Source organism: Phaseolus vulgaris, chromosome 2, assembly GCF_000499845.2.
Source record: "Phaseolus vulgaris cultivar G19833 chromosome 2, P. vulgaris v2.0, whole genome shotgun sequence".
NCBI classification, from domain to species: Eukaryota; Viridiplantae; Streptophyta; class Magnoliopsida; order Fabales; family Fabaceae; genus Phaseolus; species Phaseolus vulgaris.
Genome location: NC_023758.2, coordinates 7139217 through 7211305, shown reverse-complemented (window position 1 = coordinate 7211305; position 72089 = coordinate 7139217). Strand labels below are relative to the sequence as shown.

The 72089-nt window shown below is 33.3% G+C and overlaps 7 protein-coding genes across 11 annotated transcripts; 2 read left to right on the top strand and 5 right to left on the bottom strand.

Moving 5' to 3' along the window:
- Positions 1-1230: 1230 nt before the first annotated feature.
- Positions 1231-2364, bottom strand: LOC137808982 (uncharacterized). Its single transcript, XM_068610127.1, has one exon. The coding sequence runs from the start codon at positions 2362-2364 to the stop codon at positions 1231-1233; it is 1134 nt and encodes a 377-aa protein (XP_068466228.1).
- Positions 2365-8704: 6340 nt separating this feature from the next.
- LOC137808981 (uncharacterized) lies at positions 8705-9568 on the top strand. Its single transcript, XM_068610126.1, has one exon. It carries the CDS (start codon positions 8705-8707, stop codon positions 9566-9568), a length of 864 nt encoding a protein of 287 aa, XP_068466227.1.
- A 2155-nt stretch (positions 9569-11723) lies between these two features.
- LOC137810536 (adenine phosphoribosyltransferase 3-like) lies at positions 11724-18049 on the bottom strand. Of its 2 annotated transcripts, none has more exons than XM_068611870.1 (6): positions 17747-18049; positions 17425-17535; positions 13990-14082; positions 13164-13313; positions 12471-12529; positions 11724-11999 (listed from the first exon to the last, which is right to left on the bottom strand). In XM_068611870.1, exons 1-6 carry the CDS (start codon positions 17964-17966, stop codon positions 11940-11942), a joined length of 693 nt encoding a protein of 230 aa, XP_068467971.1. In that variant the 5' UTR covers positions 17967-18049; the 3' UTR covers positions 11724-11939. The 2 variants fall into 2 exon arrangements, with proteins under 2 accessions (XP_068467971.1, XP_068467972.1); XM_068611871.1 differs by having other exon boundaries at positions 17772-17984.
- A 27200-nt stretch (positions 18050-45249) lies between these two features.
- LOC137810529 (flavin-containing monooxygenase FMO GS-OX-like 4) lies at positions 45250-48941 on the top strand. Its single transcript, XM_068611863.1, has 7 exons — positions 45250-46134; positions 46334-46404; positions 47333-47485; positions 47583-47665; positions 47897-48032; positions 48120-48293; positions 48594-48941. Exons 1-7 carry the CDS (start codon positions 45573-45575, stop codon positions 48774-48776), a joined length of 1362 nt encoding a protein of 453 aa, XP_068467964.1. The 5' UTR covers positions 45250-45572; the 3' UTR covers positions 48777-48941.
- A 316-nt stretch (positions 48942-49257) lies between these two features.
- On the bottom strand, positions 49258-52097 carry LOC137810530 (pentatricopeptide repeat-containing protein At4g18975, chloroplastic). The gene is made up of 6 exons (XM_068611864.1): positions 51896-52097; positions 51719-51817; positions 51557-51649; positions 51293-51436; positions 50467-50679; positions 49258-49674 (listed from the first exon to the last, which is right to left on the bottom strand). Exons 1-6 carry the CDS (start codon positions 51929-51931, stop codon positions 49426-49428), a joined length of 834 nt encoding a protein of 277 aa, XP_068467965.1. The 5' UTR covers positions 51932-52097; the 3' UTR covers positions 49258-49425.
- A 2601-nt stretch (positions 52098-54698) lies between these two features.
- LOC137808980 (uncharacterized) lies at positions 54699-56646 on the bottom strand. The gene is made up of 6 exons (XM_068610125.1): positions 56275-56646; positions 56122-56185; positions 55960-56040; positions 55440-55675; positions 55008-55358; positions 54699-54923 (listed from the first exon to the last, which is right to left on the bottom strand). Exons 1-6 carry the CDS (start codon positions 56644-56646, stop codon positions 54699-54701), a joined length of 1329 nt encoding a protein of 442 aa, XP_068466226.1.
- An 8937-nt stretch (positions 56647-65583) lies between these two features.
- On the bottom strand, positions 65584-66986 carry LOC137810528 (protein RGF1 INDUCIBLE TRANSCRIPTION FACTOR 1-like). Of its 4 annotated transcripts, none has more exons than XM_068611861.1 (5): positions 66808-66986; positions 66540-66716; positions 66380-66454; positions 66162-66302; positions 65584-66060 (listed from the first exon to the last, which is right to left on the bottom strand). In XM_068611861.1, exons 1-5 carry the CDS (start codon positions 66808-66810, stop codon positions 65737-65739), a joined length of 720 nt encoding a protein of 239 aa, XP_068467962.1. In that variant the 5' UTR covers positions 66811-66986; the 3' UTR covers positions 65584-65736. The 4 variants fall into 4 exon arrangements, with proteins under 4 accessions (XP_068467962.1, XP_068467963.1, XP_068467960.1 ...); XM_068611862.1 differs by having other exon boundaries at positions 65584-66057; XM_068611859.1 differs by having other exon boundaries at positions 66540-66740; positions 66808-66926.
- Positions 66987-72089: the final 5103 nt, after the last annotated feature.

Here is a 72089-nt window from a genome sequence, read left to right as displayed (position 1 = left end):
GGAGTGTAGATATGAGTTAGGAGGTGCCAAACTAGGAAGGAAAGTCACACTTCCTTCATGCACTAGTTGGCGCCGAAATTACATGTCATTTAGGGGCACATTTGCATTTGATTAGTTTTGCATTTCAGCACCTTATAGGCTATAAATAAAGGTGCTTGGCTTGTACAAATCAGATTTGGAATTTGAAGTAAGAAAACTCTACTCAATTTGAGAGAGAAATTGGAAGAGCTTTGGTGCCTTCATCAAGTCTTATCTTGGGTGTCTATGGTGAACCTCAAGTGGCGGCAACACACTAATCTTGGAGTATCCACACTCTAAGTGGCGTGATCAATCACCTACTCTTCCATCTCCATAAGTTTTCTATTCTCAAGCTTTGTTTCTTCTTCATGTTCATGTTTTAGTTTACTTGTTCTTCAATTCCATTCGGTATTTTCAGCTGTATTTTCAATTCTGTGCGGCTGTTTCCTATAATTGGCTGTAATCAATTCTGTTTTCTTCCATTCTTGTTGTTTGATTCAATTTGGCAAAACATGGACTTCCATGTGAGCTTTGGTTCGGTGCAAAGTCTTGGTGAGTTCTTGAATTAGAACCTTGATCCAATTCTAATTAAAGTGCCAATTCATGACCAACTCAAGTTGTTCCTAAGAATGTCAAAGAATCATGTATTCTTGCTATTGCATTCACATCATCTATGTAACCCTTCGTTCCTACGCGTTCCCCAGAAAAACCGACCACGTGATCGTTGTAGGGCATCATTTCCTCCTCTGGGATTCTCATGGCTTTGAAGGTCTTCGAGTATAATATGTCGACCGAACTTCCTTGGTCCACAAGGGTTTTCTTGATTGTAAAGTTGTCGATATCGACTTATATCATCATTGGGTTGTCTTGTGTTGGGTCTATCCCCTTGAAATCTTCATCTGTGAACGTAATTGGTGGCATCCTCGGCCGGGCGGAGACGAGGTTTACCTGGTGGACGGCCCGCAGGTGCTTCTTGCGTGCGCTGTTGGAACTGCCTCCGCCAGCGAACCCTCCGGCTATGGTGTTGATTACCTCTCGGCCCCTACGAGTGTCTGCTTGTGGGGGGTCGTCTCTTCGTCCCTGTCGGTCTCCGCACCTATCACCTTCTCGTGGACCTGGGGGGGTTCGGTCTCTTCTCCTAGGCGTTTGCTCTTTGCATGGGGAGCGATGCGCTTCCCGGGTACCACGCACAAAGCGTCTGAGGTGCCCGACCTAAATGAGCTCTTCTATTTTGTCTTTCAGGGTTTGGCATTCCTCGGTGGAGTGGCTGGTATTCTTGTGGTACCGACACCTTTTGCTGCGATCGGCATTTTCTGGACTCAAGGCCCTTCGGGGTGGTGGTATCAACTCGGTCCTTAGGGCCTCTTGCAAAATTTTGCTCCTATCCGCGTTCAGAGGCGTGTAGCGGGAGAAGCGGGGTCCTCGGTTGTCCCTTTTGTGGTCTCGGCCAGTTCGTGACCTTCCTTGTCGTTCCCTGTCCTCCTTCTTTTCTCCACTTGCCTCGGCCCGGGCGTTGTTCTTGAATTCGCGAAGTTCCTCTAGCTGCATGAATTTCGCCGCTCGGCGTCTAAGGTCATCGAGGTTGGTTGTAGGCTGCATACACAGGCTATCGGCAAACAGACCGGGTCTAAGGGCGGTCAGCATGTGGTGCATTGCCACCTCGGGGCTGAGGTTGCGAATGCTCATAGCGGTCTTGCTGAACCGATCGATGAACGTTCTGAGGGACTCTCCCTTCTCTTGGCGAATGCCGACCAGCGTTATGGATGTTAGATGGTGGGGGCGGCTTGTTGCGAACTGGACATCGAATTTTGCTATCAGGGTCTCGAAACAATCTATCGAATTCGCAGGGAGTTTGGTGAACCAGCTCAGAGCGCCTCCCTTTAGGGAGGTGGGGAAGACTCGGCAAAAGACCGCGTCGTCCGTGGTGTACAGGCTCATGTGTGTTGTGTATGCGTCGACGTGCTCGTCGGGGTCGGTCGTCCCATCGTACTGATCCCTGTTGAAGCCTTTCCATTTGTCTGGCAGGGGGGTATCCATGACGCGGTCAGTAAAGGGATGACGCCGATCCGAGCCCGCCATGCCGATAGTGTTGGCTGTTTTGCTAGAATGGGACTCCCCATCCATCTCCAGAGTAAAGTCATTTTTCATCTCTTTCTCGGCCTGAAGGCCGGCACCGGTGGCATAGGACTTGCCGGCCTGGTTGGTCATGGCGAGGGACGGCACCCCTTCGACCAGCTTCTTCATTCGTTTATTTTCTTCTTGGAGGTTTTTGATTTCCTCCTCATTCTTCTTAGCGGCCTCCTCGTGCGCCTTCTTCATCTCTGCTAACTCCTTCTGAAGGGCCATCATCATTTTGGTCTGCCTCGGTCATGCTTGCCATGCTACGGGTTGATACCATCTACTACTGTGGTTTCTTCTGGCTCTCCTCGGCCCCACGATGGGCGCCAATTGTTCTCGAACTAGTTTGGGGACTGGGAGAACTATTGTCTTCAGATGTCACTCGGTCGGTCGTGTCTCACTTTCCTCCTTCTATCTTCCTCGCCGAACGGCTCCTCAGGCTGGTGGGGTACCTGCAGATGGCACTCCAACGCTCAAGTCAGTGGGGTATCGTATTCGGCTAGTTGGAATACTGTAGATAATGACGTACCTTCTTTCTTGGAATGCGTGATATTTATATTACCTTGATGGGCCCTTGCTGTTGGGCCGAATTAGGGGGTTGTTTAGCGATTAAGGTTGGATTAGGTCGTTTCCTAACCATGGGTTAGCCTTTGCTAATCGGGTCAACCTTTGACTTGAGCACCTTATATCGGTCGGCCACATATGTCACGTGGTCGACCTCGTACCTTAAAGTAGGGTCTTGACGAGTGGGTTGACCGGGTCCATAGACCAACGGTCATCCCAGTACAGCTTCCATTCAATATCAAATGTAAAGTTAGTATTGTTGTCCAATTAAATTTATATATTTACAATAGTTTCTATTAGTTCAGAGTTCTAATAATAGAATTTGATTTTTGTGAAGATTTTGTGTGATACATGTTAAGTTACCTTTCACCCTTTGTAGAATTGGAGTTTTCTATGAGCACACCTGTTCAAACTCAGATGAAGGATGTTAGTTTTATTTTCAACAAAATCCTAGGTTAGATGTAAGGATCGAGAAAAATAGTTTTAGAATAAAAGTGGTATAATTAAAATGATACTTAAATATCTTATTATTAAATTTAAAAGAGCATATAAATACAAATTCAGTTATTCAGGTTTCATTTTAAAAGAATCATCATCTCTTTAAAAACTCTATTTTCTTTCCATCGGCCTTCTCTATAAGATTTTGATCTCCTCGCTCATCAGTCTAACGATCGGAGTACGCCATTAGACTCCTGGCAGTGAAGACTACAAGATTGTCCGATTAAAATCTCTGATAGAGTAAGTTCATTTTTATTCGTTTTTCCTTTCCTCTCCCTTCTCTCTAATATTTTGATCTCCTCGCTTGTCAGTTCGACGATCGGAGTCTGCCATTAGACTCTTGGCAATAAACTCTACAAGATTGCCCGATCAAAATCTCAAATATAGTAAGTTCATTCTTTGCTCATTTTCCTTTAAGTTGGTTTTGATTTGGTTAGGCTTATCTTTGGTTTAAGCTTGCATGTGATGCTTTTATCTTCAGATAGAGTAAGTTCATTCTTTGCTCATTTTCCTTTAAGTTAGTTTTGATCTGATTAGGCTTGTCTTTGGTTTAAGCTTGCATGTGATGTTTTTATCTTCAGAAGTAGTCTCTGTTAGCTGAGGGTCGTAGTGGTATAGTTAGATTTTTTATCAGAACTCTGTGGTGCAGGTTAGGCTACCCTTGAGCTTTTGGTAATTTGGAGCTCTTAGGGATCATCTGCTCAAGTTCAAGTAAGGGAAGCTAGTTTTATTTTTAAAATAGAACATTAGGTTAGAAGATCTGAATGTGGGAGTGACATGGTCACCAATTCCAATTTTTGTTTGTAGGATTGTCTATTTTGAAGAGTAAAGTAATATATTGACTGAAATGGTTGATTTTGAATATTTTATATTGATTTTGAGGTGAATAAGTTGTTGAAAGAGTTTGTGATTAAAAATTTAAAAGTGTTTAATACAAATGAGTTTAACTGTTTTTAAATATTTTGTTGAATTACTTAAATAAGATGTCTGATGAGAAGTGGTTGTTTGATTTTAGATGATGATTGATTTAGAAAGCATATATTTGGAACTTAGTTAGGTGTTTAAGTGAATTTTGAGATATATTAGAATTGTTTAGAAAAGTTTAAAATATGATATGATTGAATGGTGCATTGATGTGTTACACGAGATATGGAATGATAAGAAAGTGTGATCAAGACATAATATTTTCAGGAAAGGAAATACCGTGTTGAGATTGATGTTAGGGTGTATTGATCTATCAGGCCCGTAATGAGATATCCTGACTCTACTGATATAATGGAATCACATAGATGAAGTTATTCAATTGGTGAGAGTCGATGGAGGTTCATATGACTTTTGTCTAGGTTTGAAATATAATATGGTCTTTCAAGTCATATGAATTTACCCTATCATATTAGATGACGAGATGATGAGATATTTAGATGTTTATGTGCATGGTTGTGTGGATTCACAACAAGTAGTATGACAAGTGCAGGTCTCATGATTTAATTTCAATACACGAGTCTTCCGGAAGTAGAGTCAAGTGTCTATGTATTGTGAGTCAATAGAAGTCTGACATGTGAAAGATGATTTATGAATCTTGACGGACACTTGATGATTTGTGAAATTGAATGAGAATTGATGGCTTTATGCTGATATTTCAAGTTATATTTATATTAGAAGTTTTAAAAATAACTAACTTGCCCTTTTCTTTGTTTTGTGATTGTTTTCTTTAATCTGTGATCATCGTGTAAATACACGAGAGCAGATTATATGGCAGGTAATAGAGCTCCTCAGTGAGCAGATGGAAGATGAGATGAATTTAATTTTAATGCTTTATTTTGTTTCTTTTAAAACTTTTGTATATATATTAAAATCCCTATGAAGAGGGGATATCTTTTTTTTAGATACAATTATGAGATAGTTGTAAGTTCATATGTTAATTAGATTTTTCTTACTTTCTATTTTATTAAATATGGGTAAAAATAGGGATGTTACATTTGAAAATCTTGATGTGGGTGATGTGGTCATTAGTCTCAAATTTTCTTGCAGGAAGCTTGTTTTTTTAATAAAGTAGTGTATTATTTGAGATTAAGTGTGAAATGGTTGATTGTATTAATTTTGTATAGTTGATGTATATTTTGATATGAAAGAATTATTGAATATGTTTTGTTTGAGATTGAAGGTGTTGAATGGTAGTATGATTTGATTTGAATTGCATTATGGTGATTCATTTGAAAGGTAAAATTTGTAAGTATTGGTTTATGTGAATCTGAAGGTTGAAATTGGTTTAGAAATTCTGAATAGTTAATGAGAGTTCCCGAATAACTTTGAGTAAAGTGGTATATTTTGATTTGTTATATTTTGTAAAAATACATATTTGATGTCGAAATTTTGAAGCAAAACTTGAAAGAGACCACTTTGAAGCCTTTTTGTACTGCATATCTCGCTTAGCGAGGGATTTTCGCTTAAGCGAAAGATTCTCACTAGAGCTATGTCAAGAGAGGGAAATTTCGGTTTGCTTCCAAACCTATTCTTGCTCAAACAAAAATAGGTTGCTCTAGGGTTCATTTTCACTCAAGCGAGAGAGGTTCTTGCTCAAGCAAAAATGGGGTAAATTTTGGGGTGCTCTTGAGTTGATTTTCACTCAAACAAGGGTCATTTTCACTCAACCGAGATTATTTTTGCTCAAGCTAAAAAAACTTAAATTTTAAGATTTACTCATTTGTTTCTATTTATTCTTTTAATTAATTTCTATGTGAATTTATTTATATACTTAAGTGAAAATCCTTTTGTAGCGTCATGGTTCAATGTTAAGAGATATGTAAGTTGATTGGAGATTGTTAGAGTAAACTTGGCTTTTAGCCTCATAGGCTTATGCCTAAGACTAGGGGGTTGTAGCGTCATGGTTCGAATCCGATATTGCGTATAAACAAGTCTTCTATTAATATTCATATTTAAGGACATTAATGTCGTATCAGCGCAAATCAAAGGATTCTGAATAATAAACCTTAAATAGGAGGCAACATTTATTATTGAATTAGGTCAATAACAAGGACACATACAGAGGAGATAGGGTGGAGATTTTAGTATATATAAGAGAATACACTAGAAAGAAAGACAGATTACACACTAGCTAAGAGTTCACATATTCTTGGCTATACTAAATGTTCTAGGTTTGAGATTGCTAATACTATTGTCTGGAACACCTTTAGTTTTTATGTGTTCATGTGGGGGGTTTTGCTTTCTAAGTTTTGATGTGATTAAATGGTGTGATTTTGGATAATGTGAAATATGAAATTGTAATTGAGACATAGTATTTTCTTTCCAGAAAATATTGTGTTGAGATTGTTAAAGAGTATATTGATCTATGATGTACTCTGCAAAGGGATGATCCTAACTCTATCGGTATCTTAGAATCATATACATGAAGAGTATCAAGTGGTGAGAGTTGAATGAGGTTCTTATGATTTTGTCTAAGATTCGAAATAGAAGATGGTATTTCAGGTCATATGAATTAACCCTCTCATATGATAATGAATTTCCTGAAGGGGAGACTATGTTGTAAAGAGAACATAGTAATATGACAGGTGCATGTTTCTGAGTTCTAATCTCGACACACCGTTCTTCCATAAGTAGAGTTGAGTGTATATGTGTTGTTGTCAATGGATCAAGGTTATCAAACTCGATAGTCTACATAGACTCGTGAGAGCTATGTAAACTCGACTCCTAAACACGTAAGAGTTTACTTCATATAAAAAAATATTCTAATAATAAAATTATTTAAAGTAATTAATTGGACAACACTAAATAACTACATTTACTAAATGCCACAAAATACCTCAAATATTGTTGCAGATATGCACTCCAACTAAAATAGAACTATAGCCCAACTAAAAAAGAGCCCATATGCACCCCCAACTCTAAAATAAAACTTGAAGATATACACTCCAATTAAAAAAAAACTGCAGTGTCTACCATAATTTTCTGCACTTAAAACAAAATGTCTTGTAGGAAACAAAACAGAGAGAGGTTATCTGTAACCCAATATTATATGACCACCGAAACATAGTCGAAACACAACATTGAGATGATGCAATCATCGGACGACACGAACGTGACCACCGTAGGTCTAAACTCCAACGATGCGACTACCGCACAAGACAAACGCGACCACGAAAAGTCAACCACAAACAAAAGATACGAGTTTCTTTGATTTTTGGTTTACAAACAACATCATTATGGGTTTAAAGAAAAAACTCTTTGAACTCGCCAATTCGGTGGCAAACTCGCGAGTTCGTCGAGTTTGTAGTGAGTCCACCGAGTTTGTTTAAAAAACGTGTTTGCTTCCGAGTTAACTCGCATAGGGTGAGTAGAAATGTAAACTCAGACAACTTAACGAGTCAATTCTCAAGTTTGATAACAGTGGATTTCTCTTATGCATATTATAAATTATGAAATGATTATAGAAATTTGTTTCTGTAGTATATTGATGATAGACGATTTAAAATAATTGAGATATTTGTGATTCAATTTTTAAATTTAAAGTTTCGGTGAAAGTTTTAAAATATACTAAATATAATAACTTACCATGTTATTTGTTTTGTGGTTGTTTTAAAGATTTGTGATGATAATGTGTTACACGCATGGTAGTCAAAATCGCGAGTTGCATCGTAGGATCGTACGATGTATACTCATGGTGCCGATCTACAATCACCAGCATAATACGATTTCTGCAGATCGCATGGGATCGGCGTTGTAAATCGCAACTCGCGTGGAATCATCGAGTTTCACGATACTGGAAATCGCCACAGGAAGCGCTTCTGACATCATCGTTGCGGCGACACAATAGCGTTTACAGTGTCGTGACGTGACAACATGCGACACGGTGGTTGTGGTGTGGCAGCAACAACAAATGGGGTAGTTAATATTAGGGTTTCTGTTTAAGAGGGAGGCAACTTCAGAATATGGGATAGTTTGAGATTAGGGTTTTTGTTTAAGATAGAGGCAACAACATATGGGCTCAATGAAATAAAAAAGGTCAAATAACTTAAAAGAATCCACTTACCGTGAAAGAAATCAGTTACTGCACAGTAAAATTTTAATTTTTATTAAAAAACGTTACAACTTCAACAAAATTAATTTTTAATTAATTATTTTTAAGTCATGCAAACAAACTCCCACTCTCCTCTCCCATTCCCTTTCAACTTCTCCATTGCAGTCCCACTCTTCTATGTTTTTTCTCTGCATAACTAATGCAGATTTTTTTCCTCTTTTTTTTTCTCACTCCTCTCTCCTTCCCTTTCAACTTCCAAACTGCAGTCCCGCTCTCCTCTGTTTTTTTTTCCTATATAACCAAGTGCAGATTTTTTTTCCTCTTTTTTTCTCACTGCAATCAAGTGCATTTTTTTCTCTATTTTTCTTACTGCAACCAAGTGCAGTTTTTTTTCTTCTATTTTTTTTTTCACTGCAACCCAAACTGCAGTCCCAAATTCCCATCATTACAATGACTTTTATACCCGTGACAATGACTCCCAAAAATGCTCCAGGAAATATGAGTGATGTTGCTTGGAAGCATTGTATCTCAGTTGCTGGGGATACTAGACAACTTCAATGCAAATATTGTCAAAAGGTATTAATCGGGAGAGTTTATCGATTGAAGCATCACCTGGCCAGTACTCAAAAGGATGTTGGAGCATGCAAGGATGCTCCTGATGAAGTTAAAAAGGAGACGTGGGAAATTGTTGTTGGTTTGGAACAAAAATTAAATAAGAAATCAAGTTTTACTTTGAATGATGAGGAAATGGCAAAAGCTGGTGAGAAAAGAAAAAACAGTGAGGAAGAGTTCACTCAGTCCAGCAACAGTCCCAGTGGCAGAAATATTTTTAAGAATAGGCAAATTACCATCAACAACATGTTTAAGAAAGGTCTTAGAGAGGAGGCATGTCAAGCAATTGTTAGGTTCTTTTATAATAATGTTATACATTTCAATGTGGCAAAAAGTGAAGAATTCACTGCTATGTTTGATTTGGTTTCAAGACATGGTCTTGGATTTAAACCTCCATCCTATCATGACATTAAAGTCAAATATTTGAAGGAGGAAGTTACAAATACATCACTTGCTCTACACTCACATAGGGATGAATGGAAGAAAATGGGATGTACGATTATGATTGATGGTTGGACTGATAAGAAAAGAAGGACAATAATAAACTTCTTGGTGAACAACCCAAAGGGAACTGTATTCCTAAAATCCATATATGCATATGCTATATCTAAAACAGCTGAGAAAGTTTTTGAGATGATGGACAACATTGTTGAAGAGGTGGGGGAAGACAATGTCATTCAAGTTGTCACTGATAATGCAGCAAACTACAAAGTTGTTGGTTAAATGTTGATGACAAAGAGAAAAAAGTTATTTTGGACACCTTGTGTTGCACATTGTGTGGATTTAATGTTGGAGGATTATGAAAAGAAAATTTCAATCCATGAGGAGACCATTCCAAAAAGGTAAAAAAATTACTACCTTTATTTATTCAAGATCTTCTCTAATATCTCTACTTCAACATTTCACAAAAGGAAGAGATTTGGTAAGACCGGGTATTACTCGGTTTGCTACATCTTTTTTGACATTAGGGTGCCTCCATGAGAATAAGGGAGCTTTAATCAGAATGTTTACTAGTGATGAATGGAAGTCTAACAAGTTTGCTAAAACAAATGATGGAAAAATAGTTGAATAGGTGGTTTTAGACCAAATTTTTTGGAAGAATATCATAATATGTTTGAAGGGAGCATTGCCTCTCATTGAAGTGCTTTGATTGGTTGATTCAGATCAAAAGCCAACCATGGGTTTCATTTATGAAGCAATGGACCAAGCTAAAGAGAAGATAAAAAAAGCTTTCAATGGTGTCAAAAAAAGGTATTTTATGTATTTGTTTGTTGAGATGGTGATTTTGAAATTCAAAACAAAAAACTAACTCAATGTAATATATTTTGGTTAGCTATTTGCCTTTGTGGAACATCATTGATGAAAGGTGAGACAAGCAACTCCATAGGCCTTTGCATGTTGCAAGCTATTTTTTTAACCCTCAAATGCATTATCGTCCTGGATTTAAAGCAGATTTGGAGGTGAAGCGTGGTCTAATGGAATGCATAACTAGGATGGTGGAGGATTAGGATGAACAAAATCTCATTGATGTTCAAATTGATGATTTCAAAAAACGAGCAAAAAATTTTGGTTGTCCCATGGCTACTAGGTCAATCAATTTAAAGACTCCCACAGATTGGTGGGAGTCTTATGATGATGAGTATCTAGAACTCCAAAAGTTTGTCATTCATGTATTGAGCTTGACATGTAGCTCTTCTGGATGTGAGCGTAACTAGAATTCCTTTGAGATGGTAAGTTAACTTAAAATATATCTCTAGAATATAATTAGTAGTCTACTACTAATCCACTGATTATTTATAATATAGGTTCACACAAGGAGAAGAAATAGGCTAAAGCAAAGCACAATGAATGATGTTGTTTTTGTTATGGCTAATTCAAAATTAGCTAAGAAGAAGCAAACAAGAAAACCAACTCAAATTAATATTGATGACTGACGAGTGGATTATGGAAGATGAGCATAACAAAACATTTGATTTGGATAAAAATTTGGTTCCTATTGAAGTAGAGGAGGATGAATCTTTACATAGTCATCACTTAGACATGACTGATTTGAATGATGAAGGAGATGGAAATCATGAAGCTGAATATGAATTTAACTTACAAGATTATTTGGTTTAGATAGATTATTATTTTCTCAATGTTTTGTAACTAGTAAATGGTTACTCTTATGATAGGATGTGTTATCTAGTAAACGATCTTACGTTTTACGATTCATGTTTATCTTTCCGATCCTAAGATCTCGATTTTGACTACTTGGTTACACGTGAAGAGATGATCTTTCAAGTAACATAATTCCATTATGAACAAATGGAGTGTTTTATTTTCTTTTGAGATTCTGTTTTATTGTATATATGTTTTAAATTTTTTATGAAGAGAGATATATTTTGAAATAAAAAATAATATATATATTTATGTATAGAGATTTTATGATGTAGTATTTAAATGTGACAAATAGGAATCACCCATGGGTTTTAAAGAAAAAGGTAGTATAGTCTGATATCCTTTTGTGAAACCGTGTGAAGTTCTTTGGTAAACTGCAGAACATCCATTGCCCTCTCATAGGACAAATAATCACCTTACAGTGACAAAGTTTTCCAACTAGTCTTGTTTGGTTTCTACTGATTTCATTTTATATATTATTTTCAGGATAATCAACACTCTTCATTAAATTATTACCTTCACAGGTCACTGTTGTAAAAATATTATTCTAGACTTATGTAGGTATTTAAGAGAAATATCAGGTATATTGTTTTAAACTGGTACTTTGGCAGAAACAAAATTTCCCAGAAACAAATTGTACCTGAAATAATGACAAGTTTAGTTCTAAAAATAAAAGCATGAAAATGTGTAGTGATGCAAAATATATAGAAGAAGGATCTTATAGGCAAAGATGTATAATTTTATTCGAAAAGGGTATGGGGGAAGCAGAGAGAAGAGGGTCACATAAATGCATTAATTTGATTTGATCGTTGCTACTCCAAGCTAGGATGGGAATCCAAATGGGAAAGCACCCACAGAGAGACACACATCTCTCAAATCTACATCTTAATATCTTCTTTTGCCCCCAACCAACCACACAAATCACATCACTACTTCATATCTCCATATATTCCACCAACACGTACAATGGCTTCCCGTTCAAACGCTCACGACCCTGTCACGTATTCCCAATAAATCATTAACAAACATCACTCCACACACAACAACTACTAATTCACAAAACCTCTTTTAAGCTGAACGAAAATTACAAAACACTTCTACAACAACGAAGACAAATCATAGTCCACAAGGGACCAGCTTTCAATTTAAAACATACATAAAGGTACCGAAAGAAAATAAAGTGCATCAGATATTTTCCTATTTTCCTAGGCAACCAAACAAAATTAAATGGAAATCAAACCTACCATGCCAAAGTAGGCTTGCAGCTAGCAAGCAGTAGTCTAAGAAATACAGAAACGTGACAAGGTCATATTCAAATGTTGAGTCATCTCTCTCCTATAAGTGAGTGAGTCCTATCTGATATTTATTAGGAGAGATAAGGATACAAGATTTGAACATGACCTGACATGTAGATGAGATGATCCATCCCCAAACAAGATATTTAGAAAATCCAAAATATACATACCTTCAATTCCGGTAATTCAATTACACATGCACACTCCACTACTTCTGCTCCCACACGTTCTAAATCACAGCAAACACATCAATGTAATCAAAATCCAAAAATGAAATTAACTTGGGGAAATAAAGATGTTTAAACTGAGGTGCTTGAGCTGAAGTGCAGCTAAAAGTGAATTCGTGATCCTAAGGAATTCAAATTCAATATATGATCAACACTGGTATCTACTTATCCGTTAAAGGATTTTGGTCAGTTAATAAAATGAATCTCTTTATACATGATTGGAAGTAAAAGCATGACTCGTAAACATACACACTATTATTCCTAATTTGCATACTTTAGAGCGTGTTTAATTTATTGGTAGCATGTGAGAGGAAGAGTTGAGCTGAATATCCGTTGGAAGATTTCTAATGGAAATTCAAACACAACTTTAATTTAATACCTTTAGGTTTTTCCTTTCTATGTCAAAATGATAAATAGGAGTCAGTCGCAGGGAAACAAATCCCTGCTGACAAAAGATAGCCAGAAACAAATGAACTACAGAAAAAGATATTGGGGCCTGAGCAACTTTCAATGTTGCAGTTGAACAAATTAATAGATCATCAACATGTAAAACAATGTCATGTTCTGATCAAATAAATGTCCATCAATGTTACAATAAATGTCCATTTATGACAAGATTTGCTCACAGGGACTCACCTAGCAAATCCATAGCTGCACAGAGTGTTCCTCCCGTTGCAATCAAATCATCAACCACTAAAGCACGCTCACCAGGTTCAACAGCTCCAACATGCATCTCAATACAGTCCCTTCCATATTCCAGAATATATTCTTGAGAAATAACTTTTCCTGGCATTGAGGTAAGTTTTTGTTAGAATAAAACTAGAACATAAACATTTCATAGTAACAATCTCAGCCAAACCTTGACAAAGCTGGAGTAACATTTCAAGAGCAATTTATTGAAGCACATATTCAAAATTTGTTCCAATTTAAATATAAGAGCCTGAAGGGTTATATAAAAAGAAAAAAAGATACAGAACGAAAAAGGGTAATTAAGAGGGTAAAAGGTCGAAAAGACCACAGATGGGCGAAATAATTGTTTTCGAAGACTGCACATTCATCATTAATCAATACTACACTTTTGTAGTGGGAAAATGGGAAAAAGATCACAAAGAAACTATGGACATTAATCAGGACGAGTTTCGCATATATAGATAACAGAAACTGCATAATTTTAGATTTACCATCTAGATTTGCAAGGTCCAAACACAACAAACAAATACTTTCTTAAATATACTAAGCATCAGTACATGCCAAGTAGGTTGGTGAAACCATGAATCGATGTTGAACCGATTGAGAAATGTTTAAAAAAATTTAAAATTAGGAAAGCAACAGATTAAGTACTGAACAAAATATAGAAACATAATTTCCTGGCGAGAACATTAATCATAACATTGTAATAGTGATACAATCAACACGGTAATGAAAGTAAGATATTTTTTTTAAAATAGGTTCTAAATCATACCAGGCAACTTCTTTGGTTTCCTCAATGGAACAAACTTGGCGCCTATAGCCAGTGCAATGGGAGGACCAAAAATAAAACCTCGAGCTTCAATTCCTACATAACATAATTATTGATCAGAACGCAATATAATGGACAATAATACATGCCCTATTGCAGATGACATGTAGTTCAACACCATCAAGGAACCGTGTATTAGTAACAGTGTGCTACATTACTTGCTAAACACGAAAAGATCAAATGATGTAAGAAAATTTGACCATTTATGATCCGAAATTTGCTTTGAAGTGTACAATTTTAAATGTTAGTATCATCATCTTCACAATTTGTCACTAAATAACATGAATTGGACAAACGATCTATAATGCATAGAGAATGTGAACATCAAGGATGTAAGAATTTGACTAAAAATATACAATCTAAACCCAAACAATGCAAGCAAGCTTATTCAAGCATGCTCACTTCAACACTCCCCCACCCACCACTCCAATTAAAAAAAAGAGAAAAGAAATAAAAATAAATAAATAACAGTGGAGGGAATCATCAAAATCACCCTATTCTCAAACAGAAGCAAACACCCAAAAGTCGAAAACAATAGCAACAGATTTAATATACAACGATGCCAGTTGCTAAAGGACCCATTAAACAGTTACCAATCCACAATAATGCGAATTGGTAAAATTCTACATCTCATACTGGACTCTATAATTGAAAAGAAGCTTCTGGAAATGTCTCCGATATATATATATATATAGACACAGACACGCTAAAAAAGCCAAATAAGCACACAAGGACAAATCCTAATGCACATGAAAAGAGACAAGTGACACCCAACCCGATTGCATTGTGTTTCATTTTCTAATCATACATAAAGAACTGAAACCGGTGCAAAGGACCTACCAGCAATTCAGATTTCAATTTACCCTTGAACTGTACAGAAAATCGGACAGTGATAAATGGGACCTCCAATCTAATATTTGTTCAAACACAAAAAAAACCGCATGCATTACAACAACATCCATCCAAGGCACCAAATTAGACAGAACAGAACCCAACACATGATAGCCCCAGTTTCATAGCTTCCATACCATGTTCTCCGCAACATATCACACTAAACCACCCTCCAGCATATCTGGTGATGTCGGGGGGAAAAGTTTAAAGCAGAAAAAAGCTGCAACAACGCAACACACAGAGGGTACAAAAGCGAGAAAACCAAGCACGACGCACAGTGGCATAGTACAGAACTAGTAGCAGTTCCTCACTTGCACCTTAACAGTGACACTGGTTTAGTGACGTAGAAAGGAACAGGAAAGTGACACGGGATAGAGCAAAAAAATTAAGTAAATACTAAACAAAAAATACGAGTGAATTGAGGAACCCACAAATAAAAGGAAACAGTAAAATGGAGGAAAAATGAAAGAGGGAGTTGAAACATGCGTCATGGGGGTCCACTTTGCACAAGTTGGAAGCCATCACCAATGGTTGTTGTGCTCCATGCAAATTGAATCCAGCCACATCTCCACGAACAACAGAATTTGAGATTTCAGAATGGTAATCAGTGCGTTGAATCGGAAGCATGGGTACACTTCCGTGATCCATTTCCCATTCTTTTATCTTCTTTTTCTAAATTAAGCTTCTATTTTATCTTTCATCATTATCTTCTAATGGATAATACACAACCACATTGTACACAAAAATTAGTTGGATATATTATGCAATTAAATCGACAATTATTTAAATGTTGTTTAACACACAGTTGGTTACATTATTAATAAAGAGAGGGAACAGTTAGAAAGTTGTGTGAAGGATTTGTGGACAAAGAAATGGTTATAATAAGATGAAAGGGTTCAGACTTCGGATTTGATATTTCTGACAGGTAGGGCTCATAAATATTTTACTCAGACTTAATGGCCTTTTTTTCTTCTATATAATAAACCCGTTGGGTAGGTATCCCTTGAAAATCTTGAGCACTAAAAAACGATAAATCTGGATCTGAGACTGGAGAAAGTGAAATTGAAAGACTGTTAATTTGTATATTCGTCTCTAAATTACATTATATTGCTGTGATTCTTCTCGTAATTCAAATTTGAGCAAGAGATGTCTAGATGAAATTCTTTATAAGAATTTATAAAATGAAAAATAATAATCAAAATAACTTTATTATTACACACTCTCATAATTTTTTTTAATTTCTGTATGAATTAATTTTAACTTGTGAAACAAAAACAATTTTATTTTATACACGTATGTTTTAATTTTTTTTTTTAAGAAAATCATTCAGACATTCTAAAACAGATAAAGAAAAACTGAAAGAGGTAACGAACAATTCTTAGAATGCAGAAGATAGCCACTGAAGGAATGTGCAATTTAGATGAAGTAAGGTATAACGAGATTGCTGTCAAAGCCAATCTTGTATCGGAACAAGTATTTTCTGTACCCAATAACAATACTTGTTTTAAAAATATAGGATAACAGCAACAAGATTGTTGAAAATTCCAAGAAGAATGAATGTGATCCTAAATTCTAAGAAGGAAAAAATATGTTACTCTTAGTAGAAATTCCATAGCAATGGAGAACCTCTAATACTTCTGGAATTATGTTTTCTCTAGTTTTTAAAAAAAAACACAACTTTTAGAAACCATCGCTCACATCTAACTTTAAAATAAAATAAATAGCACCTCTCTTGTATTTAAATGATAATTATTTTCTTATATATTTTTCTTTATAAAGTAACACTCTATCTCTTATATTTTTTTAAAATATAATATTTATTATAACTTAAATAAAATATATGAAAAATAAAAAGTAGTAGGTACTACCGATATTTTACATGTTTTTCTATGTTTCTCTTTAATTAAATATCTTTAACTAGTGTAATTTTTTACTGAACTTTTTTTCTTTGTTTGAAAAAAAAAACAAACAGAACCTAGTAAAATGAAAGATGTTCAAAAGAGAAAATGAGAATAAAAATAAGTAAAAATTAATACAGTAAGTAGTTTAAAATTACTTGTTTCTCTAAAGTGTCTCTTACCTTAATTTCAAGTTTACCCATTCTCTAAAACCAAAGAAAACCAACCTAAAGAAATCAGGCAATCATTTTCAGCCGTTGATCATGTTTTGATATCCATGTCAAAAGCAGCAGTTAGAGTGGAGATGTCCATTTCTTCCACTAGCCAACATAGTCAAACCAAAAAACCAACTCTCAGAACCCACAGTGACTTCCATTCCATGATGTCCCTTAAAACCAGTCAAAAGCACAACCACAAAACACACCATTACTGCATACTCTCCCCAAATTTCTCTTCACCATGGACACCACCACCCTCTTCAAGCTAACCCATACACCAAAAATCAAATCAACTCTTTCAATGTTGATCCATTTTTATTTTTTTCCTAAAAGTAAAAGAACAACAGCCTTTTTTTTTTCCTTTTGTTTACCTGCAACGACAGAAATGTTTTTGCCCTTGTATCGCTCAACGAACAAATCAATTGTGTCCTTAAATGCTTTGGGATCGAGCAGTAGAGTAGTAATGTCTTGGAACATAATACCTGTCATTGCAACCAAACAAACAATTAGAAGGGAAAATAAAAGTTAGAAAAGAAAAAAAAAACAGAAACCTCTCAAGCCTATCTAGCTTTTTAGAAACTGGAAAACGGAACTGAAACAAAACTTGAGCGAATCCAACGTTGTTTGGTTTCTTAGTCCAAAATAAAAACATAAAAAAAAAAAGAGAGAAGATTAAAAAGGGACAAAAGGAACCGGATTTGGGGAAATTTGGGACTACTCGAATCTTAGTTTTGATGCCATGAAGACGAGGATCCTGGTCTTTGTAAGCCGACATTGTACATATAAGTGGGGAAGTGAGTTTGAGTAGAGTACAGGGAAGAATGGGAAAGGAACACAAGAAAGAGAAGAACAAGACCAGGATATTTATAGAGAGAGAGAGAGAGAGAGAGTGCGTTGGCAAAGATACACACATCTACCAAGCAAATTGTGTGCAAGATGAGAATATTCAAAATATTTTGTAACACATTCGGATTCAAATTAAGTTACAAGAATTGTAAAATTTAATCAAAAAATTGCTTCGATATTAATTGACGTCGCTGTTTGTTCTACTGTGTGGCGAAACTCTCAAATAAGATTGCGATCTTTTAAAAAAATGCACACACTATTGTTAGGATTTATTCAGGGTACAAAAGGATTTTAAAATTCGATAGTCATTGTCCAGAGAGGAATGGTGTATATAAAAGCATATAATATATGCTGTGGGATTTTTCTATTTATCTTTCATCCTGTAAAGTATTGCCTATAATGAATGAATATCTACCATCTAAAAAAATATAACAAATAAGTCTCACGTTTATTCGATGAAATGAAAAACCTTAAAAGTGCTTTTTATTTTGTAGTCAACATAATACTAATTATTATTTTTTACTTAATCCAACCAATTACTTTGTCAGATGTATATCCATATTTATACAACAGCTGTTCGCCTAATTATTTTTCTGTTATATTCACTCCTTATCACTTAACTTCCCCTATTCCTTAATACTGTTAGTTTAATTTTTGTTGTATAGGTGAAATGTAGTTTTAATTTATAACTTTTGTGTCATTTTTGTAATATTTTTAGTTACATTAACTAAAAATTATATCATGCAAGTATTTATCTAATTAATATATATATATATACAACTAATTATATAGTTTCTTAAAATATATCTCTTTTTATATTATAATTTTATATTTACATATTTTAAAATAAAATATAAAAACAACATAAACACATTCCATCAATTCAGAGTAGAATTCTATCACCTACAAAATCATATGTTATTGTGTAATACACGATCATCACACAAATTAAAGAAACAAACACAACACAAACAATAAAGTTAGCAATTTTTAAAAACTTCAAATCACACACTTAAATTTCACCACTTTTCATACAATTTAATAAAGAAATCAAGTGTATATAAATAATTCATAATCCATATTATTCATGTCAGCAATTCATTGACAAACATACACAAACATTTGACTCTACTTTTGGAAGACTTGTACATTAACTTACACTCACAGATCTGCACTTGTCATACTATCTCATTGTAAAATCCACACAGATATGCACATATTAATCTCAATATCAAATACACCACATGAACAGGTTAAAACTTCAACTGACTTTCTACTCATATCATTTGCAACTACATTTACTTTCCATGGATGGTACATTAATTGGAATATCAAAATTCATCAAAATCCTATTCATCTTCTTTATTTCATGTTTCATTCTTTTATGACCAAATAAATATTCTAGACTTTCACGATCACTAAACACATGAAAGTGAGCTCCCTATCATTAATGTGTTCATATCTTCAAAGTAAACACCATAACTGCTAACTTTAATCATAAGTATAGTATAATTTCTCTCATAAATTTTGAGTTGCCTTGAAGCATAGGCCACTATTTTCTTCTCATACATCAAAACATAACTCAATCACTGGTGGAAGGCATCATAGTAAACCTCAAAAGATTTCTTTGTAATAAGAATTACAAACAGTAAAGCACTAGTTATTCTTTTATTCAATTCTATAAAACTCTACTTACACCTACCAGTCCAAGTAAAAGATTGATCATTGCAAGTTAATTGTGTTAAAGGTGTTACTACCCTAGAAAATTTTCAATGAACCTCTGATATTAGCCAATTAAACCCACAAAATTCTTTATCTCGGTAACTGTCTTAAGGCGTTCCATTCAAACATTATTTCCATCTTAGTTGGATCCCCTGATATTCCCTTAGCTGACATCATATGCCATAAGAAGTTCACTTCCTTCAACCAGAACTCCCACTTAGAGAACTTAACATACAATTGTTTTCTTCCTTAAAATCTCCAACATTGTCCTCAAATGTTTCTCTAACAACTTCCTAACTTGTTTCTTTGGTTCAATCAACTCAATTGGGGTCATTATGTAAGTTATCATCGTTAGGATAACGAGTTTTTATCAATATGCGAGGAATCGATATTTAGGAGACTATCTTAATAATTTTATATGTGAGAAATCGTTATGAATGAATTTTATATGACCATCAATATCAATTAAAAGATAGAATATTATTATACTTTTCAAAATACAAAAGAGTGAGAAGGATGAATCCCAATCCCAAATTTCTCAATTGAATCAAACAACTCTTTACTTTGCTTTATTTACATTATTGCAATCATATACAATAAACATCCTACAAACTTTTACTTAAGTGAATCTTATACCTAAGAATTCAACTGTTCCTTGTGGGTTCGAAATTCGTCTTTAGGGACAAATTATTACTTATAACACGATACATTTGCTGTAAAATAGTCATCAAGTTTTTTATATCGTTGTCGAGGAACACTTTTAATTTTGTTAGTACAAATCCCTAAATATTTTGAATATTTTAATTGTTTTTGTTTATTGTTTTTATTTTATTTTATTTTATTTTAATTGCATAGTCGTTTCATTTTAGTCTCAGATTTAGTTTGAATTTATTTTATTTGTTTTCATTTTTAATTTAAAAAAAAGTTTATTTTGTTTATTGCTAGTGTATCCTTGTGCTAATCCTTGAGTGAGTTGTCTTATATGATATTAAGAGGTGAAGTTCCCAAAGACCAATTATTATTTGAATTAGAGATTTAAAACGCAACTAGAAGAAACAAATAGACAAAGAGAAAAGGAAAGTAACGAGACACTATAGAAGAATCCTCAACCATGTCTTCATTTCCCATTAATATTTTTCAAAAAGAGAGTATCATGGATGAAGAGCAAGCACCACCTCATAGGGAACACTTGGAGATTATTGATAAGTGTTAGATTTTAGTAATATTTCATATTAAATTATGTAGAGGAAAATAATTTACAAAGATTTTTTTCCATTATCTCGCTACATCAAAGCAAAGTCTGATATTTTTATGCTCAGGCAAGGACCAGATGAAGCCTTTTGTGAGACATGGGAGAGATTTAAAATGATGATGAGAAAATGCCTAAATCAATGGGTTTGAAGACAATGATCAATTGAGAATCTTTCATAATGGTCTCAGATCTAATACCAAAATGCTTCTAGATGTTGCAGTTGTTGGCACAATGATGGTTGTTGATGTAGAACAGGCGACAAAGATTATTGATGCATTGATATCAACAGATTATCAAGCCCAACATGATAGACAAGGTATTCAGAAGAAAAGGGTTGTTAGAGTTGAGTACTTCAGATGCACTCCTGGCTTATAATAAAATTCTGACACAACAACTTGAAGCATTAATTGCACAAATGGTTAATTGCCACAACAATTACAAGATGTTCAATCTTCTCAGAGTCATAGTCAACCAATAAAGTGTGATTGTTGCGAAGGTGATCATCCCAATGGTCACTCTTCTTATCAAAATAATTCATCTGATGCAAAAGTAAATTATATGGGCAACTAAGGAAGGCAAAGTGGTCTCTCCAACAATAATAATTATTCTCAAGGTTGGATAAGTAATCAAAATCAAAAACTTTGGGTGGAAACAATATAGTGGTTCATTCAACAAGCAAGACCCTTTCCAACAACAACAACCCCTATGTCCTTCAGTTCCTGAAAGACAGAACAAATTTAAAGATACCTTGGAAAAATTCATGAAAGCTACTATGGTCAGCTAAGAGAATAATATGATGATAATAAGAAATTTTAGAAACGTAGCTGAGACATATTGCCAAACAATTAGCAGAAAGACAAAGTGGTCAGTTTTCAGCCAACAGAGACTAACCCAAAGGAATAGAGTAATATAATTACCACTAAAAGTGGTAAAATAGCAGAAGAAGGGGATGATGATAAATTAGTTGATGAAAAAGAAAGAAAAAATGAGACTAAGAGAGAGATGAGATGGAGAGGGAGAAGAATAGGATTGAGGAGGAAAAAAAGAAAAAAGACAGCAAAATAGTAAAAATAAGGAGAGAGATATACCTTTAAAAGATTTACCATATCCTCATGCTCCGCAAAAAAAGATAAAGAGAGACCATTTTTTTATAATTTGCATTCTAATATTTCTTTTGCAGAGGCTCTGATGCAAAGGCCAACTTGTGAAAAAAAACTATGAAGGAGTTGGCAACAAAAGAGAAGAGCTTCATTGATGAAAAAAATATAAAGTTAGAGGGCAGTGCTATCATTCAGAAAAATTTGCCACTAAAATCTAAAGATCTAAAAAGGTTAACTATCCTAGTAATCATAGGTGCTTTATATGTGGACAAGGTTTTATTGGATTTAGGGGCAAGTATAAATTTAATGTCTTTAGGTATGCTGAAGAAAATAGGTGATTTGGAGATTAAACCCATCAAAATGACATTATAGTTAGCTGGTAGAGTAACCAAGTATCCATATGGTGTGATTGAAGATGTTCTTGTTAAGGTGGATAAATTCATATTTCCTGTGGATTTTTTTATGATGGACATGGAAGAAGATAAGGAGGTTCCTTGATTTTTAGCAAATCTTTCATGAAAACTACCAAAATTATAATTGATGTTGATAAGGGAAAACTTAAAGTAAGAGCTCAAGATGATAAAGTAACTTTTAATTTTTTTATGGTTTAAAATTTTTTAATGCAAGACATGAATGCTTACAAAGAGATACAACAAAGGAACTCTTTCCTGACACTAAAGATAAATTGGACCTCTCAAATTTACATTCTTGCAATCATACACAACAAACATCCTACAAAATTTTATTTATTGTCTTCTACTTAATGAATCTTATACTTGAGAATTCAATTGTTCCTTGTGAGTTCGAAATACGTCCTTAGGACAAATTATTACTTCTGACACGGTACATTTGTTGTAAAATAGTCATCATCACTATACAAGATACATTGTATACTAAACCTTTGCTCCTATCCAAGCAATTACCTTGCTTGCTAATTCTCAATAACTTCTTTTATTCAAGAAATCACATCTAACACATAAATTAAAAGATTTTCAATTAAATATATAATTAAAATTTCACATAAAATTTAATAAAAAATAATAACAATAGTAAATCACTCTTTCAAAAGCAAAAATCAAAATTGAAGTTTTTTAGCTTGAGAGAAAATGGATCTCGTCTTAGCGAAGATCTTGTCGCTTGAGCAAAAATGAACCCAAAAGCATCCCAAAATTTCACCTCATCTTCACTTGAGCGAGAACCCTCTCGCTTGAACGAAAATCCCTTAATTGAGCGAAAGATGCATAACAAAAAGTAATCAAAACTGATTTCTTTAAGATTTCACCAAAAAGTAATCAAAACTGATTTCTTTAAGATTTCACCAAAAATTTATATTCAAACTTCAATTTTTAAAAACCTATCATACCAAAATAATATCACTTTGCTTGAAGTTGTACATGTACTCTTATTTAACTCCTATGTCAACTTATATATATAAGTATTTATGATTTCTAAACCAAATTCATTCAGATTCAACATCTAGATTCAAACAACCAATATTCATCAATCTTTACATTCAAATTATTCATAATACAATTCAAAAATATTTAATGGCTTGTTCATATCACAATTAACATATAATTGACCAAATTCACAAAATATATACTTTCAAATTCAATCTAAAACACATGATAATTTACTTGAAACAATCATGTAATAAAAATTGAAATTGGTCACATCTTATAATTTAAGATTCAATTAAAAATAAAACTAACTTCCCATAGGAGAATGTTGTAATATTCATTAAAAAAAAAAAAAAAACCTTCGTGACCTCTCCTGCTGTCTCTAATATTATCTTTAATTAAACATACGTTTTGTGTTTGAAAGAATGAAATAAAAGTTCATGATCATAACAGTAAAAAGGTTGTTTGTTTTCAATCTGGTTCCAACATCATTTTCTCTCTCTAAAAACAACAAATTTAGAAAGAAATAAAGTTTGCAAGGGAAAGTTCGACAATAGATAAAAAGGTGACTCTTCTAATTATACATAGTATAATATTAACTTATAAAATGTACATTTGTATATTTCAGTTTTTTTTCTTTTGTCTGAATATATTGAATTTACAGACATTTTTTTTTCTGTGTTCATATTTTTTTAATCTTATTTTAATTAATTAGAATTTAATTTTTCTATTAATTTTAATTTGTATATTACTTAAATAAATTATATGTATTATCTTTTATACTTGATGTATATAATTTATAGTTTGAAAAAATAATATAAATTAATGATTTACGTGAAAAAAAATTACTACAATATAAACTAGTAAAAAAAAATAGTAATAAGTGCAAATTTGTTTTTAAAAGAAGAGTGGTTTATGTGTACAATTTTGTTATTGTTACATACTTAATAAAAATAATTATAAATATAGAATGTTGTAATTTTAAAATATAATTAAAAATAAAATAAAACACATAAAATGGGCACATGGTAAATAAAAATGATGAAAACACAAAATAATGATACAGTTTCATAGTTATTGCGGGTAGTTACAATCATTGGTAAGCTGTGGTTCAATGATATTCCAAAATAATAATTTATTTATTTTTGTGTCATAAAGGGTACTTTCCATGTCAACAAAATGGGAATTGGTGTTTTTTTTTTACTATTTTGGAATCACTAATAATGATATTTAGCTATTAACAAATAGAAATATTTTACTGATTATGTAAAACTACCAAAAATTTGTGTAAACACGTGTAAGCAATCACTTCAACGAATTCTTGGAAGATCTCGAAATCATCCTCTATAGTAAGAGTTGAATCCCTGTTTATCTTTCTCAACTGTATACCACTAGTAAGTTGCACGGGATTATTTAAAAAAAATATAAATTACAATATTAAAAAAAAGAATTATATTCATTACGATTTAGAAAATATTATATTCGTTAAACTGGTGAAGCTCACTCACACATCAATGATTGCAAAAGATAATTTTTTTTTCGATTAATAAAAATTAGAAATAGATACAATTAGAAAAAAAAAGCTAATTTCAAAATGCGAATTATATAAATTATGCCGATGACATTAATATACAAATTATAGTAAAAATAAATAAACATTTAAAATTAAATTTTTTCTGCGTATTAAATAAATATCCTCCAAATATTATTATAAAAAAGTAATTTAAAAAACATTAAAATATTTATTGAAGTTCTAATGCAAATATAAATGTTGATCAAATATATAATATTGATTCATATAAATGTGGGTTTGAACCGAAACAACTATTTGGTGTTGAGCATATCAGATACTTTTGCAATAAATAATAAAATAATAAAAATATCATTCCTATTAAGGTGCTTAAAACGTAACGACAATTAAACAATATGAAAGTGCTAATAACTCATATAAATATGCACTAAAAAGGCATTTCGTATTTAGCATATAGAAAAAAAATGGCAATATCTTATTAATAAAGCAAGAAATGAATATAAACAAAAAGAAAAAAAAAAATCATGAATATGATGAGTACATTACGATATATTTAAAATTATCAACATACGAAGATGTGTACTTCTAAAATGCATCCCACAAAGTATGTGAAAAAACATGAACAATTTAAATGTTTGATAAGTAAGTTTTTTTTTTATGTAATTTTATGTACTGAAAGGTATACAGTATTGACCAAATAAAATTATGCCAGCACAATACCAAGAAGTAAGAAAATGAATGGAGAAAAGCATAACAAAAATATTATGCAGATAAAAAGCACACTATCAAAAAGATTTGGTTATGACTCTACAATCTAAAAAACATAAAAAGTAAATCAAAAATTTTAGTGACAATAAATAATTAGTTGCTATAGTGACTAAATTAGATACAATTTTATAGACTAAAAAATTTATGATTTTTAAATTAGTTTCTATTATTGTTAAATGGTTTTTAAATTGATATCTAATTAATAACTAAAGTTTTTGCTACCAAATTTAGGAACTAAATAATTGAAACCAATTTTTTTAATGTCTAAAATGGTCTCTAATTTAGTTATTATAACAACTAATCATTTTTTTTATCTAAAATTGGTTTCTATTTCATGTTTTTTATTAGAGTTAAGTGCTCCTTTTATATTACAAAATTACATTCAACGTTTCCGTGGTACTTACAAATCAAGTTATAATTCTTGGAAGTAATAAGAATAAGAATTAATAAAAAAAAAAAATTTGTAAATATCCATTATGGAAATTACTATGATCTGTTTCGATTCAACCTTATAAAGTTCCTCATTGCACATGTTTATGAGTATATATATATAGATAGAGAGAGAATTTTTATATGTTTATCGATCCCTCTTCAAATTAGAAATAAATATTTAGCATTCCAAACTTGGTACACATGAGCAAGAGGTTTAATGTAGATATCTTGAGCTTGAAAAACAAAAGCTATAAGAAGAAGCTTGATAAGATTTTCATTTATTTTCTCTTGAATGATGTCAGTTTATCTCAATATGTCTAGTTATTTTGCAAAAGACTTGGTTGACAGTGATTTAAATGACAAATCAATTATCACACTACAAAAGAGTTTGTTGAAAAAAATCGTAAAAAAAATAAGTGAACTATTGTATTTCACATGTATTATAACAAGAACTCATTCAACTTGGAATGTATTTTTTGAATATAATTTATTATTTTTTAGAGTTTTAATATATTATAGAATGAACATAGATAAGAAAACCAATAAGAGATGTTATGTTGCTCTGAGAGGAGGAGATGTATGGGATCTTGATTAATTTATCCATGGAGGTGAAAATGAAATATGTGTAGAGATGAGGAAAGAGGAAAATTGGAGGGAAGGGAAAAGGAAGGTTAATTTTAGAGTTTTGTTGATCTAGCATAATGAATGGATTTAAAAGTTAAGGTGAACCCAAGTGTAATTCCATGTTTGCCTGCATAAGTTTGGACGAACATACATAAATATAGAAAGAGTGTGAGAGGATAGTGGACCCAGCACGAAAGCAAAGCATTTGTGGTGGTTGAGAAAATATTAACATGGCGAATGATGATGCACGCCACAACTTTACTTTATATCTATCCATCTTATATGTCTTATACTACTTCTCATCTCCCACTCCTATCGTGGCTAACCATCACCCATCATTCCATTTCCATAACACTCCAACCTCACTACAAAAATAATACCATATTTCCAAAGGACGCTAATGATGCGACGCTGAATATAATCATAAGAAGATCTTCACAAAATATTCAATGCAAGATTTTAGTTCTAGATTCCTAAGCATTTTAAAGGAGCATCCAATGTTTATATATATCATGCAAACTTCACTCCATTCTGCACATTTTCTTTTTCCCAAAAGGTTACCTTAAGCCTACCTACCTACCTACACTTCCACTGCACCTGCTCCTTCTGTTCTCTCTGCTTGCTTGCGTGCGTCCCTGCACTGTGCTTATCACTACCACATTCTTATTTCATTTTATTTATCTAATCAAAACTCCAATCCATCGCTTTTTTTTTTCTTTTACCAAAATTATAAACTTTATACACGTTATTACAAGTCATTCGTTTAGGACATGTTATAATACATTAATAAATATAAATTTTATCTTAAAAACCTTACAGAATAATACTATTTTTTAATATTAAAAACCCATACAGATTAGATGAATAACGAGGGTAAATTTGAAAATAATACCTGCTGATGTAGTTTTTCCTTTACATGATAATATTTACTATTCACAGGTATATCCTCTCCTTCTTTTTTCTCCAAAATCCTGAATCTAAACCATTAATGTCCTCTCACTTTTTTTCATTCTAAACCATAAAAACAAACAGAGTTTATCTTAATAAACAATTATTAATTTTATCAACTCATTCATTATCCAACCATCCATAAATATAATTTCAAATACAACTTTAAAGATCCATATAATTAATAAAATATTGAAATATGTAGAAGATTCCAAAATTGTAAGCAATAGGAGAAATTATTTTACCAAAAGATTGAAATGGTGATAGGAAAAACTCTGGTATAAGCAATAAAACTCACACCGACAGAGAGTGGAAGGTGAGTTGGAGAATGGGTTGAATCGAAAGTAAAAAATACAAGTGAGAAAAGATATAGTAGTTGTTTATGAGAAAAGTACAAAAGATAGAAGGAGTGAAAGATCTTAAATTTTGCAGAAGGATACAAGATAAGAGAAAGCGCATGGAATAGAATATAAAATAAAATGGATTTGATTTATGCAAGTTGAAGAAGAAGATGTTGCAAATTGCAGTGGGGAGGCTTTAATAGTTGACTATGGTCGGCCATGTTACTGATTTTTGTTCTTAAAATAAGAGCCCTTCATATCAGAAACCAGGTATGTATGTGTGAACCCAATTCCCACTTCATCTTTTCATCAAAAAAAGCTTCTTCCTCTGTTCCTTCTATACTTTTCTGCACTATTTTATGAATATGACATCCAATTTTACTGCTACCAACGAAGAGCCTTTAAGAAATTCTTACTCAGGGACAATCAAAAAATATATTTAAATTAGTGATGGAAGATGTTTTAACTGTCTTTTTCTTTATTATATTATTTGACCTCACTTCCCGAGTAAAATTGTCGATCAAAAAATCTGATTGGAAAAAATATTTTACTGAAAATTATTATTTATGATTTTTTTTTATAGAAATGACAGAGCATATTAGTTTTATCCCTTGTTAGATTTCTAAAGATGCGTCTCGTCAAGCTGTATCGTCACTTCAAAAATAGATTTAATATCTCGGCTCCTTTTCTTAACTAGAGAGACAAAGTTCGTGGGTCACCGAACACCATGTTAAAACAAAAAAACAAATCTCATTTTTCTTTTATAAAATTAATTTAAATAGATAAATTTGTGTTATGTTAGAATCTAGAAAATAACTCTAGATTAAAAATGGTATAATTTAAATGTTACTTAAATATTTTATTGTTAAAATAAAAAAATTATAAATACAAAATTCAGTTATTCAGTTTTCATTTTTAAAAAATTAATATTTTTCTAAAAACTTCTATTTTCTTTTTCTTTTTCTTTTCTCTAAGATTCAAACCTCCTCTTTCGTCAGTTTGACGATCAAAGTTCATTATTAGATTCATGACAGTAAATACTACAATACTGTTCGATTAGAATATTTGATAAAGTAAGTTTATGTTTGATCTTCTTTTTGAGTCAAATTCTAAAATTGTTAGGTTTGTAGCTATCTAGACTTTGCATGCGAATCTTTTAGCTTCGTGGTTAATCTCTGGTATCTCAAGGTTCTAGTGATATAGTTATATTTTTTATCAGGACTCTATGGTGTATGCAAGCTATCCTTGAGCTTTTGGATAGATTGGGAGCTCTTAGTTTTAAATTTCAGGTAAGGGAATGTAGTTTTAAATTTCCAATAGAACCCTAGCTAGAAGATCTAGATGTGGGAGTAACATGGTCACCAATCTCAAAATTTCCTTGCAGGACTGCTTGTTTTTTAGTGTATTAGAATTTGATTGAGATTAGAATGTGAAATTGTAGATATGGTAGATGTTATAAAATTATAATGTTTTTTATTTGAATGGGTAAATAGATGTATTTAACTAAATTGATGAATCACTTAAAGGATAATGTTGTTCAATATGGTTGTTTTGATGTTGATTTAGAGTAATTATCCAACTCTACCAGAGAATTTGTTACTTTGGTTGAGTATATTTGATAAAATAACAATTTGAATAAAAATATGAGGTACTCTCGGGTCCATTTTCACTCAAACGAGATGGGATCTCGTTCAAGCAAAAATGGGATAATTTTTTAGAAACTTTCTTGTCCATTTTTGCTTAAAAGAGATGGGATTTCATTTAAGCGAAAATGGGAAAATTCTAGGTGCACGCTGGTTCATTTTCGCTCAAACAATTTTATTTTTTTTGCTCAAGCCATTTTTTTAAAAGCCTAGTTTATTATTGCTTATTGTTGTTAAGTGAATTTTGAGATATATTTGGATTGTTTAGAAATTTTAAAATATAATGTGATTGAATGGTGTATTGATGTGTTAAATGAAGTATGCATTGAGGTGAAACTGTGATCAAGACAATATTTTCAGAAAAGGAAATACCGCGTTGAGATTTTATTAGGGTGTATTGATTTATGAGTATCTTGTGAATGAGACGATCTGACTCTACTGATATAATTAAATCATATAAATGAAGTTAATCAGTTGGTGAAAATCAAAGGAGGTTCATTTGATTGAGTTTGAGGTTTAAAATAATTGATCAAAGCAGATCATGTGAATTTACCTTGTCATATGAGATGATGAGATAATGAGATATTGAGAGGATTATGCGCATGACTGTGTGGATTCGTAATGAGTAGTATGGCAGGTGCAAGTATCTAGATGCTAATTTCAATACACGAGTCTTCCGAAAGTAAAGTCAAGTGTTTGAGTATGTGAGTTAGTAGAAATTTGGCAAGAGTAATGTGGAAGATGAATGTGATAGACACTTGATGATTTTGTGCAAATTATGAGAATTTGGTGGATTATGCTTGTTATTGAAAGTCAAATTTATATTAGACTTCTTAAAAATAGCTAGCTTACCTTATGTTTTGTTTTTGTATTTGTTTTCTTTAATATGTGATGATCGCGTTAATTTACACGGGATCAGAGGACGAGGTTTCAAGTGATAGGGCTTCTCAGTGAGCAACCAGAGGAACAAATGTTTTTGTTTAAATGTTTTGTTTTTAATCCGTTGTGTATATATTAAAATCCCTATGAAGAGGGATATATTTTGAGATATAATATGAAATAATTGTATATGTTTATATGTTAATTGTATATTGCTTGCATATTATTTATTAAATATGGATAAAAATAGGAATGTTACATGTTCAAAATTAAAATATACTAATAATTATATATTTGCACTTATCGTACTGTCTCAGTGTGAAATCCATACAACTATTCACATAGTAATCTCAATATCATATAATAGGTCAAGTTAGTTATCTTTCAAGGAACTGACCCATTCATATGAATCTCTTTCAACTATCACCAATTGAACGTAACTTTATTTATATGATTCCATTATTTCATTGGAGTCACGATACCTCCTTCTAGACGAATCCCTAGTCAATGCACATCCTAAACAATCTTAACACGAAAGATTTTCTTTCCTGAAAATACTATGTCTTAGATTAAGATTCATATTCCTTATCTCACAATATCCAAAATCACACTATTAAACCATACCAGAGCTTAGAATTTCAAAACACACAAAAATTCATCCAAGAATCACATAGAAATCTAATTAAAATATTTTTCAATTAAATATACAAAATTACATAAGTTATAATTAAAAACTATAATACCAAAATACCTTTTAAAAAAAATAAAAATAGTTTCTAGTCCGAAAGCACCAAAAAATTCACCCCATTTTCGCTTGAGCGAGATTCCCTATCGCTTGAGCAAAAATGGGTATGAAACCCATTGTCTCAGGCTATCTTGAGCGAGAATATTTTGTCCTAACAAAAATACCTCTTTTGAGCGAGATATGGAGATTAAAACTGCATAAAACTCTTAATTGAAGTTTTTCAACAAATTCTTTTCATATTGAAACATATTAAACTAAAAACAATGACAATTCACTGCTCAAAGTTGGATAATAATTCTAATATCAAAGTCATTCAGACTCAAAGAACTAATACTTACAAATTCTTACATTTCAATTATATCATAATACAATTAAACTCATTTAAAAACTTCCAATTGCAATCAAAACACATTCAATAACTTATCCATATCAAATTCAATATATACTATACAAAATTATCAAAATCAACCATTTCACGTTTGATTTCACTGAATACACTACTTTACTCAAAAGCAAACAGTTCTACAAGGAGATTTTGAAACTAGTGACCACGTCACCCCCACATTCAGATCTTCTAACATAAGGTTCTAATGAAAATTAAAATTAGATTTCCTTACCTGAGTTTGAGCAGGTGCTCACTAAGAGTTCCAAACCTACCAAAAGCTCAAGGGTAACTTAACCTGCACCACATAGTCTTGATAAAAAAAATTCCAACTACATCATTAGAACCTTGAGCTAACAAGGAATAATCCTGAAGCTAAAAACCTCACATGTAACAATATCTACGAGACAGACTTAACATTTCAAAAACTGACTCAAAGGAAAAAGGAACAAAAATAAACTTTCTCTGTCTAAAACTCTAATCGGAAAATCTTGTAGTATTCGATGTCAGAAATCCAATGGCGGACTTCAATCATTATAATGACAGAGATGTTAAAAAAGTTAGAGAGAAGGCAAATGAAAATAAAAAGGTTTAGAAAGATGATAATTCTTTTAAAATGAAATTTGAATGACTTATTTTTCTATTTATATACTCATTTTACTTTAATAAATTTAAAATATATTACTTAAAATCTAAATTTATTTTTTTGGGTCTCACAATTGTAGCATCCCTAATTTTTTTCCCATATTGGTTAATATATTATGCATGCAATATCTAATTAACATGTAAACATATATTAGGTTATCATATTTGTATCTCAAAAAGATATCCCTCTTCATAAGGAGTTAATATATACATCAAAAGTAAAAAAAAAACAAAGCATTCAAAGGTAAATCTATCCAATACTCCAGTTGCTCACTGAGGAGCTCTATTACCTGCAATCTCATCTGCTCCCGTGTAAAACACGATCATCACAGATAAAGAAACAAACACAAACAAATAACAGGGTAAGCTAGCTATATAAAAATTTCTATATAATTTCATGTCAAATTAATCAACATAATTCATCAAGTCTCATACAATTTCTCAAATCATCAAGTGTCTATTAAATTTCATAATTCATCTTTTCACATGTCAGACTTCTACTGACTCATAACACATAGACACTTGACTCTACTTCCGGAAGACTCGTGCGTTGACTTAGACTCAGAGATCTGCACCTGTCATACTACATCACTGTGAAATCCACACAGCTATGCGCATAATTAATCTCAATATCATCTCTCTCCTAGTATGACAGGGTTAATTCATATAACAGGTCAAGTTAATTATCTTTCAAACAACTTACCCATTCATATGAACCTCCTTCGACTCTCACCACCTAAATAACTTCATCTATATGATTCCATTATCTCAGGAGAGTCAGGATATCTCCTTCTAGACGAATCACTAGTCAATGCACATCCTAAACAATCTTAACACGGTATTTTCTTTCCTGAAAATACTATGTCTCGATTAGAATTCATATTTTGAACCTCATAATATCCACCATCAAACAATCAAATCATGCCAATGTTTAGAATATCCAAAATACACAACAATTCATTGACTAATCATATAAATGTCTAATTAAAGAGATTTTCAATTAACTATACATGAATACATACTTTATAAGAAAAATTATATAGGAATAAATAAATCAATCTTTTAAAAGCAAATAAAAATTAGTTTAATATTTTTATTGATTATTTTATTTTTATTTTACTTTAGCTTGAGCTAGAATTCGCTAGCTTGAGCTAAAATCCACCAGAGAGCACCCAGAAGTTTAGCTTGAGCTAAAATCCTCCAGAGAGCACCCAAATTTTTTAGCTTGGGCTAAAATTCGCTAGCTTGGGCTAAAATCTTCCAGAGAGCACCCAAAATTTTTAGCTTGAGCTAGCACTTGCTATCTTGAGCGAAATATGCAGAAAATTCTGCATAACTTAATATACCTATTAGATTATAAATCAATATCTCATTCAATTCATAAATTATAAATCTACACATTACATTGACAGCTGTTCAACATGATACAATCACTCTCATTGAATCATTGAGTTATTATGTCCATTTATACATATATATGATTTCTAATTCCAAAACCATTTAAATCAAACAACCAATTCTTAATCACAACACTTTCAATTTCAATCAAACTACAATCTACTCATAACAAGAAATCTTGTAACAAAATCTGAAATTGGTGACCCCGTCACACTCACATTCAAATCTTCTAACCTAGGGTTCTATTGAAGATTTTAAACTAGCTTCCCTTACCTTTACTTGAGCATATGCTCACGAAGAGCTCCAAACCTACCAAAATCTTCAAAAGTAGCTTAACCTGCACCACAGAGTCCTGATAAAAAATCTGAACTATATCTCTAAGACTCTGATCTACTGAAGACTAATCCTAAAACTAAAAGAGACACATGCATACACTTAGATTGAGATAGACCTACAAGTTCAAAATTTGACTCAGAGAAGGGTAAAAATTGAACTTACTCTATCAGAGATTCTGATCGGGCAATCTTATGACAGACTCTGATCGCCAAACTGATAAGCAAGGAGATCAAAATCTTAGAGAGAAGGGAGAGAAAAAGAAAAAGAGGAACAAAATTGAACTTACCCTCTGATCGGGCAGTCTTGTAGTCTTCGCTGCTAGGAGTCCAATGGCAAACTCCGATCGCCAAACTGATAAGCGAGGAGATCATAATCTTAGAGAGAAGGGAGAGAAAGGACAAAGGGAAACTTTTAGAGAGATGATGGTTCTTTTAAAATGAAACCTGAATAACTGAATAACTGTCATTTTCATTTTAATAATAAAATATTCAGATGTCATTTAAAATATATCACTTCTACTCTAAGGTTATTTTCTAGACCTTTACAACAATTACTCTTATATTTTCATAAGATTATTAATCAATAATAATTTTATTAAATAGTACATCATGCTACCAAAAAAAGTATTTTGTATTTACTTAATTTGTAAAGAGGATAAAAATAGATAATTTATGGTTATACAAAAAAAATATTTATTTTTTTAAAAATTATATATTATTTAGAAATTAATATATTTTAAAAATTTAAGTTAACGTGGAATAATATAAATAGTAACAAAGTTAAACATTTTATAGTTTAAATGAATAAAAATAATTATTATTCCGGTGTTTTGATATCTTTAAATAGTTTAAGGTTAAAAATAATTTAAATACAATTTTTTTTCTCTAATATATCTTTTAAAAACAAAATGAATCCCACAAAGTGGAGAATACCTAAATCCTCAACGACTTATGATGAGAATAAGAATTACGTTAAGAGATACTTAAATTACTATAATCCAATTAAAAAAATTGAAAAAATGTTTTTTATGTCATCACTCGATCAATCCTCCCTTTTGAACAAACTTCAAGCTGTTAAGATTTTATACTCTTCTTTTTTAAAATATATTATATAAATACTATGCTTATATGAGTGTGTGTGTTTATTTATTGTTGATTTGAAGATGTGTGTGTTTATCACACTGTTCTCACTTCCACGAATTTAAATGTTTGAGCCACTCACTCCACTACTACTAGTTCAAACAAAGAAGTAGGTATCCCAATAGAAAGTGAAATTAAATATAATGTTAAGTGCTATTGAAATAAATAATTTTATATTTAAAGCTTAAATTGAAGTTAAATAATAAACTATTTTTATAAAAAAAATAGAACAAAATACTACCTTAATAATAATAAACAGGGTTACTTATAAATAGTACATTTAAAACAGATATCATGGAGTTTAAGACCAACTTATATTTACACTATATAGCACATGTTGATGAAAATGTTTTAATTTCTGAAAAAGGATATTAATAAAAGTTGTAATGTAAAAATTAGTTAGAATTATAAATGCTAAGTGTTATGTCAAGTTACTCACTAAATTGAGAATATATTTAAGAGTTTTCAAATAAATTGTTGGATGTTTTAGTCTTTCTCTTTTTACTGTTTTGTTTTCTTTATTTACAATTGATTTTATTTCTTGACATTTATTGTACTACTGGGTAGATAGTAAAGAAGATCGACATGATCAAATGGTGATTAAGGTCATAATTAACTATAATTAAGTCAGTTTAGTTGTAAATGGTGATTAAGGCACGATTGGGTCTTCCTTTAAACTCACAAGCAGACTCATGACAACTGGGGCTCATCCAAAAGGTAAAAATACCAGAAGAGACCAGCACTGAGGTAATTCTTTCTCTCTCAACTCACCTCACATTGTACTCAGACTAACTTGATCGTCAGAGTGCCTTTGTAGGTCCCCCCCCAACATCAACAAGACCTTGGGAATGGCCTCTCAGCGAAGTCCCTTCGTGGAATCTATCTTGGAGGTGCTCTTGTGATGGCATTTTCATGAAGGTCTTCTTGAATCATGTAAGAAAGTGGTGCGGAAGCTATGAAGGTGTGTGTGCAAGATCCTCCTAAGAGTGGTGTTGATCTTGAAGGTGCATGATAGGTATGATTATAGGGAGGTTCGGCCAGCCCAAGGAGATGTGAAGGAAGTGAAGTTTAGAGCCTAGAATTCTAGGATAAGCAAAGCTTGGCACAAAATGACAGCATAACTTTACTCACAATAAACTTGAAAATACAAGGTGTGGGCTCCTCCTTTTATAGGCTAAGGAGGACCATAATGCAACCCTAATGCTAGCCAAATGAAATGTAAATGTGAAGCACATGGGTGCACATGGCACATGGGTGCACAAATGAGCACATGGGGAGGGGTGTGTCTAGTTTTTATGCTCACCCCCTCCATGGGCTTTCTAGACCGGCCTTGGTAAATTTAGAGATTTTTTTAGAAACTCTAAGTTTACCTAGGTTGGTGTTTTAGGTGCCAAAATTAATTCTAAGAAAATTACAAATAAAGTTCCTATGCTAATTTTGACAAGAAATTAAAGTCTACTCTACACTAGAGTTTATGGCATTTGAACATGTAAAAGAACGTCTTCTTGGATCCTCTTGGCCATAACTCTATGGTTGGCCCAAATCTACCCTTTGGTGGGCTTGCATGTGGGCTTGTGCTTGGGCCTCTTCCATCATCTTGCTGAGTACTTGGAAAAACCCAACGCTTGAAAAGTATGATGACACTATCGACCTGGTGATGACATTTTACGGCATGTGCACCGCGTTGTCAGAAGTAATAATGCCCATAGAAAATTCATTTATATCGATCCCTCGCATATAAAATCCTTAAGAATGTTTCCTAAATATCGATCCCTCACATATTTATAAAAACAACTTAGAATGACACTCAGACGTTAATGACAATTAACATTTCAAGTCTATCTCTAACACTCAAATATGTTAAGTATTGTTGTTTAGGTATGAAACCTAAAATTACCTCCTGGTCAGATTTAAGATTCTCAATTTGTCACGGAAAGTTAAAAGTAAAACAACTATACCAATAATCAATCAAGAACTGAATATTAATATATAAGATATCACCTTAATACATAAGAGTTTGAGCATATTATTTCCAATCCCAAATGGTAGAATTAGCCACACATACTTCTAGCACCTTCCATTCTCCTAATTGGGTTACAATTCACTCTATGGTGTTTTCCTCTCAATCTGGCACACTAGGGTTGAGCCTCTAGCCCCTTATTTAACCTAATTTTCTAGGGTTAGGTTGCTTCATGTGTCGCGCTAATGGGCTAAGTGATAAAACATAAAAAATGCATAATCTATCTAACGCATTCTCGCTTGAGCGAGAATATCACGCTTGAGCGAGAATATCACGCTTGAGCGAGAATATCACGCTTGAGCGAGAATATCACGCTTGAGCGAGAATGTTGTGTTGCAAAATTGGCTTTTTTGGCACTTTTCTCCATTATAGACTCTTTTTAGCTCAAATCATTCCTCTTTAATCCAAATCTCCAATCTTCCCTATAAATTTGCAATTAACACCAAATTTGGGAATAAAACACTCTTATTCAAATAAAGATCATAAAAAATGTAAAAAGGTATAAATTCATAAATTAGGGATTATTTTATATGTAAATTAACAATAAATCCTCATAAGTGCCTATATTTTAATATGAAATATTATTTAAATTAGACATTTATCACCCGAATGAACATGTGGACGCATACATAACGCAAGTCAATTTGTACACTATGGAGGATGCATTGTTGTGCCGAGTATTCCTCACATCTCTCAGAGGAGCAGCTTTAAGTTGGTTTACTCGCCTACCAACACACTTTATTGATTGTTTTGACACATTGGTGACAAAGTTTGGAGCTTAGTTTGCTACAAGACCTCCACACCATCTCACATCCATCACTTTGGTAAACATTCGGCAAGAGAAAACAAAATCCTTACGGACCTTTATGGAAAGCTTTGGCAAAGTGGCTCTGAATATACGCAACCCAAGTCCTGAGGTAGCCATGCATCACATGGTAGCTACGCTCAAGCCTGGTTCTTTGTCGGACAGTCTATGCAAGAAACCAACAATGAATTTAGATGAGCTGCGTCAGAGAGCTGCCAAATTCATGCAGCTGGAAGAGTTGAAAGAATTTCGTGCCAAAACTCGGGCACCTGAAGAGGTCGAGAGGAAGGTATACAAGGGCAGACATGTGTAGTTCGGAAGGCCGAGAGATTTTCCTAAGCCACCACAATTCAATTGTTATACCTCTCTGACTGCCGACAGGTTGAGAATCTCCGAGGAGGCCCTTTACGACGACCTCATGACGGCACCAAAGGGAATGGTCACTCTGCCAAATGTGGATTAGACGAAGCACTATCGCTATCACCACAATTTTTACCATACAACAAAGGACTGTTGGTTCTTAAAAAATAGATCGAGGAGTTGGTGCAAGTTGGCCACCTTCGTCGCTTTGTTTAAAGTAGTCAAGAGGAGGACAGAAAGCCGAGAATCGATGAAGGGAGAACACGGGACCACACTTAGGAGAGGAGTAGAAGGGATGGCCGAGAGAAAAGGGAAGGATTTTAATTCCGAGATGCCGGATCTATGCGTGGCTGATAAGTGCCTAATTTCAGTAATATTTCATATTAAAATATAGGCAATTATGAGGATTTATTGCTAATTTACATATAAAATAATCCCTAATTTATGAATTTATACCTTTATATATTTTTTATGATCTTTATTTGAATAAGAGTATTTTATTCCCAAATTTGGTGTTAATTGCAGATTTCTAAGGAAGATTGGAAATTTGGATTTAAGAGGAATGATTTGAGCTAAAAAGATAACGATAGAAGGTCCTAGAATGGAAAAAGATGAAAAGAAAGATTGGACCTTTTTATGTTTTATCATTTAGCCCATTAGCGCGACATAGGAAGCAACCTAACCCTAGAAAACTAGGATAAATAGAGGGCTAGAGGCTCAATTGTAGTGTGCCAGATTGAGAGGAAAACACCATAGAGTGAATTGTAACCCAATTGGGAGAATGGAAGGTGATAGAAGTATGCGTGGCTAATTCTACCATTTGGGATTAGGAGTAATCTGCTCAAACTCTTATGTATTGAGGTGATATCTTATATATTAATATTCAGTTCTTGATTGATTATTGGTATTGTTGTTTTACTTTTAATTTTCCGTGACAAATTGAGAATCTTAAATCTGACCGGGAGGTATTTTTAGGGTTTGGACCTAAACACCAATACTTAACATATTTGAGTGCTAGGAATAGACTTGAAATGTTAATTGCTATTAACGTCTGAGCTTCATTCTAAGTTGTTCTTATAATTATGCGAGGGATCGATAGTTAGGGAACATTCTTAAGGATTTTATATGCGAGGAATCGATATAAATGATTTTTATACGGGCATCAATTGCAATTAAAGAACTTAATATTGACATGCTAATCAAAATACATGAGAGTGAGAGAGATGAAACCTAATCCCTATTTTTCCAATTGAAACAACTAATTTTTTGTCTGTTTTCTTATTGATCATCGCCAACCCAACCACTTTCAATACACTTTTAATTGTTTTATTTTATATTTAGCGATTATTGTACTTGATAATTCATTGTTCCTTGTGGGATCGATATTCGTCCTTAGGGACAATTATTACTTCTGACACACGCGGTGCACTTGCCGTAAAAGGTCATCAGTGGCGTGATAAACACCATCACAGGTGGCTTTACCGGAGGAGAGATGACTTCCTCATCTCGGAAGAGACATCTTCGAGCTATCAGCTCGGTATACTCCATTCATAGTAGGGAAAGAAGAAGTATGCCGCCTATCACCTTCACTGATGCCAACTTTAGAAGTATCGATCCAAAGCATGATGATCTGATGGTGGTAACCATTGAAGTGTCCAATTTTGTGGTCATGAAAACACTGATGGATAAAGGAAGCTTTATCGACATTCTTTACTGGAAAACATTCAGGAAAATGGGTTTATCTCAAGACATTCGAGGATACATTGACTTTGACATTAAGTTTGGCGAGGGAAATGAATGTTGTAAAAAATCAAGATCAGATACCTGCTGATGGATGAGGAGACATCAGACAACATCCTTCTAGGGAGGCCATCTCTCAACAAGCTGGGAGCCACAGTCTCGAATCCTCATCTTACCGTGAAATTCCCCGCCCAAAGCAGAAGTCGAGGCAGGGGTGTCGTGACCCTTCATGTGGATCAGAAGAGTACGACGGAATGTTATGTTGCAAGTTTGAGAATTCCCCCGCCAACACCAAGTCGAAGGCCTGAAGTTCACCAGGTTACAATTATGAATGATCTGGACTCAAGGTCGAATGATGAGCCTCGCGTATCTCATGACAAATAAGCCAACCAGGACAAAGTACTTGTCTAGGTTCGACCTTGAAGGACAAAGAGAAGGATGTAACCACCACCATATTGCTAAAAACTCTGATATGTTTGCTTGGATGACAGTCGATATGCCAGGTATAGATCCTCGAATTATTTCCCACAAACTCTCAGTCTGCAAGGAGGCAAAACTGATAGCCTAAAAGAAGAGAAGAATAACGAAAGAGAAGAGATTGATCGCGGAGGTACATTACACTACCGAATAGCCGAGAAGGTGGACATGGTTGAATGGCCGTGAGGATTGAATGGTGATTAAGAACACAATTAACCATAATTAAGCCAGTTTAATTGTAAATGGTGATTAAGGCACACTTGGATCTTCCTTTAGATCCACGAGCAGACCATGACAACTAAGGCCCATCCAAAAGGTATAAATACTACAGGAGACCTAATGCCAGAGGTAATTTTTTCTATCTCAACTCACCTGCACATTGTACTCGGACTAATTTGATCGTCGGAGTGCCTTTATAGGCCCTCCTGTAAAATCAAAAGCATACAGTAATAATGCACGTCATCATCTTAATACAAACTATGATTCTCACACATAATATTCAATTATAATAGAGATAGACACTTACCTTGACAAAACCCTATTTTTATTCTTTCCCAATCTCCATCTGTATCAACCAGTCCTCGGGCGTCGTTGACCACTAGTGGTGTTGTGGCCACGTAAGTGGGGTCTCACGAGCAGTGTGGGTCAGCGTCTCGCGAGGCACGTGCGCTAAGGAACCGAAGAGTGTTCAGACATCGATCACCAGGATGTACCGACGTGCCACTGAGCAGTGTGGAGAGGTCGGACATCGGGATTCAAACAACAGAGCTTGGCCACGAAAGGTGGATCCCAGACTACATACCAGTTATCAGTAAGGGAAAAGCCTAGGTCACGAGAGTCCATGCATGTAGAGTGGATGACGCATTCAAGCGTAACACAAGTATAGAGCCACTGGAAAGATACGACCTGTGAGGGTCAGGTTTCAGGGGTGAGCTGCATGCATGACACGTGAACAATCAGGACGCTCCCAAGGCGGGTGACCCCAGAGATCATGATGGCATTCTCAAGGAGCTCTTCTTGGATGTATGGTTAAAAATGGTGCGGAAGCTTATGTATGTAATGGGCAAGGTCCTCCTAGGAGTTGTGGTGACCTTGAAGGTGCATGAAGAGTATGGAAGAAGGGAGGTTCGACCAGCCCTTTGATAGATGGTGAAGGAAGATTAAAACCTAGAAACTAGGTAAGGAGCAAGTATGGCACAAAATGGGAAGCATAACATTACTCAATTTAATCTTGAAAATACAAGTGATGAGCTTCTCCTTTTATAGGCTAAGGAGGCCGTAAATGTTAAGCTAAGAGAAGATGAAATGCTAGCCAAATGAAATGTATATGTGAGGCACATGGGCACATGGAGCACATGGGTGCACATGGCTTCACAAAACCATCTCTAGATTAGTGAAGGCTTATAGAAACCTTTAGCTAATCAAGGTTAACTCCTCCTTAATTCTAATGTGCATAAAAATAAACATTTGTCCACATGGCTATGCTATTTACACCCCAATTAAAGCTACACTACACTTGATGGGCCTTCACGGAATATGTGCTAGTATGGCTTTGATCCAAGTCTTCTTGTCCTAGACGCTCCTAGCTTGGCTTTCTTGTCCTAGACGCTCCTAGCTTGGTCTTAGACGCTCCTAGCTTGATCTTAGACGCTCTTGACTTGGCTCTTGCCTTTCATGAAAGGTTGTGCTTGGCCCTCTTCCATCAGATCAGGTGCACAAGGAGGCGTCCAGGTGGTCATCCCATCAGAAGTTGCACTCCAGTGAGGGAACCCCACACGCTAGGTTATCCTAAGAGTGGGTAACGGCAACGCTGGGCCCACTCCCTCAGAAAGCCTATTTCGGGTAAAGTGGAAACCCTAGGCTATATAAAGGGAAGTAACAAACTCAGTAAGGTACGCTATTCATTTGCGTCGCTTACACACACAATCTTACACTAAACCGTTTTGGTGTTTCCTAGCCCTAAGATTGATTTGAGCGTTGGAGTGCAAACAGTCTCAAGGGCGCCCTTTGTCTTTGTGTTTTCAGGCATTCAAACAGAGGGAAAGCACGTGCAAGTGCAGGGATTCTGGACGAGAGGGTGACGTAGACGCACGAACACGTTTTTGGTCAACCGGTAGGAACACCATCAAATTAACTTTTCATTAGGTATCATAATAAATATATATATATATATATATATATATATATAACTTCTCACGTTAATCAATGACCCTTTTATTTTATTATTATTAAATCACATTCAGGTGCAAAACCCAAAATTTATTTCATGAGTCACATTATAGAAATTAATTTACATAATTTCTAACACCCACCCTCATCTCGATGAAAGAAATAGCCAATTAGAGACCACCGCGTCTAAAGACCGTGAAGACCACTATAAGAAGAACCCAACCTTGTAAGAACACTTGTTATATAAAATTTTAATCTCTTTTGTAGGTGTTATTATACTACGTTACTCTTAAAACTTTTTTTACAACTCTTACTTCAATATAAATAGCAGTAATACTTTAGAAAAAAAATCTTATTAAGAAATGGTGTTGAATAAGTAATCCTATAAAATTTATATTTTTGTCAAATAAATAATCCTAAAGAATTTAGATTTTCGTTAAGGACAATAAGAGCTTGAGGTTATGTAACTATTACTTGATTAATATTAAAGTTAACATGAGATTACAAGACTAATTAAAATGAACTTAACATATAATCTTTAGTGTAGCACAAACAAAAATAGTAATATGATATATTATACAACCCTTAAGTATCATAAAACCAGATTGAGTAATTAACATGTAGTTATGTAAATAAGTGAACCTTACAAGTACAAATGCTAAAGAGGAAAACGATGTTGCTAAGTGTGAAGAAAGAAGAACTCTCACCACCTAACCTCGTACCTTTTGTTTTATGTTTTGTCCTTTCTTTTTTTTGTTAATTTCAACAAATAAATATTAAGTCTCAATTTGGGTCACTTTAAGATTGGAGCCCAAGAGAGACTAAAAAGAGTAAATTTAACTAGTTAGGGCCAATGGCCCAGTTCCACTGTTCAGAAAGTACACAAGCCAAATTCCCAAACTTCGTAACAAAACAGAACACCCATTCAGCTTTGTGGGAGTTACCTCTTCAGTTTTTTTCATCAAATTAATTAAACCTGTGACCATATTTTAATCGTGTCATTATAATTAAAATCGAATTCCTGCATTTAAAACGTTTTGAAAAAATCTTCAACAAAGTTGTGTATAAACCATTCCATTACGTAGTTAAGGGGACTCCAATTTGACATTTCAGGATAGGAAAACTATCTCTGAAAACTATTTTTACTATTTTACTTTGATATTAAAATGTTATACTTATGTTAGTTAGTAAACAAGCAAATCAATACAAAAGTTATTTAAAATTTAAATTAGTTATATTACGATTATATAAGATAAATGAGATATATAAGATTGTAAAAATATCGGAACTCGAACTTCAAAGTTCAACATGTAAAAATCAATAACTAATTATCTTGTTATACTTTAAAAAAATAGAAAAAAATTTAAACAAAGATTTGAAGGCAGCGTTATAAATACTTTTTTTTAAAGTTTATAGTACGTTATGTATTAGTTAGAAACAAATTGTCACAAATTACTGCTTTGGACAGATTATATTTTAAAAAATGTTTAAATGTTCCAGCTAATTGTTCAGGCGCTTTTGATAATTCATTTAAATGTTTTTTAATTTATATTTCTCCAATTTAAAAACATTTGTCCAACTAAGCTCTATATAAACACAATTCCATTAGGTTATAAGAATATTCTTCACTGGTACTTTTAATGAAATTCTTAACTTAAAAGAAACTAATTTTTGAAAAGGATTATCACTATAGAAATGCAATCTGACATACCAAAAATAATTCTAAAAAATGTTTAACTATTTGCATTCAGGATTTTATGTGGAATAGATTTAGAGGAGATACTTGTTAACAATAAATATTCCCTTTCCTTATTTTTGAATATACTTTCATTTATTTTATTTTTTATTTTTCATTATTACAAATTTTTTTAATATTAAAAATAGTATTTTTTATTTATATAAGATTGAATTTATTTTCTAATTTTCTAATATATATTTAATATTTTAAAAATTTATTTATATTTTTTATTTAATTAATTGTTGTGTTTATATTAATATATTTTTATATATAATTATTATGCTTATGATTTATTTAATTATATATTTTTTTGAAATTCTTTTTTATTGTTAATTACGTTATATTCTTTTGTATTATTTTTTAGTTTTCATTATTACAAGATTTTTAATATTAAAAAATAATATTTTTATTTATTTATATAATATCTGATTTATTTTTAAATTTTATAATAATGTTTAACATTTTAAGAAATTATGTGAAGTTCTATTTTTATATAATTTATTTAATACATATTTATTTAATTATAATTTTTAAATTATATCTATTTATATTTAATATATATTTATATATTAATTATAATTTTTAAATTTATGAATATGTCAAAATTATTTATTTTTTAAAAAATTCATTTTATTATTAAACTTTTTTAATAAATAAAAATAAATTTATAAAGTAACGTTTTACGTCTCTTAAAAAAAAAATTAAAATTTCCTTACAATCATTACATAAATCATAAACTTTCGTAAACTTTTTTCAAACTTTCTTTTTAACATACCTTAACCAAATCTCATCACTTTCTTAGTATTTTCCTCTTAAATATTGTACATGAACTTTCTCATACCTCCGCAGATTTGCTTATTAATCCAAACACAAGCTTAACCAATGAGTACAAAGAGATCCACATCAATTAATTTAATTGGATAAATCAAAACATGACAAATGTTGATTGAGTATTTGTAGTTTATCAAATAAATTTTACCTTCTGGCAAGAAGGGAAGAACAGCAGGGAGCATTCATTACTCTCTGCATTGCTAAGAAACGTGATGCTCTGATTCATTGGAAAGCACAAAAGCAGGGGCATGCCAGTAAAATCCATCATGTCCAGCACTGCTCCGTTTCTCACGTCGCGCCACGTGGCAGTCATCGGTGCCGGCGCTACCGGTCTTGTGGCGGCGCGTGAACTCCGACGTGAGGGGCATCGGGTGGTGGTTTTCGAGCGAGGAGACCAAGTGGGCGGCACGTGGGTGTACACTCCGGAGGTGGAATCGGATCCGGTAGGTTTGGACCCCAACCGGAGCGTTGTCCACTCGAGCCTCTACGATTCGCTCCGAACCAATCTGCCTCGGGAGAGCATGGGTTTCCGAGATTACCCTTTCAGGAAGAGGGAGGAGAAAGGGAGGGATTCCAGAAGGTTCCCGGGTCACAGAGAGGTTTTGATGTATTTGCAAGATTTCGCAGCTCATTTTGAAATCGATGAATTGGTGCGGTTTGGGACGGAAGTGGTCTTCGCAGGATTGGTTGAAGGTGGAAAGTGGAGGGTGACGTCAGCATTGCGGAATAGTGATCCTGTGGACGAGATTTACGACGCCGTTATCGTTTGCAACGGACATTATGTTCGCCCACGTCTTCCTCATATCCCTGGTTCTTTTTCTTCCCTTTATTACTATTATAATTTATTTTTTCAGCTTCACCTTATTAAAAAAATTAGTTGTTTACTTAGTTTTCGTGTATTATCCAATGATAAAATTTTCCACATCTTTTGAAAATCATTTACTAAGCTGAATATTATGCATAGCATATTTATACTTTCATAGTTCCTGTTTTGCTTAATTTTACACAGGCATTAATGCATGGCCAGGGAAGCAGCTCCATAGCCATAATTATAGAACACCTGAGCCCTATCAAAATAAAGTATGTACTATATTAACCCTTTCTTCAATTCTACGCCTCTATGTGTTATGCATTGCTCAAACAGTTTTTTGTTCATACTTTTTTTTAATTAATACTGCTAGCTCCATTAAAATTTTGTCTTTTTATATTTCATTTATGTGTGTTCAAATAGTTAAAAAAATACTTTGGTTTGATGGAAATAACATATTATTGTTTTTCATTCTTTAAATCTATGGATGTGATTTTTTATGTGCCAAGAAATGTAAATAAAAGTTGTGGATCTACATCAGAATATGAAATTTGCACTGAAAGACCGATATCTCATGCTTTCGTCAATTTGACCCTTTTCATCCTTTATTTTGATATGAACTCAACAAATTATTATTATTAGTGTAGTTTAGAAATTTAATTTTACAATTTATTTAAGAACAAGTCAAATAAGGTACTAAATTTATGTTTGCAAGCATTATTATAGGTTCTGGATTGTAGCACATTAATGAAATTATAGGAAGTTAGTAAAGATAAAAATAATTTATTTGAATTTAGATATGTTGCAAAACAAAGTATTGAAATTTATTTTTTAAAAACATTAATTTTATTTCTACTTAGATTTAATGTAGAGTTTTATTTTTATTTTAGTTTAAAATTTATTTCACTTTAATTTAGATTTTTTAAAATTAATTTTACATAATTTTATTTTACAATATTGAAGACTCTTCTAAATGTCAAAGAATCCAAAACTATTTTTTAAAGATATAGCCCACTCATAAGAGAAAAATCTTTTAAAAAGAAACATGTTATAAGTATTTAAATATTGTCATTTTTCACCCTTAATCAAAAGAAAGTGTAGAAAAATTGAGAATATAACAAACTAAGCAATTGAGAATCATGATTTTCAGCTATATTTTGATGTGATATTACTAAGTTGGTCTGTTTCCACTTTGGACAGGTTATAGTTCTAATTGGTGGCTCCTCGAGTGCGGTTGATATCTGTCGAGATATCGCAACAGTTGCTAAAGAAGTCCACATTGCAGTTAGGTCTCTCGAAGAAGATAAGCAAGGAAAGGTGCCTGGTCATGAAAACATGTGGCTTCATTCTATGGTGAGAATTGGATGATTTTCATGAGAATCTATAAACTTCTCCGACAACTGCTTCTTGTAATGGTTTATCTGAAACTAGTATTTCTTGATCAATGCAGATTGACACTGTTCATGAAGATGGTACAGTGGTTTTTCAAGATGGAAATGCAGTTGGTGCTAACTTCATCATACATTGCACAGGGTATCATGAGCATTCTCCATAAATCTTTTGGTTTCTAAAGTACTACTCTCCTAAATAATCTTTAAAGTGATAAAGTTATAGAAATAGTTTTTAAAATATTAGAAATCATACTACAATGTCTACTAACCACCGGAAAAATCATTCAAATTTATTTTATATCTACTAAAAAACTAAAGTGATGAATTTTTAGTATTATAGATATACCACTTATATAATTTCACTATCTTGCAGATATAATTATGATTTCCCTTTCCTTGAAACCAACGGAGAGGTGACTGTTGATGACAACTGTGTAGGACCACTCTATAAGCATGTTTTTCCACCGGCCTTGGCTCCATGGCTTTCATTTGTTGGGTTGCCTTGGAAGGTCATACGTCCTTGCCTTCAAAGAAAAATCTCAAACCTGTTTATATTTTCATAAATTGCTTTAATACTAACGCATGAATGATAGCAGATTGTTCCCTTTCCCATGTTCGAGTTGCAGAGCAAGTGGATAGCTGGAATTTTGTCCAATCGCATTGCACTTCCTTCGAAAGAGGAGATGGTTGAAGACATTGAAGTTTTTTACTCATCCCTTGAAGCCACTGGCACACCTAAGCGTTACACTCATAACATGGCCCTTCTTCAGGTGGCTTCTAAACCTTTTCAGCCAGTACCTTCTATCTTACATATCTGTTTTAGCCAAGAGTTTAAGGAAACTATCGGGTTAGAGAGTTTTCCATTTATGGTTATTAGGAATTAAAAACGAATAAAAAATTTTCGAGATTGATTTATAGATTTGTCTCGGTACAGAAAGTATCAGAGGGTGGTCGACAAAATACTTACGAACATGCGCGAGTGAAAAGTCTACGAGTGTAGTCGACAAAATCTGTGTCTACACTATATTTAAAGCCAAAATCTCACATGTGTTTGGGATTGTGTATTACAGTGGGACTACAATAATTGGATTGCGGATCAATGTGGATTGCCTTATTTTGAAGAATGGAGAAAGCAAATGTACATGGCCACATCTAAGAACAGGGCCTTGCGACCCGAGTCATACCGTGACGAGTGGGAGGATGATGATTTGGTTCTGCAAGCTCAACAGGATTTTGCCGATTATCTTATCTGATGTTTGTGACATGTCTTTAGCCAAGTAAACAATGCGCTCTGCTCCAGCATGAAAATGATTTGAAATGTTAATTACGAATAAATGCGAATAAACTTTCATTGAATAAATGTTATAGATGATAGACTCCCAACTTTCAACTATAAATCGGGCACCAAACTTGGAACAGCTTCTTTTTCTCTTTTCTTTTGTCTAAATTAACCTATCCAAACAAATATCTATTATATAACATAGAACAGCTTTTCACGTCCATAGTGCAGACATAAGTTTGGTTCCGTTTCCCCGCGAACTTCTATCTTTGATAGGCCTTCCACACATGGGGCTCCCTATACTTTGAACATGGTGGAACTTGGCCTATTACACCATATCATACCATCAAGTCATCAGAAAATAGTACACATAATGTGTAATATCCAGATGGGCATCTTTTTGTTCTGGCCGCGACAGAATTAGCAGAATAGCATCATTAAAAAAACCAAACAGCTTCTTTAGAAAATCCAACGGGCAAAGCAGGTATTACTAAAAACATTTCTTCTGAAACGAGTTTATACGTAGGAGTGCAGCTGAACCCTGAAATTTTGGTCTAGCACTACTTTAACCTTAACCGAACAATTTTATCGATGTGAAATAATAACATGAGACTACCTGACTTCTACTTTTCCTCAGACAAGGAATTTCTAGATTGTCTTTGATCTGAGGTAAGATGCATATGTTTCTTTGACTCAAATGACTTCCTTCTATGTGTTTTAGTTGGTCCTTCCTCTGTGAAGAGATGGCTATATTTTGCCAGTACCTTCTCTTTCTCTTTAAGTAAGCCTAACATCTCGTATGCATTTGCCACTTTCTGAATGATAGTTTTATCCCGCGGTTTTCGATCAAAAGCTTCCAGCCCCTTGAAAAGCTTTTCATAAGCAAAGGAAAATAAAGAGAAGGTTAACCGTTAGTTAATTTAACTATAAGTTGTATGTAACTGTTACACAAAAAGTAAGGATGCTGGATGCAAACCTAAAAATACCCCTGTTGTTACTACAATATACAAGCAGACAACCACAGTCCACCACAACTAATATAAGCATGTTACTTGATTTTTTACCTCAAAAGAAATGACTGGGTAAAGTAATCTTTTCTGTTCCTCTAATCTATATTCAAATAATAAGAATTATTATTTATTAATGATAAACAATTTTTTGTATTGTCCTCCGTGAGGACTATACAACTTTTCAAACCATTTCATAAATTCAGTCCAGATTTTACTGCTTAAAATGTTCAAGAAAAAAAATGGAAGTACAGCATAATGCAACAAATAAAACTTCAAATAAAGGTTACCAGTCACTAAAATTGAGTGGATACTGCAAATGATAATTCTGTATTATTTAAGCTCTCGTCAGTTATAGCTTATAACCCTTTTCAATGAATGAAGATCATTTATGTCTCCCTTGCTACTCTGAGATTTATCCCATAAAAAAAATCAAGTATAAAACAAAATCGCGGACATTTTAGAAGGGAACATATTGCACGTTAATCAACGCCATTGGAATGAAATCTATCAAAAAACAAAATTTCCCAATTCCACTCTGAGGGAAGAATGTTAAGAAGTATCAAACTGCCAAGAGAAGAAACACATTGAAAATTTATACAAGTGATATATCACTTATCGGAAACATAAGAAATGTCATAAATAACGAAATCTTACCTTAACAAGATCTTCCAGCATGTTGTTTCGGTAATATACAGATATCATGAGATGACATAATTGCCAAGGAACTGAATGCAGATCAGAACCAATTTTCATTTCCCAGAATTTTTGTGCTTCTTCCACTCTATGGTCCATATCTAAAGCTCGTATCAATTGACCATACGTTCCCATTGTCGTCCCTTGCCCTTTGCTCAGCATCCATTTAATTACCTTGGATAGGATATTAAACAACCCGAGTAATTTACTAACAGTACTACCGAGGTAAACTAAAATTCAACCCTGGCACCTTTCCTTTTCTCCCAAATGTTAAAAGTACTCCCAGACATATTTATTGACTCAAAATTCACAACAAATCCTTAACTAACATGCTTACAGATCATACTAAAATCAAATATAAACTACATAAAATTATAACTTTATCAATAAAAGAAAGAAAGCAACATGGATAAATTGAATACTAAAAGAATCCGACTACAGAAATCTTCTACAAACACAAAGAAATTGCTGGTCATATAATATTTAAGTGAACTTTACAAAATTGATAAACTTCATAGCATGCTATGCTTTTTTTACCAAATAACCAACAAAACCACAAGAAAAGAACGGCACATAGGTCTTGTTTGGACAAAACTTCTCAATAAAGACTTATAGAAGAAATAAAATAAAATGGTAAATGAATTACAGTTTTCTCATACGTTAAAATGACTGTTTCACACAGATTAATTAATCTGATATCAAAGTGCAACTTGAACTACTATTAGTCATGGTTCATATTGACAAAGATAATGCATGAAGAAGAAGAGAAAGTAGATAGCAGTGCTACCTGCACAACCCTATGCCACTGCTGTTCTTTTTCAAGAGAATTCAATATTGTTTTCAATGAGGCAATTGGGAAGTTTTGCTCCCACGCAATCCACGCATCAAGAGCACCATAAACAGCCTCCTTACTGTCGTTGAGTTCAAGAAGCTGCATTATTATTATTATTAAACAAAACAAATTCAGTGTCACTCACCAGGTTTAAACCTTCAAAATACTAATATATATTTATGGACCAAGCCACACAACTATTATCATCAGTATACTTACTGTAGAGTAAAGATATTTGGTCTTATCTTTTCTGGAGACGTTTTCCCCAATATAAGTCCTCGGAACTATGGTGTCAGGAGGATCATATTTTGTCTGCGAGGGAGGGAAGTTAATAGGATTCATATAACGGTAACTAACAATGAACGATGAACAGATACAAACCTGTTGCAAACTCGATCGAGGAGGCGAGACTTGAGTTTGACAGCAACGATGGTGTTGAACCTTCACATCAGTTATTTCAATTTGACTCAATCTACCAACCTGACGAACCAAATCACACTAAGGAAATTGGAGGCGATTCCGAAAAGCGAAGAGATAAAGAGAGAAAGAGAGACTCACGAGATAAGAGATTCGAGGTGACCTTAACCTCCACATGCTAGTTCGCGGTGGTGACGACTCAACCAACCAAACGCGCCTTTCTCTCCTTTCTTCCTCCGCGCACTCTGGCCCTAGTTCATTTCGCCCATTCCCTATTTTTGGTTAACCAAAAATTCGTAAAAAAGATAAAAAAAGGTCATTGCACTTAGTTTAGGCTTTATTTGGATTAGAGATTAATGGAGAGTGGAAAGTTAAGTGTGAGGGAGTAAAAGTGTGAAAAAAGTTGAGGTTGTTTGGATTAGAATATGTTAGAGTAGATATGTGAAGAAAGTTTATTGAAATTTGTGATTGATGTAATGATCGTAAGAATATTATAAATTATTTTGAATAGTAAAATTTGTAAGATTACAAATTTACCTTTGTATATAAAAGAAGAATAAATAATGATGAATCATTTTTCATATTTTAGTTAATTAAAATAATTTTAAGTTTTATTTATAAATAAAAAGATGTAAAATTAAAATAAATTATGAATTATAATTTTAAATTTAAGTATAATTTGATTATTTAACATTTTATTTATTTTATTTTATTTTTTACTTAACTGAATTTATTTACATAATTATAATATTACATAAAAAAATTTAAATTATGTTATGTTATATATATAGAAATATATATAAAATTAATTTTAATAATGATTTTCATTATTATGAATAACAAAATGAATATATTAAAAAAAAAGATATTTAGAATATAACATGAATATTAAGTAGTTGTCAAAATATATAATATAAAGTCATTACATTTAATCCGGAAAGAGATATAAAGACGTGTTAATTTGTTTGTAATTTTGAAATTATGTCAAAATAAAGAACATAATGTTAATTAGAAAAAGAAAAGACATCCCCAGTAATAACATTTTAATCCCTCTTGTGGAAACCTTCAAACGGTTTTCTAGAAGACATATTTTATTCTGTTATATGATAATAATTGCATCTTTTTCATCGGCAACATCTTCAATGCACCATTTGAAAAAATTATAGCCTAGAACCATGTCACTTCTAATCTGTTTTCAAGAAAACAATAAAATTGAACAATGAATAAGTTTAAAATAACATTCTTAAGTTTGTATCAAACCTAATTGAATAAATTTTACCTTGTAGTTGGGACAACCCCAAAAAAAATTTCCAGCATTTTTTTCTTTGTCGCTATTATCAAAACAGCAAATTGTCCACAATCACAAATAGGAGCAACGAAGGTACCTGTGCTCCTAGTAGCATGGGTAAAAGTACCACGTTTTTTTCACTACAACCAGTACAACTAGATGACGACGTGTTCTGATACGCAGACATTGAATGGCACTTAACCAATGTTGTCGAAGTTCCGTATTTGGGTTTAAGGACACAAATATGATTTATGCATAATAGAAATAAAATGGTAAAAAAGTTGCATTAAAAACAATATGATTATGTAAATAAGTAGCATGAAAAGTAGCATAAAACCTTAATATTAAATAACAAATTGACAATGGTCAATGTCAAATATAACAATAACAATTCATTAATGTTCACCTTCAACATCTTCACGAATTATGGACGATAATGCTAGTGCTCGATCAAAATTCAGTTCCTCAGGGATCGTCCCAGGGGTTAACTTAAGACCGTCATACTGTAGATGAGCAATGGTCATCCAATCCATTTCTTTAATGTGTATCATTCTTCTGCAAATCTCAATGGCAAGGTGACCAACAAGTGTGATTTTTACATTTGTATAAAATACTCTTACCAAATCTTCATAATACGGAAGATTAATTCCAAGGAAAGGTTGTAAACCTTGCCAATTCAGAAGATTTTGGAATTCAATTCCTAGAGCAACAAAAAATGGAGTATGCATCACTTTTGGTGGTAATACTGGTCTTGCGTGAAACTTCTTTTCAAACACCACCATTTGACACCTGGTACTATAGTATCTTGAATAATCAAGAACTTGTTCAATCCTCATTGTTGGCTGAGGAGGAATGACAACATCTTCTGCTGGAGATTTACCCTTATGGGTTCTGTTATGTTTCTGGGATGGTGATACCATGTATAATGCAATTACTACAATAAATAACTAAACAAAAGTTAATATAATATCATAAACATAATGGTAGATCTTTTCAAACACAATAGTGCAAGTTCACAAAGGAAAATATTACATGGCCAATGAAAGTAGAAGTTCATAAAGCAAAATATTACATGTCCAATAATAAACAAACACAGTCAAATATTACATGTCCAATAATTAAAGGTAACGCAGAGATATGAAATCAATGCCTAGTCATAAATCCAAACAATTTTGTCATGCGACGCTCATATGGCATCCCAAATAGTTGCTTAACTCTTCCGGGATGGTCACATAAAAACTCGTAGCATTGATCCATGAGCTGTTCATCCTGAATGTTAAGCTCCACGAGCATTGCCCAAATATCAGACTCTGAGTACTGGTATGAGGCATGACATCGATGGTGGTGTACATGATCAACATATAAGTCGTTTCTTCGTCTAATTTCGACAACTATATCTTGAGTTGTCGTTGCCTGTGCACGAGCAATATTCACCAACTGAGAGGCATTTTCATTTCCATCCTTCATTGATGACACACATTGTTGAAGATTAGTATTCAACATTGCAAAATGTTCATCAATGTCGTCCATAGTAGGGCCTTTTCTCTTTGATCCTCGAAATGAGGATGTGCCCGCAAAGCCAGCAGACAGCATAGAAGGAGTGTTTGACGGTGTGTCTGAAGGAGTGTCACTAGATTGGAATTGAGGAGCAGGTGATCATGGGACGTAGTCATCTGCCTCCTCATAGTTCGGTTGCTCGGGGATATAATCCATATTATTCTCCCCAAGGTTGACACTGAAATTGCTCATGTCAGGAGGTGAATTGGTGTCACGGGCTGTCTTGACCCGACTTCCCGTGGCTCTATCATTACACCATAACTCCTCCATGAGGTCATAATGGCGAATGGGATTCACACGCCATTTCGCCGCAAATGGTTTGGCCTACATAGATGTCACATATTAGTATTTTATGCCAAATGTGAAGTCAAATGTATTTGTTAAATAAAAAAATACTTATCATCGTACCTTAATCAATTCACTCCAAACTTCGTCCTCGACTTCAAAAAGTTTGGTGGTCTGGTTCCATGCGAAACCACTCAATCTACCAAACAAATCATGGACTTCCCTCCACCTGTCCTTGAGGCTTTTTTGGCGGCTCTTGACATGATTTTTCTTAATACCCGATAAGCTAGCCTCATTTAAAGCCATAACTATGTTAGTGTATCCTTGAGTGGTCCAACTACCATCAATTCTACACCCTTTTCGTACCTCGTCAATCATTGCATTAAGCAAAATTAGGTCCATCTCCGCCGTCCACTTCGTCAACTCTCGATAAGAACTTGATGAATTTGAAGCAACATTTTTCCCGCGATCCATCTAATTAACTTAAATAAAGTTAGGATTACAAACATTGAAAAATAGGACAAAATATATTAGTTCATGAAATTAATTGTTTACATAATCTTGCCACATTTCGTTTGCTATAGTGTCCCTAATATGACACCCTAGCCCATAGTCATGTTCACGAGCATGGGTGGTGCTTGGTTGGACGTCTTCTTGTAACAATTCATTATCTATTTCTTCAAGCAGAGACTCATCATTGTCGACCCTGCGTAGAAAGTTATGCAGAATACAACAAGCTAAAACAATTTTTGTCATAGTATCCACATCATAATGTGGCTCAGTCCCATTGGCTATAATTGGAAAACATTTTTTGAGCACCCCAAAAGTTCTCTCAATTACATTTCTAAGTGATGAATGTCGATGATTAAAAAACTCTTTTGCATTTTGTGGTCCTCTTCGCAAATATTCTTTCAAATGGTATCTCACCCCACGATAAGGTGTTATTATATTTCATTTTAACATAAAACCTGCATCACCAAGATAGTATTTTCCTACAAAGATTGTGGAAAGTTGGGTTAGTATATACTACTTCAACCTTTTAATTCTTCTGCACACCCAATACCCTATAACTAACCTTCTGGAATAACCAAAGGATCGTCTTGTACCAAAGCATCTTTCAATATCCTTGAATCGGAGGCAGTTCCTTCCCAACCAGCTAGGACATATGTGAACTTCATGTCAAAGTCACAAGCTGCAAATATGTTTTGGGTTGGTCAATCTTTTCTCCCTCGAAAACGAGGTGCATCAGCACGTGCAACCTTAACACGTACATGACTCTCATCTATGGCCCCTAAACAATCCTAATGTAAACAAAATTTCTTAACTTTAATTGAACACAAAATAAAAAATACATTAGACATAATTTTAAGTAATGTTATCACCAACAAACCTTAAAGAAGGGGAAAAATCGACTGTTGTTAAGGATGTGTGGTTGTACAACCGTTCCATTTGGTTGAATTAAGAATTCTCCCTCCAACCTTAAAATTGCAGTCAAAACATTATAAAAGTGACGGGAAACTGTTTCTCCAGACCGATGGAAAAAGAATGACACACTTCGATTCTTCACATTATGCCCAATAATGTGCAGAAATTTAACAATTCCAGTTGCCCTTATTCGTTCACATAATTTAATAAAAGCTTTCGGTCCCATGCGAATAATATCACGAGATTGTTCAGTGTGAACCAAGTACTCCATCAATTCTTGTCTGCGGCGCTCTTTTTGTGGTTGAGACTCACTCATATAGTTACTTCTAGTAGGCATCGTGTGTAACAAATTCAATCCAAAAGCAATCATACAAAGATCATGACTGATGCACCATTATTATTTTTTATTTGTTCTTCGATTTGTGAAATTAAATTCATGTTCGCCGCAACAAGATCGTCATAAATTGCAAATGTTTCCTCAAAGTGTACCATCTCTGCCTCGTCAAAATGTCTTTCCGAATTCATACCGAACGTGGTTACCATTTCGATGTAAAAGTACACCAATCCAGTGACCCTAAAATGTATTTTTAATTAATTTTAATAAATATTTTATTATAAATTACTATATCATTTAATTTCTCTAATATAACAAAAGTTATATAAATATATACATAAATTAAAATTTTCAATCACATAATTTAATCAAACAACATGTAAATATAAACAAACAAAATAAACAATAACATAAAATTAATAACATAAAATTAATGAACTATCATAACAAATAAAACTATACAAAATATTCAAATTTCAGATATTAATCTCAAATGTATAAAAAAAAACCTAAAAATTTATAAATTCTATTTCATTTATGTCTAAATTTTTACTATTTATTTTAATTACTATATCATTTTATAATATTTTTAATTATAACATTAACAATTTATGTCAAATAAAATAAAAAAACCCTAAACATTAGAAATTATTTTTTCCATTCTATCATAATTTTATTTATAAATAAGAAATTCATTTTTTTTAAAATAATTCAAATTTAAATAAATAAAAGTAAAAATCATATTTCTACTCTAAACTTTTACTGTTTTTTTAATTACTACAATATTTTTATAATGTTTTTAATGAAAACCCTAAACATTATAAATTTTGAATTTCAATTGTCAAAAGTTTCTACATTTATTATTAAAACAATCTAAACAAATTATACTGCAAAACAATAATCATCCAAACATAAATATAAAACAAAAATTAAAAACAAAAACTTAACATCAAAAAATAAAAAACTTGAAGAACAACACACTAGGAAGCACAATGGGGATGAAGAACGGACCAGGAGAGTGCCTGAAAATTAAGAAAATTAAAAGCAACCTAGAAAATTTCACAAAGCTCACCAAAAAATTAGAACATAATCGATTATCCCATCAGTTACAAAGAAAGGATAATCGATTATCCAAAAATATCAACCATAATCGATTATTCAACAAGGCAAAAAAGAAGCATAATCGATTATCACCATTTATTAACGCTTAGGATAATTGATTATGTCTTGAATTTTTAACACATAATCAATTATGTGGCCAGTGCTTTTTCACCTATAATCGATTATGCACCATTGAAGCAAAGCCATATGCTCACCTGAGATCAACCAAGCACCTGAGATGAACCAAGCATAACGTTAGTGAACCCCTACCACACACTCTGATGCCTTACTAATCTCTCCAACCCCAATACAACTCAATACTTATCAGGACAAGCTTCGGTTTCGGTTTCTTTGATTTCTGAAAGTGCCATGCATGGTTTTATATACTCAACAACCAACTTAATGCACACCTACTCCACCCACTACATTCACAGCCTTCACAGAGGCCTTCAATGGTTAAACGATTCCTGAGCCAAGTTAGGAATCTCACTGTTTCATGTGGCATGCATGCGGGTCAGTGGTTTGTCCTGGAATGGAGAGCAGAAAAGCAAGGACACAAAGGTAACTTCCTAGGTTTGACGTGGCACTCCCTTCCATGACCTCTACTTTCTCTTCATCTTGGAGAAGAGCCCAAATTCACTCAACTTTCTCCGCCATTCCTCCCTCACCCGCATTGAACGCTGGAAGCAAACGGGGTGGTACTGAGACTTTCGTTGTCGACAACAGTACCACCCCAAGAAGCAAACAGGGCCTTAAAGAGCAACATTTCTTTATGCACTAAACAATATTCAACGAATGTGTTTTTTCGTACTGAAATATAACTTTTACTTTTTCAAATATTATTTTTAATATATATATATATATATATAAATATTAGTAACATAGAAAGTGTCATTTTTTTTAAAGTATCAAATATATTAAAATTACAATTTTATTATTATATATATATATATATATATAATGTTCTAGCCACTAGGTGCCTCCCAATCTAGTACAACATAAAGTTTAACCACAAACAGTGATTTTCGATTCGAATAGTCCGTCTTCTACTGTCGACCTCTCCTTTCCTTTATACTAAGTTTTCTATGTATTTAGTCTTCTTATTTTCACATTATTCTTTATCCCGCGTATCCATCCAATTACCTATATTAATGTCCTCCCCTCTTTAAAATGACATCCTTCCATTAATTGTCTAGATCGATCTCTGAGCCGTTTCGTCCTATTAGCGGGATTGGCTCATGATCTCACAGCCTCTCAACCTCAGGCGTAAGTCCATGTGGCTCAAGAACCTTCACAACCAGCTACCTTGCCAACCAGATCGGCCTCACAGACCCTTTGCCTCATGCGTAAGCTAATGAGGCTAAAAAGCCTTCACAACCAGCAACCTTGCCAACCAGATTGGCATATGACCTCACAGTCTCTCAACCTCAGGCGTAAGCCAATGTTCTAGTCAAGAGGGATGTCTCTCAACTAGAGCATGTAGTCAATGTCAGTTAAACTTCGAGATGGTCACCAAATCGTATTCTTGCACGCTTCATAAATTGGCTCCAAGGAAATGAGGTATCTGTAGAAGATACTCCGACACTCAAGTCAATAAAAACATAAAATATAGTGAATATAGTGTAAAATATGAGTAGGAATTACTCACTGTGAAGTTGTTATTTTGTGAGTTGTTCCTCTTGTTTGAGTCATTCTTTATCAGGTCATCTTCTTTCCCTTATACAGAATAGTGCTCTCCCCCCCTTCTCCTTGTATCTGGTCTTGTTTTGAGCTATATTCCCAAATTAATTACAATCTCGCATATACAGTCAATCTCCATAATCAACCCATGAACTCACAATCCTCTAGCCTCAAGCGTAAGCCAATGAGTCTAATAAATTCATAACCGTTAAAATTAGAGATCGGTATCAAATCCGCTTTCGCCCCATTATTGGGTTCGACCCATGACCTCACAGCCCCACAGCCTCAGACATAAGCCATACAGGATAATAAGTTCATAAACTTCCATAGGTCGACATTTCCTTCACCTATTATGATATAATTTAAAACTTACAAACTGGACCGAGTGAGATCGACATTTCCTCCACCAACTGGACCGAGTGAGGTCGAAATTTCCTTCACCTATTACGCATGAAATTTAAAATTGTTATGAATATAATTCAAAACTTAAATGGACCGAGTGAAATCAACATTTCCTTCACAAACTAGACCGAGCGAGGTCGCCATTTCCTTCCCATGGTAGATTAACATTTCCTTCCCATGGTAGATTGACATTTCCTTTACGTGTAATGCATGTAAGAGGTCGGTATTGCTTTCAGAAGTTGGACTAAGCAAGGTCGGTAAGTCTTTCACCTGCAATGAATATGTTAATTTAAAAACTTAAATTGGACCTTGCAAGGTCAACACCACACCAAGTTAAGACTTGTGCATGGGTTTTCTTTACGTCAAGTTAAGACTTGTATGAGATCTTCATTGAATTAAATTGAACGAGGTCGACACCAAACCAAGTTAGAACTTGTGCATGGTTTTTCTTCATGTTAGGTTAAGACCTATACGCGGTCTTCATGGCATAGGAAACAAGGTCGGCACCCACTTAGTTAAGACTGGTGTGTGGTTTTTTCTTAATGTTAGGTTAAGACTTGTACATGAACTTTAATGTTTTGGACCGAACGAGGTCGGCATCCCCAGTTAAGAGTGGTGTGTGGTTTTCTCCTCATGTTGGGTTAAGACCTATACATGGTCTTTATTGCTTTGGACCGACGAGGTCAACACCACATCAAGTTAAGACTTGTGTGGTTTTTTCTTCATGTTAGGTTAAGACTTATACATGGTCTTCATTGCTTTAGACCGAACGAGGTCGGCACCCCACCCAGTTAACATTGGTGTGTGGTTTCAGAGGTTTCGTCTCCGCCTCAGGAAGGCTCGGAAGAAAGCTCTTCCAACTCTACGGAAGCTCCTCCCCCTCCGGAAGATCTTTCCTCTCCAAATGTGACTCTTGCTCGCGGCTTCTCTCCCAGATCCCTCATCCCCGATCTATTCTCGCAATATTTCCCTCCTCCACGCAGGCTATCGGCTTTTGATCCACTGCCAAATTTCTTATTGCGCTTGGGTCCATTTTTGAATCATCCTAAACTTTTAATCCCCACACAACCGCGACATGGGCATCGCAGGCCTCACGCACCCCACCTTCCCACTCCCCCTGGTTCCTTTTCCACTCCCAACACAGCCTGGGCATTGCACGCCTCAAGCATCCCGCCTTCCCACTTCCCCCGGTTCCTTTTCCACTTCACCCGGTTCCTCTTCCACTTCCAATGCTGCCTGGGCACTGCATGCCTCAAGCATCCCACCCTCCCACTCCCCCCGGTTCCTCTTCCACTCCCTTCGGTTCCTTTTCCATTCCCAACTTCACCTGGGCATCGCACACCTCAAACCCTGCCTTCCCACTCCCCCTGGTTCCTCTTCCAATCCACCCAAGGTTCTATTCCCAAACCTCACAGCATCTTTCCTTTCATTTTTATGTTCGCGGCTATTGTGCCTGTACATTTCATCAGCCGATTCTTTTTCAGATTCTGAATATGATTCTTCTTCAGTCTGAATAAATTAATATTTATATGTTTTAGTAAGAAATTGTGATAAATAGCCACAATGGGCGCCAAATGTTCTAGCCAAGAGGGATGTCTCTCAACTAAAGCATGTAGTTGAGGTCAGTTAACTTCGAGAAGGTCACCGAATCATATCCTTGCAAGCTTCATAAATTGGCTCAAAGGAAATGAGGGTGCTCCACCTGTAGAAGATACTCTGACGGTCAAGTCAATAAGAATATAAAATATAGTGACTATAGTGTAAAATATGAGTTGGAATTAATTCTTGTGAAGTTGTTATGTGAGTTGTTCCCCTTGTTTGAGTCATTCTTTATCAGATCATCTTCTTTCCCCTTATACAAGGTAGTGCTCTGCCCTTTCTCCTTGTATATGGTCTTGTTTTGAGCTATATTACCAAATTAATTACAATCCCGCATATACAGTCAATCTTCATAATTAACGCCCTTTAAGACCGTTTCACCACCTAATTGGGCTCAGTCCATGACCTCACAACCCCATAGCCTCAGGCATAAGCCAATGAGGCTAATAAGTTCATAACTATTAAATTTAGATATCGATATCAAATTCGCTTTCACCCTATTATTGGGTTCGACCCATGACCTCACAACTCTATAACCTCAGGCGTAAGCCATAAAGGCTAATAAATTCATAAACTTCCATAGGTCAACATTTCCTTCACCTGTTATGATATAATTTAAAACTTACAAACTGGACCAAGTGAGATCAACATTCCTCCACCAACTGGACTGAGCGAGGTCAACATTTCCTTCATCTGTTAGCATTTAATTTAAAATTGCTATGAATATAATTTAAAACTTACAACTAGAACGAGAGAAATCGACATTTCCTTCACAAACTAATCCGAGCGAGGTCAACATTTCCTTTACCATGTAAGAGGTCAGTATTGCTTTCAGAATTTAGACTAAGCGAGGTTAGCAAGTCTTTCACCTGCAATGAATATGTTAATTTAACAACTTAAACTGGATTGAACGAGGCGACACCATACCAAGTTAAGACTTGTGCATGGGTTTTCTTCATGTCAAGTTAAGCTTGTACGCGATCTTCATTTAATTGAATCGAACGAGGTCGACACCACACCATGTTAGGACTTGTGCATGGTTGTTCTTCACGCTAGGTTAAGACCTATATGTGGTCTTCATGGCTTTGCACCGAACAAGGGCGACACCCCACCCAGTTAAGACTGGTGTGTGGTTTTTTTCTTCATTTTAGGTTAAGACTTGTACATGACCTTCATTGTTTTGGACCGAACAAGATCGACACCCCACCCAGTTAAGACTGGTGTGCGATTTTTTCTTCATTTTGGGTAAGACCTATACATGGTCTTCATTGCTTTGGATCGACGAGGTCAGCACCAGATCAAGTTAAGACTTGTGTAGTTTTTTCTTCATGTCAAGTTCAGACCTATACATGGTCTTCATTGCTTTGGACCGAACGAGGTGGGCACCCCATCCAGTTGAGACTGATGTGTGGTTTTTTTCTTCTTGTTAAGTTAAGAACTATACATGGCCTTCATAGTTTTAGATCAAACGAGGTCAGCACCCCACCCAGTTAAGATTGTGTGTGGTTATTTTCTTCATGTCAGGTTAAAACCTATACATCGTCTTAATGGCTTTGGATCGAACGATGTCGACACCCCATCCAGTTAAGACTGATGTGTGGTTTCAGAGGATTCGTCTCCGCCTCAGGAAGGCTCGGAGGATTTGTCTATGCCTAGGAAGGCTCAGAGGAAAGCTCTTTTAGCTCTACTGAAGTTCCTTCCCCTCTAGAAGTTCCTTCCCCTCTAGAAGCTCCTTTCCCTCCGGAAGATCCTTCCTCTCCGGATAAGACTCCTCCTCGCGGTTTCTCTCCCAAATCCCCATGTTTCGATCTATTCTCGCAGTATTTCACTCCTCAACGCAAGCTATCAGTTTTTGATCTGTTTCCAATTTTCTTTCCACGCATGGGTCCATTTTTGAATAATCCCGAACTTTTAATCCCCATACTTTTGCCGCCTGGGCTCCGCACGCCTCAAGCACCCTACCCTCCCACTCCCCCGGTTCCTCTTCCACTCCCCCTATCGCCTGGGCACTGCACGCCTCAAGCACCTCGCCCTCCCACCCCCCTCCGGTTCCTCTAACACCTCGCCCTCCCACTCCCCCTGCTTCCTCTTTCATTCCAACGTTGTATGGGTGCCACACGCCTCAAGCACCTCGCCCTCCCACTCCCCCCGGTTCCTTTTCCACGCCCCCAATTCCTCTTCCACTCTGCCAAGGGTTCTATTCCCAAACCTCACATCATCTTTCCTTTCATTCTTATGTTCACGGCTGTCGCGCCTGTACAATTCATCAATCGATTCTTCTTCAGATTTAAGAATAGAATTTTAGAAATTTAAGAATGGAATTGAAAAATCAATATTCTAGAAGAAAAAGAGTTTTAAAATATAAAAAATACATTCTGAAAAAAAAATCAAATATAAAGAAATGTTCTAAAATTTCAAATCCAAAATCATATTTTAAAAAGAGAATTCCATAATGTATTTATTAGAAAAAATCAGAACTAATTTTTTCTGTTTGGTGTTGATACAAAATGGATACTCAATAAACAGATAATAGAAAAATAGAGCAAAAGAGAATAATGACACAAAGAATTTTGTAACGTGGGAAAACCTTCTCAACTTGAGAAAGAAAAACTCATGGCACCTAGTACATAGAAAGTCTCCACTATGAAGGTAGGATTACAATATTTGTTTCTCTCACTCTGAGGATAACACTCAATCTCACCCAATAATGATGGAATACAATGTCTATATAACCTTTCACTCTCACTCTGAGCATAACACTCAATGTCACCCAACAATGATGGAATACAATGTCTCTCTAACCTCTCACTAGGATTTCTAATCTCACACTATGGTGAATATCTATTCTCTCATCTCTCTATGTTTCTCCCTTGCTTGCCTTTCTCTTCTTCACAAGTTCCCTTTATATAGAGAATGAGAGGAAGACTTATTTATAAAGAGATAATGGATAATAATACTTATCACATTTTCAAGATACCTTGAAAATACTATCTTTAACTTCAAAGGTTGGACTTCATAGTTTTCAAGAGAGATATAATTCTAAGAATTTTGAGATATATTCAATAGATCAATTATCAAGATTTGTTGACCATAGTTCCATTAAATCAAGGAGAGATTCTCAACAGTTTTTCATCTTACCCCTCTTATTTAAAAACATTTTTATCATCACACCCTTGTAAGATATGTTTCCTTCAATTTTTTTCTGTCAGAAACTTATGCTTTTCAAAACAAGTTAATTTTCACTTTTTTTTTCACCAAAGTTCTCATGTAGCTCTAAAAATATTTAAGACCAAGACCGCTGATACGTTGATACTTAAAAAAAAACACTCAAATTTCACAACTCAATATATTATTATTTCAACTATATTTCTTTTACATTTTAATATAAAACAAAATATATATTATTATGTTGTTAGAATAATATATTATCGTATAGAAATAGGTTCACCCTCATATAAGAGAAAATATTTTACCTTAGAACCTATTATAATAATATATATTAAAATATAAAGTAAATATAATTTAAAGAATAATATATCGGGTGGTAAAAAGGAAGTATTTTTTTTTAATAGTGTGAACATATTCATTCCAAAAATAGAAATAATGTTTTGATATTTCATCAACTACTTGAAAATCCACTTTTAAAAATAATATGATCATTGAAAAAATAAAATTTTGTATTTCTAAATTAATAGAAGAAGATACGGATAAAATAGTACATGTGAGGTATATAAAAAGTTATTGGGTGTAAAAATATCATTATCCATTAATGTTCAGATTTAAAGACATGAAAGAAGGAAAACAAAAACCTTATACTTATAGTGCAAGTTCAAATTAGATATGCATGAAGGAGAATATGAAGAAAAAAACATGTTTAAACGTTTTTCAAAACATTTACTTTTAAAGCACTGAAGTTAAGGGTTAAAAATACTATAAATTTTTAAATTTTATGTTATTGACTTACTTATATGATCTCATTTTTTTAATTAAGATTTTCAGTATTTATTTTGAAAATTATTATTATTATACAAATCTATTTATTATAAAAATACATATATCGCCATGTATTTATATAAAATAGCGAGTCTTCCCAATGAATTTGTAGTACAACCACAATCAATTTAAGTTTTCATGTCTTACTATGTGTTTGTTATTCACTAGCTTTCTAACATTCTGAACTTTTGATCATTAATAAAGGGACTGCGTATAAATTCCATAACTCATAAGGAAGTCAAAAACAGAGAGACCAAATAATAAAAAAATATCTCTGGCTAGATTTGATTAAAAAAAAATTTGTTGGAGGATGTGTTGTTAGTACAGTGGAGATCGATGAGGAACACCTTTTCGCCGGTTTATCATGGTGTACCAAATCTCTGGCACCGTGTCAACATTGACACGTTTCTTTTTGAGTGACTCATTCACACTCTCTGCCACACCACCCTCACCGTTGCTACTTGTTGACCCAGAAACAGTGGGTGAGTCTAGGACTGAATCTGTTGTGATTTGGCTATCTTCAATTTGTTGTGTGTTCTCGCTGCTTCGTTCTTTATCTAGCAGCACAGAGAATTCATACTTGTTGCAAGTGCCTTTCGCGGTTGTGCTTTTGGTAACTAGTAGAAGATGTTGATGCACCTGCTACAATGATTGTGTCCAAATCAAGGCCACCAATTAGCATCAAAATATGAAAACTTAAAAGTTGCTAGGAATTTGTGATTTGAATAACACGAAAATTGAACCTTGCAAGACAGAGAGCAGAAGATGTATGGGTCTTGGAGGTTACGATCACACGTGATGCAAAGGTTGGTAGAGCCTTTGTGAGAACGAGTGCGTGGCCTTTGTTTCAAAAACACAACCTTGGTTTTGTTTGTTGTGTAAGGCTGTTTATTCATCAATTCAGAAAGAGTTAGATCTATACACTTTTTGTTTTTGTTTTAACATTCATGTTTTTGCTTACTTGAACAAGGGAACAATTCAACACTGTTTTAGCATCACCAAGCCGTAACACATCATTGTACATATATCTTCGTATCTGACACAGGAAACATAATCCAGAACTTGGGTTAAGGAAATCATTGGCTTCTCCTTTTCAAGTGTAATAAAAAATTGTTTTGCACCTGCAAAAGGACGTGAGAGCGGTGAAAGGGCAAACAGTGGAGGCAAATACTCGTGCAGCAATCTAAACAAAAAATGTTCTTCTCATTCTTCTTTAGAGAGCCATGACTCAAACAGCGAGTGAAAAACTTTTCTTCCTTGAGAATGAGAAGCCAATTAGGAACTGAGTTGAACCCAACCTGAGCACCAAACAACAAACAACACTACATAACATTTTAAATATCAGAAAAATCATTAGAAACTATACACAAGAAAGAAAAAAAGATTTACCATGTTAAGTTGTTGAGGAAACAATAGAATGAATGTCAAGCATGATGAATCATAGGAACCTGAGAAGAGTGAAGGATAGCTATAAAATGATGAAACGAAGGAGAGAGCAATGGGGAAAGAGGGGCATGGCTTTCACATACATATAAGGAGTGACACCGATTTTTTGGGGTAAAAGGTTTAGATTGAAACAGGTTAAGGTTGTTGTTATTTTTGTGGACTTGGGGATAGGGAAATAACATGGGCAACTTTCCGCAATTTTAGACCATAGTCCACTTCCGTGTTGAACGTTGCATGCACAATGCCTGTGCCAACGCGCTGATATTCTGTAGGGTTTGGATAGCTATGCCGTTTCTGAGAGTGACAAAGAGACATAAGGCAAAAATCACGCTTCCTTTATCTTCATTCTCAATTCATGCTATCGAAAAAGGGTCGACTGAGAAAGTTTAGGTTTAATACCAAGAAAATTCGGCTACGGAGCTCTGCAGCTAATACACTTGTATAGTATAAATTAATTAGGATCGAAACGATTCAATGATGTAACATATAATTTGACTTTGTTTATTCTATACACTTTTTCTATAATTGTTCATGAACTATAATCAAGTATTGTGTGTATTACACAGATATTTATAAATAAACATAGAAATCCAAAACTTCAAACCTATATTCTGTAATTTATATGTGTGGAGGAACAGTACAGAAACACGTTTCAATTTTCGTCTGGTGATATGTTAGGAAAATTTACACGTCCTTCTTTCTAACAATTTTTATCTTGTAGATATGAAATCGTGCTGTAATAAAAACAATTACTCATACCTGTAATAACAAAAGTAAATTATACCATTAATGTAAATTTCCCAATATGTTATTAGGTTCATAGTAGATTCAAATACCAATCTTCTCATTGTAGTGTATTCGAGTTACTAAAGTTCTACTTGATGCAAACTTTTAATCATGACGTGTTATATAGCTATCTTACCTTTCTATTAGTTCACAAGTACTTTTATTTAAATGTTAGTGTTTTTCCATCTAGAAAATATGTATATGAATGGGACGATGAATAAATAAATACAACAGTGGACGGAGAAGGAGAAACATATCATGATAACTTTAGTGTAGTTACAATAGAATTTAATTTCAATATCATGTCAAATGCTTTATATCAATCCATTAAAAAATTATTGTAATTTTTTTTTTTAAGATAATTATTATAGTTACTGTAATACCCAAAATAAGTCGGGTGTCATATCAATTTAACTTAATCTTTACTGGTTAGTTACCGAGCTATTAGTATTATAATCGAACATATAATTAATTGATGAACATAATGACTCGATAGTTGATTAATCGTCAATAATGACTATACTAAAGTTTTTTCAATAGTTACAGGGAGTAAGATTCATTCTATTATTCATACTACTCACTATTACACTTAAATGCTCTTACTTAAACTTCAGAAAGTCACTCATTAACGATTAACAACTCAGAAAAACTCGATCCATAAAAAATCTACCTATTTCTCCAACTCAAAACTCTCTTAGTTCTCTTCGATAAGAACAATAATCTATTATATGATATATGATACTATTTATACAGGTGTAATAACCTGTGTGAGTTTTTTAACAAAATCCCACCGCATTATTATTAAAATAAATTATATTAATTAGAGTAATTTTTGTTTTTAAACTATCTCACTTGTGTCATCCTTTTCTTGTTAGTGTCACTCTCTCTTATCATTGTCACTTATTCAATGATGAAAATATTTTAAATTTTAGCAATCCATAAGCTAAAATCAACTTATAAATTTTGCAAAATCTTATCTTTTTTCACGCAAAAAAAATATTTTAATATTACACAATCTGAAAGTAATAAATAAATAAATTAAATTACACTGAAAAGTATTTTTTCATAATCTAAAAGAATAAAGTAGAAATTTTTATATTCATAGGATGCATAGAAAAATCATGGGGGTGAAAAAAGAAATCCCCTCGAAAATTGATGAGCCCGTAGAATACGACCCAGTCTTTTTGTTCTCTAATTAATATACGAACAGGAACAGTCCATGAATTCCACAGTAAAAGCATTATATAGAAGTTTAAAATCAAAGTTGTCCGTTAATCTTCATAAAAAAATTATTATTACAATTTTAGATTGGTTCAACTTGAATTAATAAGAAAATAATTTAACTCAACCTGATTATAACGAGGTTTATGTTGACTTGCATATTATAATTTAGTCGATATAATATATATTATGGGAAATTTCCAATAAATTAACAAAAAAGTGAAAAATAATCTAACATTCTATTAATGTTCTTTTTAGTAAAACTATGTGAAATTCATATTTCATTCGGTATTGTTTGTCGTTAATATCTTTAATTATATTGTTTTAAACATATATATGCTATTTATTGTTACTTATCTCTATAATGTATGGTTATTAGAGATGGGTATGCGGTTTAGTTCATCCATTCCGAGTTTCAATTATGAAAGATTGCATCTGTCATGTAATATTCACAGGTTATGCAAAAGTTAAAAAAAAAACAGATTATGAGATTAATTCCATACAATTGTTTTTTTCTTTTTTATCTGTTTAAGCTTTTATATAATATTTTAGGAAAACAATTATTATAAGAGATATAGTTTAATTTTTTAGCAGTGTTTTTGGTCTATTTCTCCATCATCTACCTACATATGAAAATCAATGATTATATACTATAAGAAGAAAGTGTAGTTGTCAACTTATTAAAACTTTTACATATAATATTGACATTCCCTATCTGTTTTATGATTTGAGAAAATCAAAGAACAATTAGACTCCACTCATCTATCTACCTATTGTCTGAAGCATGTCTTTGACTAAATGATTTAATTAATTTCCTCTGTTTTTATTTTAATAAATTATGCATAAATTTATTAAAATACATTTTGTGAAAATTATAAAAAATCTTGTTTCCTCGACGTTGGTTTGATGTTATATATTTACCAATAATTTGTAGTAATTTGATTAATATACTAATACCTAAAGCTTTTTTAATAATTGAAAACCATGGATAGTTACATGATTCAAATTATTAGCCTTTATAATAATGTTTTAAAAATCACATTTAGGACAAAATTTAATTAATTAATAATATAAGAAATTATATTAGTAATACATTAACAGTTCAAACTTTGTAGATATATAAAATATGATTAAAGTGAGGAATATATTAGGTTAAAAATAATTGGAAGAAATAAATTACTAATCTTGAATTTTTCCCCTGCTCTTGTTTAAGTATTTTTTTTAGCATGCATACTTGGTGCCCATGCTGGGAAGTATAATTTCCGAACAGAAAGACAAGTATACAATTTGAATAAACAAAGAATTGGAAGATAGAATTCGTGGTGATTCATTGCATCAAAGATATATGAAATGATGCTATAATATATAAACATCTTTATATAATCAAATAATGCTATATTATTACTGTCAATCATCTAATCACTAGACGAACATAATAATTTTAGTCAGACTTAAAGCTTTAATTATATCTTCTTTATATCTAATTTTTTAACTGCAATAATCATAATAATTTTTTTAAATATGATTCATGTAATTGAGTTTATTTATATCTTAATTGTTGTTTTGCTAAAAAATGGATTTTTAACCTGAATAGATTGTTTAATCTCTCTTATAAATAGTATAGTGGCTACATAGAACAAACGCTCCAACAACTCATCTGAACATACTTGAATAAGCACATCAATAACATAAGTTTAATAAAAATGAAAGTATAGAAAAAGTCTATTGTGAAATCTTAGGTTAGACCTTTTGATACAGGTAAATGCTACATTGATGCACAAATATGAAGGAAGCATATTGCTGCAAGTGGACATAATAAATCAAAGTTCAAGTTTTTTTTTAAACCAAAATGAAAAACAAAATCTGAGTAAAATAATTAGAAAATAAAATCTACAATATTTAAGAAATATATATTGAAAGCAAATAATATGAAAAAATAAGAAGAAATAGAATCTACAACCAAATGGAAACAAAATTCGAAAATTCTAAAAAGATGGAAACTGAGAATTTGTGAACAATATTGGAACTACAATCTAATTTCGAGATCCAAGGAGCAAAGAAACCTATGAAAAGACACAAGCTTCAATGAGAAGAATCAAAACCCCACTAACACGTTCATAGAACAAAACATTAGAGTTTTCTCAATTTTCTTATTTTCTTTTATGTAATTCTTCCGTTTTGTCTCCACATGGAAGATTAAACCCTTTTGTGTTGATTTTCTTGTGATTTCAAAATGAATTCTGATGTTTTGTGCAATTAAGGTTTTGTGTTTCAATATCTACAAGAGACTGTGCTAGACGGTCTAGTATTTTTTTTTAATTATAATTTAGGTTATTGGAATTGTTTTTGAAAACATGTTGAGAATTCAATTATGTGTTTTAGTTGGAACTATTGTTTAGTGTGCATTATTTTTAACAATCTCTTGTTTTCTTAATTTAAGAGGAGGAATACTTAAAATTTGATGACTAAATGCATGAAGATAAGTAATATTTTGAATGAATTAGTTGACACATGTTTCATTAATTAGGTTTTACATTGGATTGATTGACACATGTTTGGAGATTATTAGACAGTTAGTCTGTTAGTTGTTATTCTCTCCCTCTCTACTCTCCATGCTTTGTATATAGGTTTCTCTTGTAACCTCTCACAGATATGAATAACATTCTTTTTCATTCTATTTATGATTCTAATATGGTATCCTGAGCCAAAAGTTTTTTTCCCTCTCTTTCCTCTCATGACCTCTACCTCTTCTTCTACCTTTGCACTCTGCATGGCTACCTTATCCAACGTTCACCATTTCAATACACCTATCTCTCTCAAATTCAATGACAAAAATTTCCTTGTATGGAAACAACAGGTGCTGGCTACCCTACGAGGTCTTGGGTTAATGCACTACTTGGATGGAAATAACATGCCTTCTGAGTTTTTACAGAGTCAAAATAATCAAAGTTTGGAAAATCCTGCATATAGCAATTATCACAAACAAGATCAGCTTCTTGTGGCATGGCTTCTTGCATCCATGTCTTTTTCTCTCTTGACCAAAATGGTTGGTCTTTAATCTTCCGCTAAAATCTAGCATCGTCTCTCACCTACTATGCTTCCCACACTCACGCAATGGTAAAAAAGTTTCGACTTCTTCTAAAGACTCAAAAGAATGACAATTCCATCTCCACTTATGTTAATGACATCAAGAAAATTGTTGATTCATTGGCTGCAGT

What these genes read in the sequence shown, in the direction of transcription:
- LOC137810528 (XM_068611859.1), bottom strand. An exon ending in GCTCTCACGTCCTTTTGCAG is followed by an intron (nt 66,455 to 66,539) that starts GTGCAAAACAAT and finishes TTCCTGTGTCAG; the next exon opens with ATACGAAGATATATGTACAA. An exon ending in TCTGCTCTCTGTCTTGCAAG is followed by an intron (nt 66,061 to 66,161) that starts GTTCAATTTTCG and finishes CAATCATTGTAG; the next exon opens with CAGGTGCATCAACATCTTCT.
- LOC137810529 (XM_068611863.1), top strand. Translation starts at nt 45,573, where the DNA reads ATGCCAGTAAAATCCATCATGTCCAGCACTGCTCCGTTTCTCACGTCG. An exon ending in CTGAGCCCTATCAAAATAAA is followed by an intron (nt 46,405 to 47,332) that starts GTATGTACTATA and finishes CACTTTGGACAG; the next exon opens with GTTATAGTTCTAATTGGTGG. An exon ending in ACATGTGGCTTCATTCTATG is followed by an intron (nt 47,486 to 47,582) that starts GTGAGAATTGGA and finishes TGATCAATGCAG; the next exon opens with ATTGACACTGTTCATGAAGA.
- LOC137808981 (XM_068610126.1), top strand. Translation starts at nt 8,705, where the DNA reads ATGACTCCCAAAAATGCTCCAGGAAATATGAGTGATGTTGCTTGGAAG.
- LOC137810530 (XM_068611864.1), bottom strand. Translation starts at nt 51,931, where the DNA reads ATGTGGAGGTTAAGGTCACCTCGAATCTCTTATCTC. An exon ending in CACCTCGAATCTCTTATCTC is followed by an intron (nt 51,818 to 51,895) that starts GTGAGTCTCTCT and finishes TTGGTTCGTCAG; the next exon opens with GTTGGTAGATTGAGTCAAAT. An exon ending in AGTGGCATAGGGTTGTGCAG is followed by an intron (nt 50,680 to 51,292) that starts GTAGCACTGCTA and finishes ATCCTATCCAAG; the next exon opens with GTAATTAAATGGATGCTGAG.
- LOC137808980 (XM_068610125.1), bottom strand. Translation starts at nt 56,646, where the DNA reads ATGCCTACTAGAAGTAACTATATGAGTGAGTCTCAACCACAAAAAGAG. An exon ending in TCCTTTGGTTATTCCAGAAG is followed by an intron (nt 55,676 to 55,959) that starts GTTAGTTATAGG and finishes TTCCAATTATAG; the next exon opens with CCAATGGGACTGAGCCACAT. An exon ending in ACGAAATGTGGCAAGATTAT is followed by an intron (nt 55,359 to 55,439) that starts GTAAACAATTAA and finishes TAAGTTAATTAG; the next exon opens with ATGGATCGCGGGAAAAATGT.
- LOC137810536 (XM_068611870.1), bottom strand. Translation starts at nt 17,966, where the DNA reads ATGTGTGTATCTTTGCCAACGCACTCTCTCTCTCTCTCTCTCTCTATA. An exon ending in AAACATTTCTGTCGTTGCAG is followed by an intron (nt 14,083 to 17,424) that starts GTAAACAAAAGG and finishes TATGTTATGTAG; the next exon opens with GAATTGAAGCTCGAGGTTTT. An exon ending in TTGAATTACCGGAATTGAAG is followed by an intron (nt 12,000 to 12,470) that starts GTATGTATATTT and finishes AATACGTGACAG; the next exon opens with GGTCGTGAGCGTTTGAACGG.
- LOC137808982 (XM_068610127.1), bottom strand. Translation starts at nt 2,364, where the DNA reads ATGGCCCTTCAGAAGGAGTTAGCAGAGATGAAGAAGGCGCACGAGGAG.